Source organism: Pipistrellus kuhlii, unplaced genomic scaffold (assembly GCF_014108245.1).
Source record: "Pipistrellus kuhlii isolate mPipKuh1 unplaced genomic scaffold, mPipKuh1.p scaffold_m20_p_16, whole genome shotgun sequence".
In the NCBI taxonomy this organism is placed as follows: Eukaryota; Metazoa; Chordata; class Mammalia; order Chiroptera; family Vespertilionidae; genus Pipistrellus; species Pipistrellus kuhlii.
In genome coordinates, this window is record NW_023425471.1 from 11,344,916 (window position 1) to 11,416,620 (window position 71,705).

Sequence of the window (71,705 nt, forward strand, 5' to 3'; positions counted from 1 at the left end):
AGGATGTCCAGGTCCTGAGAGGACTCAGGGAGAATGAGGGAGGTGGGGTCTTGGTGGGAGGAGCTGTCAGAGGGAGGATATCAAGGTCCTGCGAAGACTCAGGGAGAGTGAGGGAGGTAAGTGTGTTGGTGAGAGAGGCTGGCAGACGCAGGATGTCCAGTCCTGGGAAGAAACAGGGGGAGTGAGGGAGGTGGGACCTTGGTGGGATGGGTTGTCAGAGGGAGCATGTCCAGATCCTGCGAATCCTCAGGGAGAGTGAGGGAGATGGGGGCCTTAGTGGGAGGGGCTGTCAGAGGGAGGATGTCCAGTCCTGGGAGGAATCAGGGAGAGTGAGGGAGGTGAGGCCTTGGTGGGAGGGGCTGTCAGAGGGAGGATATCCAGGTCCTGGGAAGACTCAGGGAGAATGAGGTAGGTAGGACCTTTGTAGGAGGGGCTGTCAGAGGGAGGAAGTCCAAGTCCTGAGAGGACTTCATGAGAATGAGGGATGTGGGGGCCTTGGTAGAATGGGCTGTCAGAGGGAGGATGTCCAGGTTCTGGGAAGACTGAGGGAGAGTGAGGGAGGTGGGGCCTTGGATTGATGGGCTGTCAGAGGGAGGATGTCCAGGACCTGGGAGGACTTAGGGAGAATGAGGGAGGAGCGGGCCTTGGTGGGAGAGGCTGTGAGAGGGAGAATGGCCAGGTACTGGGAAGACTCAGGGAGAGTGAGGGAGGTGGCGGCCTTGGTGAGAGGGGCTGTCAGAGGGAGGATGTCCAGTCCTGGGAGGAATCAGGGAGAATGAGGGAGGTGGGTCCTTGGTGGGAGGGGCTGACAGATGGAGAGTGTCTGGTTCTGGGAATTCTCATGGAGAGTGAGGGAGGTGAGTCTTTGGTGGTAGGGGCTGTCAGAAGGATGATATCCAGGTCCTGGGAAGACTCAGGGAGAGTGAAGGTGGTGGGATGGGCTGTCAGAGGGAGGATGTCCAGGACCTGAGAGGACTCAGGGAGAATGAGGGAGGTGGGGTCTTGGTGGGAGGGACTGTCAGAGGGAGGGTGTCCAGTCCTGGGGGGAATCCGGGAGAGTGAGGGAGGTGGGGGCCTTGGATTGGTGGCTGTCAGAGGGAGGATGTCCAGGACCTGAGAGGACTCAGGGAGATTGAGGGAGGTGGGGTCTTGATGGGAGGGGCTGTCAGAGGGAGGATGTCCAGGTCCTGGGAAGACTCAGGGAGAGTGAGTGAGGTAAGTGTGTTGGTGAGAGGGGCTGGCAGATGCAAGATGTCCAGTCCTGGGAAGGAACAAGGGGAGAGAGGGAGGTGGGACCTTGGTGGGATGGGCTGTCAGAGGGAGGATATCCAGGTCCTGGGAAGACTCAGGGAGAGTGAGGGCGGTGGGGGCCTTGGTGAGAGGGGCTGTCAGAGGGAGGAAGTCTTGGTCCTGAGAGGAATTAGTGAGAATGAGGGATGTGGGGGCCTTGGTAGAATGGGCTGTCAGAGGGAGGATGCCCAGGTTCTGGGAAGACAGAGGGAGAGTGAGGAAGGTGGGGCCTTGGATTGATAGGCTGTCAGAGGGAGGATGTCCATGACCTGGGAGGACTTAGGGAGAGTGAGGGACGAGTGGGCCTTGGTGGGATGGGTTGTCAGAGGGAGGATGTACAGGTTTTGGGAAGATTCAGGAAGAGTGAGGGTGGTGGGATGGGCTGTCATAGGGAGGATGTCCAGGTTCTGGGAAGACTCAGGGAGAGTGAGGGAGGTAGGACCTTTGTGGGAGGTGCTGTCAGAGGGAGGAAGTCCAGTTCCTGAGAGGAATTAGTGAGAATGAGGGATGTGGGGGCCTTAGTAGAATGGGCTGTCAGAGGGAGGATGCCCAGGTTCTGGGAAGACTGAGGGAGAGTGAGGGAGGTGGGGCCTTGGATTGATGGGCTGTCAGAGGGAGGATGTCCATGACCTGGGAGGACTTAGGGAGAGTGAGGGAGGAGCAGGCCTTGGTAGGAGGGGCTGTGAGAGGGAGAATGGCCAGGTACTGGGAAGACTCAGGGAGAGTGAGGGAGGTGGGTCCTTGGTGGGAGGGGCTGACAGATGGAGGATGTCTGGTTCTGGGAATTCACATGGAGAGTGAGGGAGGTGAGTCTTTGGTGGGAGGGGCTGTCAGATGGAGGATATCCAGGTCCTGGGAAGACTGAGGAAGAGTGAGGGAGGTGGGGGCCTTGGATTGGTGGGTGTCAGAGGGAGGATGTCCAGGTCCTGAGAGGACTCAGGGAGAATGAGGGAGGTGGGGCCTTGGTGGGAGGGGCTGTCAGAGGTAGGATGTGCAGGTTCTGGGAAGACTCAGGGAGAGTGAGGGAGGTAAGTGTGTTGGTGGGAGAGGCTGACAGATGGAGGATGTCCAGGTTCTGGGAAGACTCAGGGAGAATGAGGGAGGTGGGGCCCTTGGTGGGAGGGGCTGTCAGAGGGAGGATGTCCAGGTCCTGAAAGGACTCAGGGAGAGTGAGGGAGGTGGGGCCTTGGTGAGAGGGGCTGTCAGAGGGAGGATGTCCAGATCCTGGCAAGACTCAGGGAGAGTGATGGAGGTGGGGCCTTGGTGGGAGGATCTGTCAGAGGGTGAATGCCTAGGTTCTGAAAGGACTCAGGGACAGTGAGGGAGGTGGGGTACTTGGTGGAAGTGACTGTCAGAGGGAGGATGTCCATGTCCTGGGAAGACTCAGGGAGAATGATGGAGTTGGAGCCTTCATGGGAGGGGCTGGCAGAGGGAGGATATCTAGGACCTGGGAAGGCTCAGTGAGAATGAGGGAGGTGGGGGCCTTTGTGGGATGGGCTGTCAGAGGGAGGATGTCCAAGTCCTTGGAGGTCTCAGGGAGAGTGAGGGAGGTTGGGGCCTTGGTGAGAGGGGCTATAACAGGTAGGATATCCAGTTCTGGGAAGACTCAGGGAGATTGAGGGAGGTGATTGTGTTGGTGGGAGGGGCTGTCAGAGGGAGCATGTCCAGGTCCTGGGAAGACTCAGGGAGAGTGAGGGAGCAGGGTCCTTGGTGGGATGGACTGTCAAAGGGAAGATTTCCAGGTCCTGAAAGGACTCAGGGAGAATGAGGGAGGTGGGGGCCTTGGTGGTAGGGGCTGTCAGAGGGAGGATGTCCAGGTCCTGGGAAGACTCAAGGGGAGTGAGTGAGGTGGGGTCCTTGATGGGATGGGCTGTCAGAGGTAGGATGTCCAGGTCCTGGGAGGACTCAGGGAGAGTGAGGGAGGTGAGTGTCTTGGTGGGGGGGGGGGCTATCAGAGGGAGGATGTCCTGGTCCTGGGAATACTCAGGGAGAGTGAGGTAGGTAGGGGTTTTGTTGGAGGGGCTGTCAGAGCGAGGATGTCCAGGTCCTCGGAAGACTCATTGTGATTCAGTGAAGTGGGGTTCTTTGTTGGAAGGGACTGGGTACAGGTCAGCAGAAGGAGGATATCCAGGTCTTTTGAAAACTCTAGTAACATGAGGTGGTTGGTGGAATTTCTAGGAGGGACTGAAAGAGGGAGGATGTTCAAGTAATGGGAAGACTCATAACCATTTTTGGAACTAGTGACCCCATAACATTAAAACACCTCAGCATGCCTTAATACTGCTTTTCAAATAACCCAGGCATTTGTCAGCAAAAATGCCACTTAATTCCTGCTCAGGGTTTAGGCAGGTGAAGATTTTCTCCTGAAAAGAGCATTTACAACACAGCAGAGGGAGTCATACTAGATAAGCATCTAGGGGTCACAAAGGATTGATGTGAGATCCTGGGGCACCTCTCATAAGGGGCCTCCTTTTGATGGGTGCATCTTGCATCTGGGAGAAGACATGGAAATGCAGCTGTATGTTGTCAAGGCCCCACCTCCCTCACTCTCCCTGAGTCCTTTCAGGACCTGGACATCCTCCTTCTTCCAGCCCCTCCCACCAAGGCCCACCTCCCTCACAATCCCTGAGTCCTCTCAGGACCTGGACATCCTCCCTCTGACAGCCACTCTCACCAAGGCCCCACCTCCCTCACTCTCCCTGAGTCCTTTCAGGACCTGGACATCCTCCCTCTGACAGCCCCTCCCATCAAGGGCCCCACCTCCCTCATTCTCCCTGAGTCTTCCCAGAACCTGGACATCCTCCATCTGTCAGGTACCTACATCCTCTGGCTACCAGGTACCTACGGACCTCAGTGTAAGATAGGCCTCAAGCACAGACACAGAGGACCATAGCTCTGGCAGTGCCAATCCAGAAAACCGAATGTGCATTGAGGAATGACCCACCCTGATGAGGTGATGAAGGGAAAGTTAAGAGCAGAAATTGAGGATCTGAGGCACTGGTTGGAGGCCAGGTGAGGGGTCTAAATGAGAACTGAGGAACCAAAAATGCAGCACAGAGAAGTCTCATAGTGATGTCAGTTCCGTGTGCCCCCTGCCAGAAGCAGCATCTCAACACAAACTTGTGGCATGGAGATTTGAGTTTAAACTTCAGAGCAAGGGTAGGGAGTAGGGGGCACAGGGCTGGCCAGCAATTAACTTGAGGATCCTTAATGTGAACTGTGAGCATTTCTCAACCAAGAGTCCCATAAAACCCCCTCATGTCCTTGTAGTCACCTAGAGAACAGTGAGGTAGGATTCTGTGGCTCTCATTAAGGCACACTCAAACATCCTCTGCAGGGTCTTAGGGCCAAGACTGGGAAGAAAGAGAACCCCATGGGTCCCTGGGACACTGCCAGCAGAACTAGCAGACATGGCCTGGGATTAAGCCCAGGTGCAATGTCCCAGCTGAGGGTGCACATGCCATCTCACTCTCCCTCCTCCAGGTCCCAGCATCACCTCCTCTCCTATTACAAGGGTGCCCGCTGTCCCTGACCAGCGTCCTTATGCCTCGGGGAAAGAAGAGTAAGCTCCGAAGAGAGAAACGACAACAGGGACAACAGGTCCTGAGTGGGACTGAGAGTCTCAAAGAAGATCAGGTTACACCAATGGAGGTTGATGAGGCCCCCACTTCTCCTCCCAATGATGATACTTCCCCAAGCTCCCCTACATCTGGCCCATCCCAGGATCCTCAAGGAGAGGCAGCCACTAGCTCTCCTGTGGCAGGTGTCTCATGCCAAACATCTGATGCCATTCCCAAGAGCCAAGATGAGAAAAGTGCACATGCCACCCAGGCAGCAATTTCAGCTCTGAGGGCTCGCAAAGATCCTCTAAGCAGGGAGGTGAGCAAGGTGGTGCAGTTCCTGCTGCAGAAGCTGAAAAGGAAAGAGCCCATCACTCATAATGCATTGGTGAAGTTTGTCAACAGGAAGTACAAGAAACACTTCTCTGAGGTCTTCAGGAGAGCCTCTGAGCGCCTGGAGCTGGTCTTTGGCCTTGAGCTCAAGGAAGTCAACCCCAACAACCACACCTATGGCTTTTTCAACAAGCTGGGCCTTCCTATTGAGGGAGACCTGAGCAGTGATGAGGTTTTGCCCAAGACCCCGATTGTGATGGTGATCCTGGGCGTGATCTTCATGAATGGCAATGTCGCCACTGAAGAGGACATCTGGAATTTCCTGAATGTCTTCGGGGTCCACCCTGGGAAGAAGCATGTCATCTATGGAGAGCCCAAGCAATTCCTCACCAAGTATCTGGTCCAGGAAAAGTACCTGGAGTGCCGCCAGGTTCCCGAAAGCAATCCTCCCCGCTTCGTGTTCCTGTGGGGCCAAAGGGCCCACACTGATATCAGCAAGATGAAAGTGCTGGAGGTGCTGGCCAGGATCTTCAACAAGATCCCCACTGCCTTCCCATTCCTGTATGAGGAGGCCTTGAGAGATGATGAAGATAAAGCATGGCTGAGAGCCGCAGCCATGGTTGGCTCTTTTACCAGGCACAGGGGTCCTTGCAAGGCCAAGTTCAGCAGCTCCTGCCACATCTAGGGAGATCTGAGGCAGCCTTTTCACCTTGAGTTTCAGTAGAGCAGTCAACCTTCTGAATAGTAGTGTAGTGGGCTCTGGAGGGAACAAAATGTTTATGCTGTTGGGTTTCTTTTTCTTCAGCAGATGACTAATTTTAGGGTTCTGTGTGTTTTCAAAAGTTGTTCCTTCAAATTAAGGTTTATTTGCTTCAAAATTCAAGTTTATTAATGCCATGGATGTCACATGTATTAAGGCTAAGGTGTGATATTAAGAGTTTTGTTTATTTCCAACTGATTGAAAAGCCTCCAATATGTTCTTTTTCCTACAATGCAAGGCACAGGAATGATATTTTTCTGGGGCAAATGAAAATATTTGAAATATAAAATGGAGAAACACAAGTAAATGATGATTAATTATTAGTGTTCTTTATTCTCCTTGTTCTTTTAGTATAAAATTCAATAGCATATACCTGGATTTGCTTATCTCCTTTAATTTTTTAAAGAAAATAAATCCTTATAAATTTGAATTCTTGCTCATGCCTTTTCTTTTCCCCTCCAACATAAAGAGTCCATCAGCTCTTTGGAAATGTCAAAATTACTAGCCAAGGCTTGAAAAAGAAGCCTAATAGCCACTGCTATTAAAATTTAGAGTTTATCAGCAGCATTGGTCATAGAAGGCAAATGGTGTCATCTAATGTAAGAAATAATTAAGTGACAATAAACAGAAGAGATGTGAAAAAGAGCAATTAGTTGCCCATCATGTGAGCAAGGCAGATTTGGGTATTGGGAATATCCAGTCCCTCAGGGTCTGGGGGTGGGGAGCAGGTAATTTTCAGTCAAATTTCATGATAGGCTGAATGAAGTTGAGGATTTGTAAAAAAGGGGCCAGACCCTCAGGAAATGGGTCTTAGATTTGAGAAACTAAGTTTGGAATGGAAAAACAGAACTGAAGCATTACTTTGGGATATGGGGAAAGCTGAGAGTAATCTTCACCTGTAGACATACTGGTAGGGGTTCAATCCACTTGCACTAGGGCAGGAGAACATAGTCCTCAAACTAGGTGCTTTGAGCACAGGATAACTAGAGTGTTTCTAGAAATAAGTGTTATATCGCTGCAAGTGAGATGCTAAGGTACCACTGGAAAATCTCGTTTTTCATGAGCTGGAAAGCTAGATCTCACTCCATTGAAAATGGCACTTCATGTAGAAAATTTGACTTTCTCTTGGCGAATATAAGGGTGTGCTCTATTTATAGTGGCAGTGAAATTCATAAAATTATGGCTGGTTTGGATGGCAAGTTGTTGGTTCTTGGAACTAATGAATATTGAGTTGCATCTTGCTAAAGAAGATATTCCCATACCCTTATTAAACAATATATGGTCTGTAGGGGAAATTATACTTAGTTCTACTTGGTAGCAACATTTTGGATTTCTTCCTTCTATACAGTTCCATGTTATGGAACAGAGCTTGGAAATTAAATTCTGTGTGGAAAGCTGGTTGTCATCTGGGGTTAAAGCACCTTAGTGATAGTGCCCTGCATTAAAGGCACCAAATTTTCCTAACACCTTGCAGGTGGTTTATATTCATCACAAGTGAATATCCACATTCCTATGTGAAAGACTTACCATACTCATTTTGAAGATAAAGAACTTAGAATAGTCTCACATACAATGCTAAAAACTGACAGAGCAGGATTTGACCATGGCTCTGATTGTTTCTAGAGCATTTCTTTGCCAATCCCCCAAGTCTGTGGTACACCACATGCCACTTAATTCATTTCCTGCTCTGTATTTCAAAATCTACTTCTGTCAAAAAGCAGAAAAACACAGCCCCAGGAACAAGCAATAAAATAACCAAAATATATGTGAGACAGGAATAAAGAAGGAAAAAGATAGTAGTCAGTGATAATATCAAAATCTACAAGGCAAATATCAGTAAAACACTAAAGCACAGGGAACCACAAAGTCATTTGGCTCAGCCCTTCTATTATAGAGAGTAAAACTCTTAGAAGCAAAGTTAACTAAGAGGCTAAGTCTGTCTAGTGACAGGAAGGAAGTGGCTAGTGCTTTCTCTGATAGCACATCACTTGTCCTCTGCTCCCTGGCTTACTTGCAACATCTCCATCCCAAATCACTCCTGGCACCAAACCATCCTATCCTCTGTTTACCATAGGGAGACTAGAAAACAATTCTCAAGGATATGGCATTTCTAAAAAGGCTTTACAGAGGACAAACAGAAGTCAAGAGGAAGATTCTTATGAATGGGGACTGGGAAGCCACAGAGATAGTGGCTTACATCTGCTCTCAGATGCAAAAGGCCATGGAATGGCTGTCACATTGAGAATGGTTGTCACAATGGCTGTCACCACTGAGTAATTTTCACGGTTCTCAGGGACATGAGAGCTTTCCTGTACGTGGGTGATGTTAAAGTGAAAGAAAGAGGAGTCCCAGGGGCCTGCCAGGAGTCAAGGGAAGGATCCTGACTGAGGACTAAGGGCACATCTTACCCTGAACAGACAGGCCCCAGGGAGCCTGAATCCTGATGTCACCCCTGATGAGCACTAGCAGGAGAGCCTCATGTGCATTCCCTGACCTTTCATTCCATGGCTCCTCAGGAGGTGAGGGCATTGGCCTTCAGCTGTGAGACCTAGGTGGCCAGAGGAAGGGGATCAAGTACCTGTCAGGAAATAAAGGCATAACCATGAATTAGAACTCTGGGGATCATAGACACTAAGACCATGAGGTAACACAGAGTTTCTCCAAGCCATCATCCCTAAGATTCCTTAGTCTGGGCCCTTAGACTAATTGTGTAAGGAGGAAGCCAGAAATGTAAGGGCCTTATTCTGAGGGGAGTGTCCTTAAGTAATGAAAGGAAGGAGTTCCTAGCATTTTCCAGTAGTCAAGGTGAGCAACCCATTCTTTTCAGAACTGTGAGGGCTCAGGAGGACCCCTCCCTTGCTGCTGCCATGGTACACCTTGGCATTGTTGGCATGATATGATGATACAATCACACCCTCTATGGTGTCATAAGGACTGTGAGGGACTTGGTGTTCAAGGTATGGCCTCAGGCCAGTAGTGGGAGGATTTCTAGGTTTTCCAGAAGCCAAGGTGAATTCTACATTATCCTTTGTAACCAAATACCACCCAATATTGAGGACACCATACAGTAACTTCCTACTCAGCCTCAAGAACCCTAGAACAGGTATGTTCAGATCAGGAGATCCTCATATTCCTGCAGGGCCCTTGAAGTGGTCCTGGACTTAATATGAGGGCCAGGCCCAAGGGTCATGGAGTAATATTAGAACATGAGTGTGCTGTGTCAAAGCATGGGCAGAGGGTGCATCCACCCTTAAACAGAAGGGATGACAATGCATCTGATCCCACACCAGCTTTGGCTGTAGGCACTTGAAGACCCAGGACAGGGCTAGTAAGCTTTAGCTCCCCCAAAACTTTTTACTTGGTCTAGTTGAGATGGAAGTTTTGTTGGAAGATGCAGCCACAACTCAAGCGAAGGAGTGGGGACACAAGGCCAGATATGAAGCCAAATGTGTATCCTTAATGAGGATTGTGGGCTCCAAAGAAACTAGCCAGAAAACCTACCACTGAACAGTCAATATGGGGAATACCAGCACTGGATTGATGAGGAAACTTTTGGCTCTACAGGACCCCCAGCTGTCTGACTCACCCTGCAGATCCTGGCACTGGCCAGTACCTGTAATTATGTAAACCAACCTCACTTTCTATCTCCAGCTTATTGGTTCTGTTTCCCTGAAGAACCCCAAATCCAATACTAATGTAAAGATTAACACGGAATTTAGGGATTAAAATGACATAAATGTACATACGTATAGCATGCTAGCAATACATGACCCTCAAAGGCATGGAAATGTGATCAGTGTGGGCACCCCCTCCAGAGGCTGGGAGGAGCATCAACTCCTGGCTTCTGGCAGTTTCTTGAGGTGGATGGTGACCTTGGCTTGTGGCTGCATCCCTTCCATCTCTGCTTCTGTCTTCACATCTCTTTCTGCTCTATCTATGCTCACCTGCATCTCTCTGAGTGGGTCAATGTGATGGCATATGGGTGCACCAAATGATCCGGGGTCACCCTCATGTCAAGGTCCTCATCATCTTTGGAGGCTGCCATAAGTACCACACTCACAGACACTGTGCATCAGGACCTGGTATCAGCACCCCAGCATTCCACTCTGCTAGCCACAGTGGACTTCTCTGGCCCTGGCACATTGGGACATGCCCACAGAGAAGATTCATTGTTTGCTGAGGAAACCTGTGAACAAGGGGGCACTAGAGGTCTCTTCTGAGCAGGTCTCCACACAGGCATCTCGGCAGGCTGCCCCCAGCAAGAGCTTAACTGAACCGGCTCTCCCAGCAGTGCAAGGAGACCTTGATGTCTCAGTCCCTAGGCCTAGAGTACTAGGCCATTCAGGTTTCTCTCCAGACCCCAAACAAAGGGCTTGCCTACCTTCAGCACCAGAAGAAAGTGAATGGTATTTATTCAGATGCCTCTAGCCCCAGGATAGTTAGGCCAGGGTGGAATCCAGCTTCCATAGGTGACTAGGGAATGCTACCAGAACTTCCCTTGGGTTAGCTCCTTGGCCAGGCTCCTTTGGGGCCTCCCCATTTTTCTCAGGTATGGAGCACTTTTCTTGTTTCGCAGCCCTTTTCAAAAGTACCAGTGCTGGGGGCTCTCATTGCTATTCTAGTCCATTAACTGAATCATTTCTGTGTCTCAGACTCTGGGAGGGCTCTCTTCTGGAGCCTGTGCCCATAGTCCAACCTGCTCTCTGGCTTGATCCCCACACCATTCCAGACAGTGGACACTAAAAAAAAAAATGCTTTCATTGATTTTCTTAAGAGAGAGATGGAGGGAGAAAGGGAGGGAAGGAGGGAGGGAGAGAGGGAGAGAGAGAGATGGGGAGATATTATAGAAATATCCCAGAGAGACAATGATTGTTTGGTTGCCTCCTGCACATCCCTCACTTGGGATCAGGTCCTCGTCTTAAGCAGGTGTCCTAAGTGGGAGTCAAACCTATAACTTCATGGTTCATGGGTCAATTCTTAACCAGTAGACATACCAGTCAGAGAACCATGGTCTTCTTGCCACTGTGCTGGGTTTGAGGTTGTCCCATCTCCTTCTCTAAGGGTTTTCCGTTTTTAATTGTCATAAAATTCTGGTAGGCAAGGCGCTCATGTGGGTCAGATCCTGAGACTGGGGAATGCATAGCTGTGATAAGCCTGGGACCATCAGGAGGTATAGAGCCCAGCCACTGCCCCAGGCTTATGCAGATTCAGAGGAGCCTGAGCCAGAATTCAGGATTTGGAGGGGTGGGCTAGGGAACTGGTTCTTCTCTCTGACACCTGCTCTCACCAGCCACCATGGACTGGGCTGCAAGGAAGGACCTTCCTAGGCTGAATCAGAAGCCCCAAGCTCCCTGTTCACCCATCCCAGGAACCAGATCAAAATAGATGCCTTCTTGTCCCTCCCCAATGCTCCTCTGTGCACCACTCCAGCCCTGACCACATTGACAGCACTAGGAGGACCTTGATCACACCGACTGGGTCACTGATGGAGGGTTCAGGGGAAGCTGGGAAGCCACAGGAAGACTGAGGGCTGTTGGTGCAGCTGACATGAGGCTGACAGTCATGGGTTTGAGTCCAGGCCCTGCCCAGATACCATAGTCCAGCTAATTAGCTCCCACCCACATACCTCTCACCTGCCACACACAGGGTTACATGTGTGGTCATAGCACCCCTAAATCACTCTGCACCCCAGATCCACCAAACACTGTCAAAACCTGCTGCAGACAACCTCCAATAACCCACCCATGTTTCCTTAATCCCTAAACCTTGTTGACCATACTGTTTGGAGACACAATTGCACGCTCTCCTTCCTGTGGGAACCTGTGACCCTGGTGGCTATTATTACCAGGTAAGGGGTGAGCAATGAACAGTGAGTGTTGAGCAAATCCAAACACCTCCACACATTTGTTTCCCAACTTCATATGCTTCCTACTTCCCAACCCTTTGGCTCTCAATGGCCTTGGTTTCTTTGGACTGTCAGTAGATGATCTGCCCCCACAGACTCTATTAGCCAACCCTATAAGGAGCAGCCATGTAGACAAGGTTGCAAAAACTCTCATATAGACATTTCCAGTTTCTACTGGTCCAGGCTGTGGGGTGGACAGCACACTGTCCCTCTCAGTCTCCCCATCTGTACAATAGGCTGATGATGCCCAGGTAGTCTGGGGGTGCATGCCAACAGCTGCACATCCTCCTCCCCTTCTCCTACTGAGGTACACATGGTCCCCTCTACTCCAATTCAGGAGCCTGTTCACCCAACCTCCCACCTTCACCACCAAAACCCTTCCTGAATCATTCTTCCCACCCCATAGGCTCATTGCCACTTAGGTTGTCACATGCCCATGAGTGCCAGTCACAACCATGACTCTACATCCTGGACTTTGTCACTCCCACAATTCTTCCCAGGATTCATTTTATCCTGCCACAGGGCAAACCTGTATATATAAAGTAGCTCATTCAGCCTCTGAAAACTGGCACTCCCAGGTCCAATGCCCCACCCAGACAGAGGTAACCCTGTGCCTGGTTCTGAGGCATCCATCCCTCAGAATTGCCTACACATTTCTCCTGTGTCCAGTGGCTGAACCTTCATCTTCACTATCCTCTTCCTCACTCTGCTTTTCCTCACTCTCCTCCTTCTCACTGTTCTTCTTCATACTCTATTTTTGTACCCAGTGATTTGCATGAAGGTCATATAAAACAAAGCTGAATTTCCCTCAATATTTGGCCTCCCATAGCTCCTGTTCCTACTCAGGTCCTTTGTCAAGGAATTGGAAGGACTGTGTCTGATTTGTCAAGTGATCCCTTGAGGGCTTGGTTTGCAGCAGGCTCCTTGCTCTGCTTCCCACTGGTTGTCCTGATGTACCATGCTCTGGGCTCATCCTGAATCTGCTCTGTGTCCTGGGAGGTACAACTCAATGAGCTTTGTTGCAGTGGATGTTCTGTTTCCCATTGGCTACTAGGTGGCTGGACTTTGGGAAGTATCATTGGGAAATGGAGAGCAGGAGGAAAGTGAACTGGGTATTGGTTTTCTGATTTCTCCCATCCAGGGTGCTGTAGTCTGCCTATACTCCGAACAAGACACCCACTGCTTTTGGAAGGTTCTACACCCAGGTCCACATTGTGGCTCTATATTCCAGTAACTCCTTCCCTTGCTTCCTCAGACAAGGATGGGGGGGTGGGCATAATGAAAGGTGTAAGTTGCACAACTCTTTCTTCTGTTCTTTCCCAAGAAGACACTACAGAGCATGCAGCCCCTGCCCTCCCCCAACTTTATAAGCTTCCTTTCCTAGGCTCTCCTTACATCACAAGACTTACTTGGCTTGTAGTCTACTGATGGGACATGAGGACCAAGTTCCTACATCCTGCAGTCCAGGAACTCTTTTCACAGTCGCTGTGGTAACCACAAGAGTGAGCCCAGGTTATTTCCCAGGGCCATGCCTCAGGATGCTGAGGATTGAGCACCATGGACCATAAGATTTAGGCAAAAGCATGAAACATAATTAGGAGCAGATTTAGACTCCCCCACAAGGAGAGGGACCAATTATTGGTTGCCCAATGAAGCCCTGTCCTCTAGCGGTATATAATTGATATAATTCTGCTATATATCTACTCCTGTTGGCATCTGATTGATTCCCTCAATCGTTCTTGCCCAGGAAAGGACCTGAACTTATGTATCTGTAAACCTTATTGATGCAGTCCTCCCTGTTTTCCCATGAGTCCTGCCCTGATTTCCTGCCTGTCAAACTACTTCCTCTCATCAGCAGCAGTCAGTATTACTGTCCTCACCTTTCTTCTCTGGGCACCTAAGCAGCACAGTTGGGTTTCTTTCTCCCTTCATGTCACTGACACCAGGATGCCAATTCAGGTGTCATAGCTCAACAGAGCACTTGTCCTATCATTCTTTTTTTTTTTTTTTTTTTGAATCCTCACCCAAGATTAAGTTTGTATTTTTTTAAAGGGACAAATGGAGAGTAAGAGAAAGATTGATAGCTTGCTTCCATTATGTTCCTCAACCAGGGATCTAATCCACAACATGTCAGTGCACAGGACAACACTACAACCCCATGATCCATTTGGTCAGGGTGCACTGTTGTTACTTTTAAGCCCTTCTTGCCACCATGACTAAGAAAGGGACAGGATCCCTCTCTCCTCTTCCCTGTAATGTTACACCTGGGGCTGCTCTCAGGGGACATAGCACCTTGTATCAATGTAGTCTCAGGAACTCCCACAGTCCATGGAGTGGTGAAGCCTTGCTGAGGTCCAGAGAGGATCCCCCAGGTTTCCATTGCTTATATCTCACTCCCCTCACCCAATTAAAATTCAACTTCTCCTAGAACCCACACTGGTCTTGCTGGTCCTCTTGTGGGTGGCAGGGCTGGAGATGTGATTCTGGAAGATACTCCAGAGAGAACATGGCTGCTCCGGACCCAGCATCATTTTCCTGCAGCCTCTCCACACCCTCCAGGCAGGAATCAAAGGTGTTTCTGCAGGAATATAGAGTACACAAAAAGGTGTGCAATGCACTCTCTTCAGGGAGTTTCTGACAAATAATGGTAAATTCCTTTGAATGGAAATTGAACAGAAGCCAGAGTGTTGATTCTCTATGCCTTGAAATGGTAGAGTTCAATCCCACAGTGTTAGAAGACCATTTTAAGTAGAATACCTTGAGTGGACATTGCAAGATCTAAGAGAGAGGTACATTTTGGTGGGAAAGGAAAAAAAAAGCTAGTGGAAGTGCTTTGGATAGAAGGATAGATGGAAAGGATTGAATGAGTTGGACCTTGATTGAATTCTAGGAACTATAAGTTGAATCAAGGTGTGGTGGCAGGGGAACAGCAGTAAGCATGAGACCATTGAGATACTTGAATCATGAAAGGCAGGAAATAATATTCAGTGATAATATGATCAGGCAAGATGGGACCTTACAAAATTACCTGGCTCAGCCTGTCTCTTATCATTAGGAAATCTTTAGGAACAGGAGTTCATAAAAGGCCACTTCTGGGTCCTAAAGAGAAGCAAGAGAAGATCCTGCGTTGTATGTGTGTGTTGTGGTTTTGTCAGTGAGCCTGCCATCTGCCCTGGGTCCTCTACCTGGTCTCTCAGCCTCCCCATCTCACATCACTCCTGGACACAGACCTGTTTTGTGTGAGACCTTGCAGTAGGCTGGTTAGTCAAGAGTTTTCAGGGATGTGGCATTCCTGGGGAAGCCTTTCCTTAAAGAGACAGGAGCCCAGATGAGGACCCAGATAAAAGACCTGCAGACCCTTCCCTCATCTTCTCTTAGAGACCCCTGTGGGGCTGACTACTGACTAGAACAGGGACACCCCAGAAAGGTGAGGGTCTTGGCTAAGGGCTGGGGCCCAGGGCAGTGTCCCAGGTTCTAAGAAGAGTGCAAGTGACAATCCCTGTGAGAGGCAGGCTGCTTCCACCCTACAACACTGGGGGCGCCAGAGATCCCGCCAGCAGTCAGCCTAGATTGGCCCTGTCTCTTTAACTGAGGGGCATTGTGTCAGCTCTCTCCTGGGGTGCCTTGGGAAGGGAGACTTTACCTTAGGGGTCAGGGCCCTGAGGGAGAAAGGAAAGAAGGGCAGGCTATAGCTGCAGTCAAGGTGAGGAGGGGAAAGAAGAGTGAATGAAAGCACCCTCTGCAAGGCCCTGCCCCTCTCCATTGCCCCTCCCTCCAGTCCGAGTAGCCCCGCCCCTAACCAGTGAACTCCCCTCACCCATAACCCCGCCCTCCTGTAGCCCCGCCCCTATCCAATGCCCCTCACCTCCCTAGCCACGCCCTATGATAGCCCCTCCCTCCAGTAGCCCCGCCCCTCCCTGCTGCCTTCCAGTAGCCCCGCCCTCCAGTAGCCCCGCCCTCCAATAGCCCTGCCCCCACCCGGTGCCCCTCCCCTCCCCCATAGCCCCACCCTCCAGTAGCCCGCCTTCCCGTAGCCCTGCCTTCCCGTAGCCCGCCCTCCGGTAGCCCCGCCCCTCCCTGCAGTGCTCCAGCTCTGCCCCTGCTCTGAGTCCTGGTGGACCCTGGGCACAGCGCTCAGGCTGAGGGCTGTCGCTCCAAAGCCTCTCAGAAGGTGGGAGCCCTGGCATGCTGGACCTGACCGCCAGTGAGTGACACCCCTCCAGAGCCCAGGTGAGGGAACTGGGGAGAAACTCCGCCCAGGGCTGCTCCTGGCTCCCTGAGCACCCAAAAATGGCGGCCGGGGGGGTCGACCACCTGCCCCCTTGGGAGGACTGGACACTGAGGGCCTTGGTCTGAGGGAGGGGAACGCATCCTGGAGGAAGTCACGGGGGCCTTCGGAGCGTCCCCAGGGGCCGCGAACCCCTAAGTGAGGAGGCCGGGACCCTGCCTCGGGGAGGCCGGCAGGAGGCTGACATGTTGCCTCTCGGAGCAAATCACAGGGCATGAGGCCTTGGTCTGAGGGGAACGTACCACGTCCTGAAGTTAGTCAGGGGGGACATCGGAGGATCCCCAGCGGCCGCGAACCCCTGAGTGAGGAGGTCGGGACCCTGCCTCGGGGAGGCCGGGCAGGAGGCTGTCAGGCTGCCTCTGGGAGCAAATCACAGGGTGTGAGGCCTTGGTCTGAGGGAGGGGACCGGGCCTGTCGGAAACCAGGCTCAGAAGTCTGAGGTCCCCCAGGGGCCGCCCACCCCTCATGAGGAGGCCGGGGCCTTGTGCTGCCCTCCACCCTGGAGGCCGGGCAGGAGGCTGATAGGCCACTTCTGGGAGCAAACCACAGGGTCTGAGACCTTGGTCTGAGGGAGGGGACCGCGTCCTGGAGGAAGTCACAGGGCCCTTCGGAGCGTGGGACCGCGAACCCCTCATGAGGAGGCCGGGACCCTGCCTCGGGGAGGCCGGCAGGAGGCTGACATGCTGCCTCTGGGAGCAAATCACAGAGTGTGAGGCCTTGGTCTGAGGGGACGGTACCACATCCTGAAGGTACTCAGGGTGTGACTTCAGAGGATCCCCAGGGGCTGCCCCTAGGACGTTGTGGTGCCTTCCACCTGGGAGGCCAGACAGGGAGGCTGACCAGCCGCCTCTGTAGGAAGAAGGAGAGGGTGAGGCCTAGGTCTGAGAGGAGGCGACCAGGCCTTTTGGAAACCAGGCTCAGAAGTCTGAGGTCCCCCAGGGGCCGCCCACCCCTCATGAGGAGGCCGGGACCTGGCCACTGCCCTCCACCTTGGAGGCCGGGCAGGAGGCTGACAGGCCAACTCTGTAACCAGACAGAGAGGGTGAGGCCTTGGTCTGAGGGAGGGCCCTCAAGTTAGGAAGCACCCAGGTGGGCCTCTGTGTGGACCCAGGGGTCCCCATCCCACTGTTGGACCAGGATGCCAGGAGGTTTCCAGAAAAGATGGCTGAAGCTCTTGTTCTCCTTAGGTGTCCTGCAAGCTGGGTTGGGGATGAGGGGATGGAGCTGCTGGGTAGGATTGACAGCTTTCATTTATGATGGAAGGTTTGCCATCACCAGTAGGCTGATATCCAGGTGTTTCCAGGAGTTTAAGGGGACATCTCCCTGGACCATCATATCTAAGGCAATACCCATGACCATAGTTAGAGAACCCTATTCTCAGACTTGGAGTATATGGGCAGGTGGGATGACTCTCATCCTCATGGAAGGGCAGTCTCAGGAAATACTGGAAGGAGAGAGGGGTCCCAGGCTACTATACCAAAAGTCAAATGAAATATTGAGGGCCCCACCCATCATCCTATATAATGAAACTAATATACAAATTGTCCTCTCCACTGGGAGTTTTACAGGGAATTTTCCCAGAGGACAGGGATGGCCTGAAAATGCCAAGCCCCACCCCAGCCTTTCTGCCCCAGGTGTACTACTCTCACCCTGATCAGTAGTAGAGGCAGCCTGCCAACTTCCCTCAGCCCCTCCCACTGGCCCTCAATGGTCCCTAACCCTGTCTGGCCCCACCCCCAATTGTCACCTACACCCTGATCCCTGCTGAGGACTGCCAGACAACTGCCCTTAGCCTCTCCCCCAGGGAGCCCTGCCAGATCTTAGGGTGGTCCCACAGGAATGAACTCATGCTCAAATTTGTGCCCAGGGCCTATAATGGAATAAGATAAGAATCCTGAGCCCCACCTTTGCATTCAGTTCAGGGTAGGCCTGCCAAAGTTAGACTCACTTATTTCTATCCAATGTTAACAGAAAAGAGGCATCAGTGAAGGTGCAGCCACCAGTCAGCAAAAGAGTGGAATTCCAGCCACCACCTGGAGACCAGGTGAGACCCTGCATGAGTATTCAAGGACCCAAGAAGCCAGTGAAGGAGATCTTGGGTTCTCAGAGAGCTGCTAGCTTTGGTTTGAGGTGTCAATTTCACAGGAGCAGAATAGAGGAGGCCCAGGACGTGCCAATATTTGACATGATGATTCTGGTAGTTAACTAAGAAGTATACAAACCTAGGGTGTCAGCAAACTCATTAGTCAACAGAGCCAAATATCAATAGTACAATTTTCTTTTGAGAGCCTAAAACCTACTTCTGTGCATGGGCCATGAAGTTTCAATCACACTGTACCTGCACGCCCGCAATTGGTATTTTGTGGAAGAGCCACACTCAAGGGGCCATAAAGCTACATGTGCCTCTCGAGCCGCAGTTTCCAACAACTGCCCTAGAACACAGGCTCCCCACTGGAAATCCTTCTGCTATCAGGCCTGTATCCCCTAGGAAGGGCTGCCACAATGTAGTCTAAGGACCCTTTCAATTGCCTCTCCAGGTTTCTCAAGGAAAAGGTGGATCTGAATAGAAGCACTCTGAGTTGTAGAACAGTGCCCTCCAGGAAACCTGGAGAGGCAGCCTTAGCTAAAGCCAAGGTAGAATCCATCTCACCACTGACTGAAGGCACTCACATGATCTCCTTCTCCTTTATCCAGGTATCCCCATCTCCTGATTTCCTGTCCAGACTTCTGCCTGCTGTTCCTGACTAGTGACATCATGCCAGGTCGTCACAAGAGCAAAAAATGCCACCGGGCCCAAATTGAGCCTCAGAGTTGTGGCAATGCTCAGGCCACTGCAGCAGCAGCAAAAGAGTTCCCTCCTTCCTTCTCTACTCAGTGTGAAGGTATTAGCCAGGGTCTGCCTGTGGGTGGGTCATTGAACATTTCCCAGGGTCCTCAATGCTCACCAACCACCCCCAACTCTTTTGTAGCTATTGCTGGCCCTGAATCTGATAAAGCTTCCAGCAGCCAAGATGAGGATGAGGCTGACTCCTTTGGGGCCCCACTCTCAGTGGAGGATGATTTTGAAAGGAGGACTGAGGCTTTGGAGCTATTCTTTCTGTCAATGTATGAGGTGAAAAAGCCCATTACGAAGAAAGATGTGCTGCGTTTTGTTGGGGAAGATTACCAAGACCGATTTTGTGAGATGCTCAAGAAAGCCTCTCATGAAATGGAAATCCTCTTTGCATTATACATCAATGAAGTCGACTCAAAAAATAACTCCTATGCCCTTGTCAGCAAGCTGAAACTCCCCAATAACGGGAGGGTGCGTCCTGGCAAGGGGTTCCCCAAGACAGGCTTCCTGATGCATATCCTGAGTTTGATCTTCATGCATGGCAACTGCGTCTCTGAAGAATTCATCTGGAATGATCTGCGTGGAAAGCAAGTGTACCCTGGGAGGAAGCACTGCATCCTTGGGGATCCCAAAAAGCTCCTCACCGATTTTGTGAGGCTCAAGTACCTGGAGTGCCACCAGGTGCCCCACAGTGATCCTCCATGCTCTGAGTTTCTGTGGGGTCCAAAAGCACACCTTGAATCCAGCAAGATGGAAGTGCTGGAGTTTTGTGCAAAGGTTAATGGTACCCACCCCAGGGCCTACCCCCGGTTTTATGAAGAAGCTTTGAGAGAGAAAGTTGAGAGAGCCCGAGCCAGAGAAGCAGCCATGGCTGCCACTTCTGCCCAAATCAGAGCATCGTTCAGGGCCATGGCCAGTACAACCTTTCCACCCATAGAGAAATCTAAAGCTTGTTGTCCTTCACACCAGAATATATAACATCACAATAGGGATAATATTCTTGGAAGTGTAAAAGAATCCTTATTCTAGTTGTTTAGATAATAGAATAGAAATAAAAATGCATGAGTATTCTTAGTTTTACTTGTTCTTTTTCATCTGTTTCTTGTTGTCCTTCACACCAGAATATATAACATCACAATAGGGATAATATTCTTGGAAGTGTAAAAGAATCCTTATTCTAGTTGTTTAGATAATAGAATAGAAATAAAAAAGCATGAGTATTCTTAGTTTTACTTGTTCTTTTTCATCTGTTTCTTTTTTGGCTTTTTTTTTTTTATAAATATATTTTATTGATTTTGTACAGAGAGGAAGGGAGAGAGATAGTTAGAAACATCGATGAGAGCAAGTCATAGATCAGCTGCCTCTTGCACACCCCCTACTGGGGATATGCCAGGAACCAAGGTACATACCCTTGACCTTAATCAAGCCTGGGACCTTTCAGTCCCCAAGCCAATGCTCTATCCATTGAGCCAAACCGGTTTTGGCTCATCTCTAGTTTTGTAAAATTAACTGAGGTATACTGTGATACTTTAAGTTTATTGAAGAAGTTGGAGAAAATAAAGCTTAATAAATTAGATCTTGTGTTTGCTTGCTCTTTTATCCACTGCACACTGAGTCTGCTATTGGGGAGTCTCATAATTAGGACTGGGGAGACTAAAGGAAATGCAGCCTTTTCTCATATAATTTTATAGCCTGCAAGTTGCATTCATATGAGGAAGATGTTGAAGCATCCCATAGGACCAAGAGGTAAGGTAAAAAGAATGGATGAGGAAGAGGGTATTCCTTATGAGAGCAGTTAGGCAGAAATTTCCTGTGGAAGGCAGTTTGGGAATTTAGGTAACTGTAAAGTCCTTAGTGGGTTGTAATTTTCATTTATGCTACATGGTGGGCCAATGAAGGTTGTGGAAATGGTGAGCAGAGGCCTGACCTTCCTATGTTGTTCTGCTATGTCTGCTCTATCAAAATACCACAGCCTGGTAGCTTAAACGTTTTCACCCTTTGTGGCCTGGGAAATGCACAATCAATGCGCTGGTAGATTCAAGTGAGAGCTTGAATCCACCAGCTTGCTTGCAGATGGCCTCATTCTCCCAGTGCCCTGTCCAGGTAGAGAAAGGGCTCTCGTCTCCCTTGTGCTTCTTATAAGAACACTAATGGAATCTTGGACATCATGTCCTCATGACATCTACAAAATCTAAGTACTCCCCCAAATCTCCATTTCCAAACACCATTACACTTGGGGTTAGGGCAACTACAGTACATGCGAATTGGGTGATGGAGAAGGGGGACACCACCATTTGTCTCTAAATCACAACTGCTGCTACAAGTTACTTTGGCACTCTGGGTAAATTAGAGAGAAATCTCCTAAGTCAGGATAAGAAGGTACCCTTTGTTCTTGTCATAGTGCAGGTGGACACAATGAATACCCTTCAGCAAACTCGGTGTTCTATGCTCATCATCTCCTGGCACTTGCTGAGAAATAGAGATGACGTTCCTTTGAGGTGAGATGCCAAGAAGCCACTGTGCTGACATGCTTTACCCTGAGTTGGACAGGGAGAACCTGCTCACTTAAATGGGTATTTCACTCGGGTTAGCTTGAGGGGATTTGGCAAATTCTAAGTGAGGACTAGCTTTTGTCCATGGTGTGATGAATGTAAACAGAGGTGTTGTGGATGGAAGGGCAACTGGCAGGGATGGAGAGACTTGCTCCTTGACAGCAATTCTAGAAGCTTGAGGTGCATCCAGCTGGGGAAGGCAACTGCTCACCTGAATTAAATAATAGGCTCTCTAATGTGGAAATTTTACTTAGTTTTATTAGCTAAGGACCATTTTTGATTCATTGAATGTTCTTTGTCTGAGGTAATTACATCTTCTGTGACATGTCCTGGATTCAACAATATTCTAAGGGAAATGGGTGGCATCATCAGCGATCAAAATAGTACTCTTAACTGCCATTTAAAAAATATGGGCAATATTTGCTAGCCATCTTGCCATGTGGTTGATGTTTGTTTTTCAAGCTAAGCCAACACCTGGGGATTTATCTAAAGAAAATTCTCCCTGACACAATTGGATGCAATTTGTGCATGAAGGACAATATGCAACTAATATTGGCAGCAGCAAGTAACATAGAACGCTGTCACTATTGAAAAAGCCTGTGTTTATGTGCTTATTGTTCAAGCTCATATAAAGCAACTGTGCTACTTAAAACATTGTAATTTTCCCTTGCTGTCACTAATTCCAAGTAGTGATTGACAATGTGATTTTTAAAATCTAATTTATTTGTAGGCAAACAATGCAAAAAGAAATAGATTTCCCTTCATAAGCTCTTATTCAACACAAAATTTCTAGAGGTAAAATGTATCTTTCACAAAATAAATACTAGGTAAACAGGATTGTGATTGATGATTTCTTAATTCTTCTCTCCTGTAAATATTGCTACTTTCTCAGTTGTTAACTATTATACATCTCTCATACTCATTTTCTGGTCTCAGGGTCCTTTAATTTTAAAGTTCTCATTCAAAAATTGTCCTCCAATCAAAGGAATGAATGATTTTGCTCATGTTGATACAATCTCATATTCTTTGATACCTCATGATTTTCTCCTATGGCATGAGCAGTTGCATAATATTTTCTTTCTTAAAAGAGTTATATTTACCCTTATCCATTTAGTATTTTTATTTATTTGTCTTTTCCAACCATGGCCCTTTTTCAGTGCCTCATTAATCTCCACATTTAACCAAAGATGGTTCTATAGATTTTTCTTTAATAGAAGACATGAACATATTACTTTGCAATGTAATTCTCATAATATGTTTACCTCTTTTTTCAAATGTGTCCATATTTACCATAGAACTTTAAAATGAATGAATAAACACCAGTATTTTTCCAGTATTTTACACTTGAAGACCAAGGGCAAGGATAGCAAACTGAAGCTCCCCCAACACTTACTAAACTTGGTCTATGGGAGGTGAAGTCCTTATTTTGAAGGTGTAGCCAATATCAAACTATAGGGGTGGGGACAAAGGTAAGATATGAAGCCAAAAGAGGACTTTTAGTGAGGAATGAGGACACACAAAGCAACCAGGACAGAAACCCACCACTGAACAGTCAACAGAGGGAATACCTGCACTAATTTGATTAGTTGAAGGCCCTATTTGCTTCATTCTTATTGGTCCCATCACATGCTACAAGTAGAATGGTGCTCTTGAATGTGAAATAACAGATTTCACAAACTCAAATATTACCAGCCCCTAAATTCACCTCATTATGTCTGAGGCAGGACTGGCAAGATGCAGCCCAATGTTTTTCCAAAGCACAGGATGAAGGTTTTTAAAGAGGTGCCTTTGAGGGGAATTGCAGATGCAGCCTTCCTTCCAATAAAGGTGTCACTCCTATGCCAGAGCTGCACATATATTCTTGACCTTCATTCTCCAGGAGCTCTCATTACCTCTCTTTTGAGTACCCTCCTGACCTTTTTCTCTGACCATAGTCATCATGCCTCAGAGGCACAAGACTAAGTGCTACAACAGTCAGAATCAATAAGCTTCCCAAGGGTAAGCTCAGAGCCTCAAGATATTGGAGGAAGCTACCATAAAAGAAAAAATTGCACCTCTACCCCCCTTCATTCTCATCTTCTGGTTTGGAGCTTTATCCTCAGAGCTCATCAGCTACTGATCTAACTGGTACTTTCCCTGGCATCTTGGAGAGCTCCAAAAACCTCTATTACTCTTCAGGCTCATTTCACACAATATCTGAGAACAGCCTAGATGAGACACATTCATGTTCCTCTGAGGCCCTATCTCCAGAGAACACATGCGATGACTCTCTAATTATGTAGGTGACTACCTTGAAGAACTTTATCTTGTAAAAGTATAGAGTGAAGCAGCCCATTCCACAGGGAAACCTGCTAACTAACCATTCTTTACAAAAAGTAATGCCAACAATTTGTGTAGAATGATGAACAACCTAAACTGATGAACAAAAACTGACCTGGAGACAGGGAAACATCGATCAGGCTGTCAAATCTCAGAGGGAAGATAGGGAGGGTCGGGGTAAGGGGAAGAAGTCAACCAAAGGACTTGTATGCATGCATATAAGCCTAACCAGTGGTCATGGACAACAAGGGATGGGGGCATGCGTGGGGAATGTTTTGCATGGAAATGGGGGGATGAAAAAAATATGTGATACCTTAATCAATAAAGAAATTTTAAAATAAATGAATGAAAAAAATAAAGAAAGAAAGCCTCTTACAGCATTGAGGATCTCTTTGTGGTTGGCATGAGGGAAATGGACTCAACAAAACCTCCCTGTGAACTTGCCAGCAAACTGAAAGTCCCCAATAAGGGGAAGGTGCACGATGGCATGGTGTTACCCAAGACTGGTCTCTTTATTGAATATATTGGGTGTGATCTTCATGAATGGCAACCATGTCAGTGAGAAAGAGGTCTGGAACTTCCTGAATGCCATGCGATTGTTCCCTGTGAAAAAACAATACTTCAATGGGGAACCTAGGAAGCTTATCACCAAAGATCTAGTCAAGCTAGAGTACCTGGAGTACAGCCAGGTGCCCAACACTGCTCTGCCATGCAATGAGGTCTTGTAGGGTCCCAAAGCTTACAAAGCAACAACCAAAATGAAAATCCTGGAATTTTGGGCCTAGCTCAACAATAGCATAACAAGTGTCTTCCCATCACAATAAGAAGAAGCTTTGAGAGAGGAGGTAGAAAGAGCACAAGACAGATGGGCAGCCAGGATTGGCACTAGTACCACAAGCCGGAAATGTTGCATGACATGGTCCACCATTTTCTCCACAACTTGTAAAATATGAAGAATAATTTTTGTCATGGAGAAATATATAGCATCATGATCAAATCTTGGGTGGACATAGGAGAGAATCCCACAGTACAATTGTTGGAACAAAAAAAATAGAAAAAATGTATTATCAACTCTGATTCTCTTTCCTCTTTTCCATCTTTCCTTTTATAAAATTAATTGATTTATACCTCAATATGCTTAGCTTATTAAAGGATGAAGTATATAGTAACTCTTAACACAGTATATCTCTTACACCCATATTCCTCTATTCCCCAAAATTAATTGAGCATGTGCCTTTTGGAAGGCCCTGTGTTAGTACTGGGGACGGTAAGATAAAGACCCATCCTCTCTTCATAAAACTTTGCTAGCTAGGCGCTTCAATCACATAAGGAAGATGTCGAAATATTTTCTGTGCTTTATAGGAATTTAAAGGGGTGGGTGATTTGGGAGGTATTGCAGGCGAAATCAGTCAGTGTAAATTCTCTGTTATGTTAGTTTAAATTTGGAGATGCTACAAGTCAGCCTCTGAGATGTTCTCAGTCAGTCTGGAGAAGATTTTGTCTTTGGGACTTGTGAGCAAAAGCCAGACATTCAGGTGAGTTGTCTGAGTTGAGAGAGGAAATATTTGCATGGCTAACTGCAATGTAGTGCATGGTGTAATATTAAGGCCTAAAAATATGTGCTACTTTGACGTGCCTTGAAACCAGCAGGACCTCAAATGGCCTAACTGCAAGTTCTCCTCCGTGTTCTTCACTGGCAGATAAAGTGTCTACCACATCCATCTTTGTGAAGGAATGAAGCCTTGATTTAACTTATTCCTAAGTAGTGGATTTCTCTTCTTTACCATCCTATGGACTTTGCAAACCATCTGATTACATGCTGCAGGTGAAGTAGAGGTCACCCCGTTCTTTTGATACCCCACAGCCTGCCTTGCCCAGAAATTGCTCATTCACCATTCCTTCATGTAATTCCCACACACACCGAGTGCCACTGTGTGGTGTCCCTCTCCTTCACCTTGTGAGCTTGCATTATTAATAATTGCTGCCTAGCTCATTAATAATTGCCGCCTAGCTCATTGTGGTTTTGGACACCCCATAACCATAGTGCAGAGATCCCATCCTCATCCCAGGGAGTATAATAGGGGGCACTGACCATGCTCTTAGTAATTAATTTGGTAGGGCAGATAATCCAGAAAAACAATCTCTGTCTGGGGCAGTGTATTCGATATCTCAGGCTGCCCTAACAACATACCCAGACTGGATAGCTTAATCCATGGACATTTATTTTCTCACAGTTCTGTAGGTTGGAATTCCAATGTTAAGGTGCTGGCAGGTTTGGTTTGCTCTGAGACCTCTCTCTTTGATTGCAGATGGCTACCCCCTTCGCATGGCTGTCCCTTGTGTGAGTGCATGCCTGCTGTCTCCTTGGATGATCTAAACTCTTATTAGGACCCCATTAAATTTAGATCAGGGCTTATCTTAATGGCCTCATTTTAACTGAACCATCACTTTAAAGACATTATCTACAACTAGAGCCACATTCTTTGGCACTGGGGGTTATGACCTCAACATGTATTTGGGAGGACACAATGCAGTGCCCAAAAAGCAGGAGTAAAATGTGTCTCTGCTGTTATCTTAATGAAGGAAAATAGAGTACACAAATAGGGGTTCTATGCACATTCACTCCACTGGGTTTCTGCCAAATAATGGTGAAGGTGAACAGAAGCCACCATGTTGACACTTTTTGCCTTCAAGTTGTAAAGTCAGATCCCACTGTATTAAAAGAGCATTTTTCCCTAGCTGATGTAGGTCAGTGGATAGAGCATTATCCTGTGGACTGAAGGGTCCCAGGTTAGATTCTGGTCAAAGGAACATGCCCATGTATCCCTAGTAGGGAGCATACAGGAGGCAGCCAATCAATGATTCTCATCATTGATGTTTCTATCTCTCTCTCCTTCTCCCTTCCACTCTGAAATATATATATATATACTGATTGACCAGAATATTATGATCTCTGAATGTATAATAATCTGGCCACTCAGTGTATATCCTATGTAATAAAATGCTAATATGCAAATTCTCCCTTTGACCAGCAGGCAGGCTTGCCAACTGCCCATGTCCCCTCCCCCTGGCCAGGCTGACCAGACCTCACCCATGTACAAATTCATGCAGCAGGCCTCTAATAAATAAATATATATATATATATATATATATATATATATATATATATATACACACACACACACACACACACACACTGAGTGTTATAAGTTATATTAAATATATATAATGTAGACAATATTATATTTTATATAAATATATAAAAATTATGTATACAATTTTTAAAGAGCATTTTAACTAGAATACCTTTAGTGGACTTAGGTGATTCTAAAGGAGTGCTAGATTTTGGTGGGAAAGAGAGACAATAAAATTTACATGGTTTGGATTGAAGGAGAGCTAGAAAGGATTGAGTGAGTTTAGTCCTAGATGAAATTCTAGAAACTACCATGTTTCCCCGAAAATAAGACATCCTCCAAAAATAAGACCTAGGGCATGCAAAGACAAGACATCCCCTGAAAATAAGACCTAGCGCAAATTTGGGAGAAAAAAATAATATAAGACACTGTCTTATTTTCAGGGAAACAGGGTATTAGTTGCATCAAGGTCATGGGGGGTCGGGGATGACCAAACCAATATTAAATAACAAATGCCCTAATGGAGAATAGCTATTTAATTTTACATTGTAAATCGAAATTTTAGCTGATTTGGTGTTGTTCTGTCTGAGAGCATCACATTATCTCTGATAGATCCTGGATTAAAAAAAAAAATGCCTGATGATACTGTGTAGGTAAATATCATAACTGGCTTTCATAAAAAACTCAGTGTTTGCCAGTTATCCTGACAGATGCTTCCCATACAACACATACATTCCCACAATTTTAAATTATAGGGCTTATCACACTCAGTTGGCAGATGGTGAATTTGTCGTATTCTGATAGTCACAAGAATGTAAGTGACAGAACTAGACTAGACCCCTGGTCTGAATTCATCAAGAGCAAGCATGTCAAACTCACAGCCGGCACACAATGTCCAAACTCTTCCACCCTAATGCAGACCTTATATATCTGCATTCACTCTTCTTCTCACTGCTCCAAAATATATTTTAGACAATTAAATGAAAAGTTTTGTGCTCCATGTGGTGGACTGGAATGCATAGCTAGAGCATTAAGCATAACAGACCATTGAGAAACCTGAATCAGGAAAGGCAGGAGATAATATCCAGCGATAATATGATCAGGCAAGATGGGACCTTACAAAATTACCTGGCTCAGCCTGTCTCTTATCGTTAGGAAATGTTTAGGAACAGAAGTTCATAAAAGGCCAAGTCTGGGTCCTAAAGAGAAGCAAGAGAAGATCCTGGGTTGTATGTGTGTGTTGTTGCTTTTGTCAGTGAGCCCGCCATCTGCCCTGGGTCCTCTGCCTGGTCTCTCAGCCTCCCCATCTCACATCACTCCTGGACACAGACCTGTTTTGTGTGAGACCTTGCAGTAGGCTGGTTAGTCAAGAGTTTTCAGGGATGTGGCATTCCTGGGGAAGCCTTTCCTTAAAGAGACAGGAGCCCAGATGAGGACCCAGATGAAATGAAAGACCTGCAGACCCTTCCCTCATCTGCTCTTAGAGTCCCCTGTGTGGCTGACTACTGACTAGGACAGGGACATGCCAGGGAGGTGAGGGCCTTGGCTAAGGGCTGGGGCCCCAGGGCAGTGCCCCAGGTCCTGAGAGGAGTGCAGGTGACAATCCCTGTGAGAGGTAGGCTGCTTCCACCCTACAACACAGGGGGCGCCAGAGATCCCACCAACTGCCACCCTGAAGAGGCCCTGTCTCTTTAACTGAGGCTCATCTCACCAGGTCCCTCCTGGGGCACCTTGGAAGGGAGACTTTACCTCAGGGGGCAGAGCCCTGAGGGCTGAAGAAGAGAAGACCAAGGCTGCTGCTCCAGTCAAGGTGAGGAGGGGAAAGAGGAGCTAACAAAAGTCCCCTAGGTGAGGCCCCGCCCCTCCCATAGCCCTGCCCCTCGCCATTGCCCTGCCTAACCCCTGTAGCTCCTCCCCTCCCGTAGACCCGCCCCTCCCTGTTGCCCCAACTGCCAGTATCCAGCCTAGCCCCTGCTCTCAGGCCTGGGATACCATAGGTAAAGCTCTCAGACTGAGGTTGATCCCCTGGAAGCCTCTAGGGAAGGTGGGGGCCCAGGGATGTCTGGAAGGCCCAGGTCAGCAGGGCACAGTGAGTGACACCCCTCCAGAGCCCAGGTGAGGGAGCTGGGGAGAAACTCCTCCCAGGGCTGCTCCTGGCTCTCTGAGCACCCAAACATGGCAGCAGTGGAAGGCGCCCTCCTGTCCCCCTTGGTGGGTCAGATACTGAGGGCCTTGGTCTGAAGGGAGGGCCCCGCATCCTGGAGGAAGTCAGGGGAACCTCAGAGGATCCCCAGGGGCCGCTAACCCCTCATGAGGAGGCCGGGACCCTGCCCAGGCCCTCCACCCTGGGAGGCTGGGCAGGATGCTGACAGGCCGCCTCTGTAGCCAGAAGGAGATGGTGAGGCCTTGGTCTGAGGGAGAGCCCTCAAGTGAGGAAGCACCCAGGGGGGCGGAGGCAGGCCTCTTTGCGGACCCAGGGGTTCCCATCCCTCTGCTGGACCAGGATGCCAGGAGGTTTCCGGAAAAGATGGTTCCTCTTCTCCTTGGGTGTCCTGCAAGCTGGGTTGGGGGGTGAGGCGATGGGGCTGCTGGGTAGAGGGCTTGACAGCTTTCATTTACGAGGGATGGTTTGCCCTCACCAGTAGGCTGATATCCAGGTGTTTCCAGGAATTTAAGGGGACATCTCCCTGGACCATCATATCTGAGGGAACGCACATGATCATAGTAAGGGAAGCCCTATTCTCAGCCTTGGAGTATATGGGCAGGTGGGGTTATTCTCATCCTCATGGAAGGGCAACTGATCTTGTAGTGGTCCCACAGGCCCAAACTCATGCTCAAATTTGTGCTCAAGGCCTAAAATTGAATAAGATAATCCTGAGCTCTATCCTTGCATTCAGTTCAGCTTGGGCCTGCCAGGGTTAGACTCACCCTCACTTATTTCTATTCAATGTAACAGAAAAGAGGCCATCAGTGAAGGAGCAGATACCAGTCAGCAGAAGAGCAGGATTCCAGCTACTACCTGGAGACCAGGTGAGAACCCTGCATGAGTATCAAGGACCCAGGCAGCCCATGATGGAGACCTTAGGGTCTTAGAGGTGTCAATTTCACAGGACCAGAATAGAGGGAGCCCAGGACCTGCCAATATTTGACATGATTATTCTGGTAGTTAACTGAAAAGAATCCAACAGCAAGGGTGTTGGCAAACTCATTAGTCAACAGAGCCAAATATCAACACTACAACTATTGAAATTTCTTTTTAGAGATGAAAACCTACTTCCTTGCATGGGCCATGAAGTTTCAGTCACATGTTCCTGCACGCCCGCTCGGGGTATTTTGTGGAAGAACCACACTCAAGGGCCAAAGAGCCTTATGTGGCACTTGAGCCACAGTATGCCAACCACTGCCCTAGAACATGGGCTCCCCAGTGGAAATCCCTCTATTCTCATTCCTGTACCCTCTAGGAAGGGCTGCCATGATGTATTCTAAGGACCCTTTCAAGTGCCTCTCCAGGTTTCTCAAGGAACAGGTGGATCTGAATGGAAACACTGTGGGTTGTGGAACAGTGCCCTCCAGGAAACCTGGAGAGGCAGCCTTAGCTAAAGCCAAGGTAGAATCCATCTCACCACTGACTGAAGGCACTCACATGATCTCCTTCTCCTTTATCCAGGTATCCCCATCTCCTGATTTCCTGTCCAGACTTCTGCCTGCTGTTCCTGACTAGTGACATCATGCCAGGTCGTCACAAGAGCAAAAAATGCCACCGGGCCCAAATTGAGCCTCAGAGTTGTGGCAATGCTCAGGCCACTGCAGCAGCAGCAAAAGAGTTCCCTCCTTCCTTCTCTACTCAGTGTGAAGGTATTAGCCAGGGTCTGCCTGTGGGTGGGTCATTGAACATTTCCCAGGGTCCTCAATGCTCACCAACCACCCCCAACTCTTTTGTAGCTATTGCTGGCCCTGAATCTGATAAAGCTTCCAGCAGCCAAGATGAGGATGAGGCTGACTCCTTTGGGGCCCCACTCTCAGTGGTGGATGATTTTGAAAAGAGGACTGAGGATTTGGAGCTTTTCCTTCTGTCAAAGTATAAGCTGAAACAGCCCATTATGAAGAAAGACATGCTGCATATTGTTGGGAAAGATTACCAAGACCGATTTTGTGAGATGCTCAAGAAAGCCTCTGATCGAATGGAAATCCTCTTTGCATTATACATAAATGAAGTCGACTCAAAAAATAACTCCTATGCCCTTGTCAGCAAGCTGAAACTCCCCAATAACGGGAGGGTGCGTCCTGGCAAGGGGTTCCCCAAGACAGGCTTCCTGATGCATATCCTGAGTTTGATCTTCATGCATGGCAACTGTGTTTCTGAAGAATTCATCTGGAAAGATCTGCGTGGAAAAAAAGTGTACCCTGGGAGGAAGCACTACATGTTTGGGGATCCCAAGAAGCTCCTCACCGATTTTGTGAGGCTCAAGTACCTGGAGTGCCACCAGGTGCCCCACAGTGACCCTCAACGCTCTGAGTTTCTGTGGGGTCCAAAAGCACACCTTGAAACCAGCAAGATGGAAGTGCTGGAGTTTTTTGCAAAGGTTAATGGTACCCACCCCAGGGCCTACCCCCGGTTTTATGAAGAAGCTTTGAGAGAGAAGGAAGAGAGAGCCCGAGCCAGAGAAGCAGCCATGGCTGCCACTTCTGCCCAAATCAGAGCATCGTTCAGGGCCATGGCCAGTACAACCTTTCCACCCATAGAGAAATCTAAAGCTTGTTGTCCTTCACACCAGAATATATAACATAATATATAATATTCTTGGAAGTGCAAAAGGATCCTTATTCTAGTTGTTGAGATAATGAAATATAAATAAAAAAGCATGAGTATTCTTAGTTTTCCTTGTTCCATTTAATCTCTAGTTTTGTAAAATTAACTTAGGTATACTGTGATATTTTAAGTTTATTGAAGAAATAGGAGGAATTAAAGCTTAATAAATTAGATCTTGTGTTTGCTGATTCTTTTAACCACCACAGGCTCTTTATTTGCTCTTGGGGAGTCTCAGTGTTAGGACGTGGGAGACTAAAGGAAATCTAGCCACTTCTCATATAATTTGGCACCTACAAGTTGCATTCATATGAGGAAGATGTTGAAGCACCCTGTAGATCCTAGAGGTAATGTAAAAAGAATGGGTGAGGAAGAGGGTGTTCCTTATTTGAGCAGTTAGGCAGAAATTTCCTGAGCAAGGCAGTTTGGGAATTTAGGTAACTGTAAGTTCTTAGTGGGTTGTAATTTTCATTTATGCTATGTGGTGGGCCAATGGAGGTTGTGGAAACTGTGAGCAGAGGCCTGACCTTCCTATGTTGTTCTTGAGAATTGGGAGACAAAGTGTGAGTTAGTCTGCGCTGTCTGCTCTAACAAAATACCACAGCCTGGTAGCTTAAACGTTTTCACCCTTTGTGGCCTGGGAAATACAAAATCAACGTGCTGGTGTATTAGGTTTCCAATGAGAGCTATCTTACTTGCTTGCAGATGGCCTCCTTCTCCCAGTGTCCTGGCCAGGTAGAGAGAGGGTTCTAATTTCTCTTTCTCTCTTGTGCTTCTTAGAAGAACACTAATGGTATCCTGGACACCCCATCATGATGATATCAACTAAACCTAAGTACTTCCCAAAATCTCCTCCTCCAAACACCAGCACACTCAGGGTTAGGGCCTCAAAATGTGTTGTAGTATTTCAATCAAAGGAAAGGGAAAACTAGTGTTACATGCGGTTTGGGGTACAGACTCCCCCTCCTTGTGGGCTTTTGCCCTATAAAGTTTGAAGGATAAACTCATGGACTAAAAGGCTTCTTTAGTAAAAAATGTGAAAGTTTATTGGAAACATATACAAACTTTGCCTGGGTAAGTATCCCCATTGGCACTTCCATGGGAGTAGGTCCCCAAATAGAAAAAACCTGCTCCTTGTCACTCTAATGGGGAAAAAAAAATCCTAAAATTTTTTGTGTGTTTTTTTTCTCCAGATTTATAAAAGCTGTAGCTCTTTGTCTGTTCATGACCCTTTCTAATTGGACCCTACTTTCTTTATGACCCCTGTGCTTTCCTAATTAGTCATTCTTCTGTAAAGTATCAGTTTCAAAGTCCAAAGGCCACATGGTGCCCCCTTCTTTTGTTTCTCCTTATCTTGAAACATTCATTTATCAATAAATGAATAATAAACATTCATTTATTATTAAATGTGTGCTTTTCTCTTGTAACATTTCTCTATCCTCTCTGAGACACCTTTCGGTGTCTCCAAGCCCTTACCTATTCATTCCTCATTAATGGACCACCCGCTTATTCCTTGAAACTGCCTGTCTTGTCTCTAAAATTCCTTTCAGTAGCCATTGGGAAAAATGTCCAAATCAATTTTTCCTTCATAACAAGGCCTGTATAAAGAGCAACTATTCACCAGAACCTAACTGACTTGGCTTTTTACTAGTTTAAACAATCAGAGAGAGATTAAAAAACATCATCTGTAGCCCCCTCCTCCTTCCATGAGGTGGAGAGTCATGTCTCTCTATAAGCTTGCTCAGCTCAACTTCCTATTTTACTGAAGAGGTTAAAACCTGAAAGGTACTTATGAAGTCATAGCCCAAAGGCACAGGCTCACTGAAAATCTGAGACCCAATTATCACATTCTAGGACAGTCTACTCACACTCTATCAGCAGGATGAAGACTTAAAGAGCTACACACCTCAGATTTGGGGACCTTATTTAAGAAGAACAGGGATGATGAAAATGAGGATACCATGGAAATTTAGCTTTTGACAAGCAAGGTTACACCACACAGTAAACATAGCCTGAATCCTGGCTAGGAAAACAAAACACTTCACACTAAAGGCCTACTTATCTCAGCAACTTTTACCCAATACATTTTTAGTTTTCCACAAAAAATTACAACACAAAAAAAAAACAAGATATAGTTTGCAGAGACAAATGAAGCATCAAATCAAATATAAGATATATTAGAATTATCATACAAGAAATTTAAAGTAACTATGATTCATATGCTCACAAATATAACAAAAAGTAAACAAAATGCAAAAATAAGTACAGATTATAAGTAGAGAGATGTAAACTCCAAGAAAGAATAAAAAAGCAATACTAGAAATTCAACACAAAAAAGAAGTGGAGAAAGTCTTGTATCAGCTCATCAGTAGACTAAACATGGATAAGGAAAAACAATGAACAGAATAAATATTAATATAAACTTACAACAGAAAAATAAAAAAAACAAAGAAGGCAGAAGAAAAGAGCTAAGAACTGTGGGATAATAGTGAAAGATATATCATTTATGTGATAATAATACTAGAAGGAGAAAGAAGCAAAGATAGAACTGAAATCTATATAAGTAAAAATGTAAATGTTTGTTTATCCAAAATCTTAAATCTGTAAAAGTTCTTCACCGATTGCTTTGAAATTTTGACACAACATTGCATTTTGAATACGTGTGTGTTTTTATATACCTTATACCTACTATTATATAGATGCCACACCTGTGACAGGTAAAAACTTGTTAAAAAAAAAAACACATCGCCATCTGTTGGACATAAAAGCAACACATGCTATACTAAATATTTTATGATTCCATTTCAATATTTCTGATTTATGATCCATTTACGATTTCCAAATTTCCAATTTTATGATTCCATTTCAATGTTGATAATGATTGAAGATTTGTGGTTAATAATCGTGAACAAAGTTCTCAATCAATTGGGAATGCCATCACCGAATTGATCTGCTGCTGCTTCTTCTTTCCATGTAGAATTGTGTCATGAACAAAATTAAACACGGGTGATCTTTTGTCATATGTGCAATCTAATATTTCTAAGCTAACACTTGAACAAAAAGGCATTTACGACCAAATAATGCGAACTGTCAATGATGGGGTTGGAGAAATCTTCTTCTTAGATGCGCCAGGAGGAACTGGTAAAATGTTCCTAACTAGAGTAATTCTGACAGCAATTTGATCCCAAAATGACATAGCCTTAGCTCTGTGTCATCTGGAATAGCTGTGACATTCTACCAGGTGGAAGAACTGCTCATTCTGCTTTGAAATTGCCATTGAACATGCAATTCATTGAAACTCCCACGTGCAACATTTCCAAAGCATCCAGCATGGCAAAAGTATTGCAGAAATGCGAACTTATTGTTTGGGATGAATGCACAATGGCAAACAAAAAAATCACTCGAGGCTCTTGATCGATCATTGCAAGATTTGCATGGAAGCACTGACCATTTGGGAATGCATTAATATTGCATGCAAAATATTTCAGGCAAACATTACCTGTAATTCCTCGATCAACACCAGTGGACAAAATAAATGCTTGCCTGAAATATTCTACTTTGTGGTGACACGTAAAGACTTTAAAATTAACTACAAATATATGTGTCCAGCTGCAAATTGATTGATCAGCTGAGATATTCCCACATCAATTGCTGGAAATTGGGAATGGGAAGGTGCCAGTTGATCTGACCTCAGGACGAATTTCATTGCCTCATAACTTCTGCAATTTAGTGATGTTAAAAGAAGAATTGGTTGAAAAAGTGTTTCCCAATATTCAAACCAATTATAAGAATCACGATTGGCTGAGTGAAAGGGCTATTCTTGTGGCCAAGAACAAAGACATCTACGAACTTAACAATATTATTCAGTCTAACATTCAAAGTGAGGCAGTCACATACAAGTCCGTTGACACTGTTGTGGAAGCAGATGAAGTGGTTAATTGTCCAGCAGAAATTTTGAATTCACTGGATCTGCCAGGGATGCCACCACACATACTGCAATTGATAATTGGCACGCCAATTATCATTTTGTGAAATATCAACCAGCCAAAGCTTTGCAACGACACGCAGCTTGCAGTAAAAAAAAAAGTAATGAGCAATGTCATAGAAGCAACAATCTCATTCCCCTCATTCCTATGATTCCAACGGATATGCCATTTCAATTTAAGAAATTGCAATTCCCAATTCAATTGGCATTTTCCATCACCATCGACAAAGCTCAGGGCCAATCTTTAGAATTGTGTGGTTTATATCTAGACATGGATTGCTTCTCACATGGACAATTATATGTTGCTTTTTCTAGAGTCAGCAAACCAGACAATCTATATATCTGCACAGACAATGGAACAATAAAAAATATTGTATACCCATAAACATTGTGAAATTAAACATGTTAGAAACGTGTGCTTTCTCTCTTCTTTCTTTTCCATTAGACTGAGCAACAGCAATGCGTGACTGGGTATAGCTAGTATATGAAATATTAATGACTAAGAATTTTCCAAAATTAATGAAAAATAAACAAACAAAAAAACACAAATCCAAGAAGTTTGAATACTTCCAAGAATTATCACTGCAATTAGGTAGCTAATATTAAAATAGAAGGGGACAAAGGAAAGGATAGATATAATATTATAAGCATGATCTTCTGGGCAGCTTCATAAGGAAGCAGCAAGTTTCACACTCTCCACAGAACCACTGGTCCATTTTCTGCAAATCAATGGGAAAAGGGGAAAAAAGAAGAGCAAGATGGGCATATGTTCAGTGAAGTTCTGTCTATGTAGAGAAGGTGCTTGCCTACCACTCTTGTCTGAAAAACCATGCATTGTCTAGAAGAGCAGAGCCACTGAAAACCCACCAAATCTTGAAGGCTTAGTTGGTTAAGGTCCTAGCTGTACTGAAGAGACAAAGTTTTCATCTTCTTGTTCTTCTTGCCTTACTCCTGCTTCCTCCAACTTGCATGGTTCTTGACATGCACTCACCTGCCAAGTGGTCTAAGCAGCTACATGGCCCATGGTCAGGCAGAATCTATATCAAGCATGTCAAACTCAGAGGCTATCATGTGCCACATAAACAAAGTTTAAGTTCATGCAGGCTGCTAAAAAACAAAAGCTTCAATTTCCATAAAAATGTAGGTTTATTTTGATAGAGACCTGTTGAATACTAAGGGCTAAAATAAATGAGTAATTTATTTTAACATAAAATAATAGAACATTTTATTAAAAATTAATATTTTTCTTGAACATTAACTTACCAGACATTGAATAACTGCACAAATTAATAAACCTAATGCAAATAAACCTATTTTTCTTGCTCTCCAAAAGCAAAATATTTCCTGTTACACACTCCAAACAAGCCAGTCCAAGAGCAATGATGTGGCAATTGGCTGATAAAATATTTCCTGTTAGTATTAGTGGAGAGAAATGGTGCACCTACATGTAATTCATGCACCAGGCCTCTAGTTGATAATAAAATTGATAAACCGCTAGCGAGGTTAACTAAGACAGAGAAGACAGAAATTACTAATATCAAAAAATAAAAATAGGCTATAGCTAATGATTCCATTGGCATTAAAATGATAATAGAGAAATCTTAGGCCGAGACCGGTTTGGCTCAGTGGATAGAGTAGGGGTGTCGAACTCAATCAGAGAAGGGGCCAAAATCTAAAATCCAGCCTAAATCGCGGGCCGAATGGTTTACTGAACAGTCATAAACTGTCATTGTGATGGAAACACAGCGGAGTGCAGTGATGACAGCGCGGTGCGGGCCACATTGCAAGGCCTGGCGGGACGGATTTGGCCCGAGGGCCTTGTGTTTCACACATGTGGGATAGAGCGTCGGCCTGCAGACTGAAAGGTCCCAGGTTCGATTCCGGTCAGGGGCATGTACCTCGGTTGTGGGCACATCCCCGGTAGAGGGTATGCAAGAGGCAGCTGATCGATGATTCTCTCTCATCGATGTTTCTGACTCTCTACCCTCTCTCTTCCTCTCTGTGAAAAATCAATAAAATATATTAAAAAAAAATCTTAGGAACATGCTATGCCCACAATTTGATAAACTTCATGAAATGGACTAATTTTGGAAATATTCAATTGACCAAAGCTTACACAAGAGAAACAGATATCTGAATACACCTACCACTATTAAACAAATTGGATCAGTAATTAATAAATCCTCCCTAAATGAAAACAACATTTTCAGATGGGATTACTAATGAATTTGATCAAATCCTTAGGAAGAAATGATACCAATGTTCTACATGTCAGCATATGAAAAGATGCTTAGCATAACAATATATCATTAGAAAATTGCAAACTAAAGCAAAAATATATTACTACACATATACTAAAATAGCTAATATCCAAAACACTGACAAGGCCAAATTCTGGAGAAGGTGCTGAGCTTCAAGAACCCTCTCTCGCTGATGGCAGGATTACAGAATGGTACAGTCACATGGAAAGACAGTCTAGTGGAATATAACAAAATTAAATATATTCTTACCATACAATGCACCATATGCATTCTTTTATGTGTATGCAACAGAGATAAAAAGTTATGTCCATGCAAAAGCTTGCACACAAATATTTTAGCAGCTTTACTTATGAGTGCCCAAACTAGAAAACAACCAACATGTTTTTCAGTTGAGGAATGGATCATTAAACTGTGGTATCTGTGTACAATGAGATATCATTCAACAATAAATAAAAAGAAATGAGGTAACAATCTATAATATAAAAAGATAGAGGACCTCTACATGGATATTACTAGATGAAAGTATCCCATCTGAAAATGTTGTATACTATATAATTTCAACTACTTGGCATCCTTAAAAGGCTAAACTATGGAGACAGTATAAATAATTAGGAGTTCTAAGGGTTAGAGGGAGGGATGAATGAGTACAAGACAGGAGTTTTAGTGCAGTGAAACTACTCTGTATGAGGGATACATGTCAATATACATTTGTCAAATCCCACAGAACATACAACACAAAGAATAAACCCTATTGTAGGCTGTGTACTTTAGTTTAAAATAATGTATCAATGGTACCTGTTTCTATGGTACTAATGGTACTAATGCCAGGAGGAGATGTTTACCATAGGAGAATCTCTGTGGTTAAGGGGTTGAAAGGGTATGTGGAAACTCACTATATTTCTGCCCAATTTCACCATGAATGTGAAATGGATGAAAAAATAAATATATAATATCTATGGAAAAAAGTCCTCTCACTGTTATGCATTTAGAGTAGTTTCTGTTTTACTGGATAATCTGAATTCTGTAGTTGGCCAATTATAATTGAATTTTTCACGTGACAACATATTTTTATTTATGAAAAATCAACTCTGTAACTAGCAGTAAAATTTGTTCAAATTTCTTCAGTCATTAGTAAGTAAAATATAACAAGACGAAACACCCCAAGGGCCTGAAACCTGAAACTTAAAAAAACAAACTGTTGATGTCCTAGTGTTTGTATGAACACACACACACACACACACAAATGAAAACTTATAAGAGCATTAAGAGAGATATATTTAGTCAATTTATAAAAATGTGGGCACTACACATAAAGCTCTATAGCACTGTTGCTGGAAACATCCAAACGATAATAATTACATTAAGTAAATTTATTAGAAAAATGTTTAAAACATCAAAGATATTCAATAAACTAGCATAAGAATATCATATTGAACACAAAGACGTAGAAGGTAGGAGAAAATAAAGATAAATGTAAAACAATGAATTACAAAAAAGCACAGCCTACTAGTGGAAGCTAGTATTTTGAAAGGATTTATATAACAAATTTATAATTATTGCAAACATATATGGAATAAGCAGAAATAAGACATTCTAGAAAAATAAATTGTGAAAGCATGAGGTATGAAATTTAATGAGCACTTATAAGAGAACAGTAGTGCTACCAAGGAATCAAGATAATGAAAGGTGCACAAGGACAAAGTTATACCTAAAGGATGGTTTCAGGTGATAAACTCAAAGGAGTTTTACAATTATAGAACCAATAGTCCCTAGTGGGTTTATGGATAAAGATGGTCATCCATATTGCCTCAATGGAGAAAACAGCATATATCTCCTAATGGAAGTGCATATTGTTACCTCTAGTGTGCTTGACAATAACAAAGATATATATATATATATATATATATATATATATATATATATATATATATCTCCTTTATATGAACAAGATTCTTCCTATGAAAGTGGAAGATTGCTGTAGATGTATGCCAGGTAACTGGGTTAATTATTCTATTCTCTGTACTATGGTATATGTTTGAGAATATCTGCAATAAGATGATTTTAGTTAAATGTCATGTCTATTATATGAACATTCAAATGGAGCATTTTAGGCAAAAAATAAATGGTTAGGTCCATAGAAAAATAGAAATCTCCAGTCAAAGATCAAAAACAGAAACTATACTCTTACCCAAAGCTACATAAAAATACTGCAAGAACAGCCAGGTTTAGGTACTTGTAAACACCAAATGGCAAATGAAACACGAATTACCATCTCATATAATCTCATTTAAACCATACAAAAGATTGGGAGTTATTCAACCATTGTACCAGGCTACCACTCTGCATACAAAGACCAGATGAGGATGCCTCAATAAAACACTTAAGCCAACATCAAATAGATAACAATATCGTACATAAATTCATAGTATTTACAACACAGCAGTTAATAAATATTAGAAAAGACCGTGAACTACAAATCACTCCATTTGCAAAAATAAAAAATAAAAAATAATAGGTTAAAAAAATGTGACAGTGTGTAGGAGTAAAGAAACTGTAGTTGACAAAAATGCACACCAGTTCATATCTTTTAGCAAGGTGGCATTATGACAGAATTTTTATTTTGCTAGATATGCAATGTGAATCATGAGCATAATCAATAGCGTTCAGAGGACAAAGATACTTGGCATTTAATACACAGTTTAGAACTCAATAAAAAAATACAGATAGTACACAGGTATCACAAAAGAGTAAAAACACCAAAGTAACTAAGAGGTAAGAATAGTGCATGGAAAGAGATAATAATGGGGAAAAAAAAAAACTATGATCTCCTAATTAAAAAATACAGAGAAATTCCTGCAAAAATGCACATTGTAAGGAACTTTGGAAAATTGATGTATGAAAAATCATTAAGCAGAATTAGGACTCTGGTCAAACCAAATTGCTAACAAATTACATGTAATGCAAAGTATACCATTCACAGCAATATTATATGAAACATATATAAGAGAAAACCAAGCAGAAATGTACAAGTCTTTTGTAGAGAAACTGTAAAACCTTACTGATACACTTATGAAAAAGACATGTCAGAGCAGAATACTATATTTAATGAAGGGAAAGAGAATATTGTAAATATGATAATTCTTCTGAATATTTACAGACTTAACTCCTAACATATAACTGCAAAGGTGACAACCAAGATCAGGCTGGTGTTTCCCATACCCCATACCATCCATGGAAAAAATTAAAGAAGAAATAACAAAAATTATATTGATGATAGGAGGAAAGCAACATCAAATATGACAAACTGCTGGGGAACCCTAGCTCAGTGTTGAACTAGAATGTGTGTGCAGGCAGGTGAGGAGACAGAATGGAGGTTGAGACTGGTCAACTAGTCTGTAGGTAGCAATAAAAGTAAATAGAGAGGATCGACTGGAGGAAGATTTTGAGGTTCAACCCTTGATTCTTCCAGGATACCTAGGAGGAAGTCTTTCTAGTGCTTCACTGAAGGAACTTGAGAGAGCACCCCAGAGCCAATACGCCAGGATCCACCATGGGGTTCTATGAGGACCAACATTTGGGCTGGTTGTGGCAGTCTGAGTCCTGAGGCTGTGGTATAACCACCTGAAGTGTTGTTAGTGGATGAGGACTGGGATTTTAAATCTTAATAGACCATTAGCACAGATTCAAGGAAAATATAAAGTATCACAGTCACTGCACATCATGCATTTTAGAAAATGTGGGCAATGACCAGGATGTCAGGCCAGAGAGGTCCCAGGCTCAGCTGGCAAGCTAAGGAGCACCCCACTTTCCCACTGGGTGCTAGAGGAACGTGGTCAGGAAAGCAGGGTGTCAAGTTCAGAAAGGGAGCAGGTTGTGGACCCCAGGACCCAGGAACCCACTGAACCCTCCTGCCCTGCAGCCCTGTCTGGGAGGCCTCAGCAGGAGTTGCCAGAGGAGAGGACCCTGCAACAGGTCAGGCATCTCAGAGAGCTCAGGACATTGAGATTAGGGGCTGGCCTCAGGGGGGAAAACGGAGGTAGCCCAGCACGGACAGGAGTCCACAAGGACATCATAAAGGACTGTGGGGAGCACGTGGCAGTCAGCCTTGGGAGGCCCGAGTCCTGGCTGCGGAGCACAGGACCCTAAGACGTCCTACTGGGGTTCCCAGGGAACCCAGAGCCTTGTTCTGGGTACAGATGGTGAAGGAAAGCCCCAGGGGAGGCCCCGCCCTTGCACAGAGCCCACACAAGGACCACTTGGGTGTGTAGAACTCTGCCGCTTCCGGTACCCCCGCCCCCCGCTGACCGGAAGTGCTGGCTTAACTGCCATCGAAGCTGGCTGTAGGACGAGGCCCGTCCACCTGTGCTGCCCAGGCCAAGCAGAGGGAGCAGAGCCCATCCTGTTGGGGTCAAGGTGCGAGGGGAGCTGAGCGCGGTGGGGGGAGGCTTCCCCAGCAAGTCCAGTCCCTTTTCCCTGAAAAGAGGGTCCATGAAGGCTGCACCGCTGTCCCTGCTCTGGGCCCCGGAGATCCCAGCGTGGCCTCCAGCCCCAAAGGCCCTGGCGTCCCATGGGCGGGGCCTCAGCAAATGGAGGCCAGTTCCTGGACTATGGTTTGGCTCAGGCTAACAGAGCCATCTCAGACCCTGGACAGGGAAAAGAGGGACCCCTGGGGGAGTGAGAGCACCTGAGACTGAGGCCTCCCATAGTCTGGGGCTGGCTGGGCCTAGGAGGGTCCATAACCACCCAGCACCAGAGGCCCTGTGACTCCAAGAATGTCTGACAATTGGGGGCCTTGGTGGGAGGGGCTGTCAGAGGGAGGATGTCCAGGTCCTGGGGGGAATGAGGGAGAGTGAGGGAGGTGGGGGCCACAGTGGGAGGGGCTGTCAGAGGGAGGATGTCCAGGTCCTGGGGGGAATGAGGGAGAGTGAGGGAGGTGGGGGCCACAGTGGGAGGGGCTGTCAGAGGGAGGATGTCCAGTCCTGGAGGGAATCCGGGAGAGTGAGGGAGGTGGGGGCCTTGGATTGGTGGGCTGTCAGAGGGAGGATGTCCAGGTCCTGAGAGGACTCAGGGAGAATGAGGGAGGTGGGGTCTTGGTGGGAGGAGCTGTCAGAAGGAGGATATCAAGGTCCTGCGAAGACTCAGGGAGAGTGAGGGAGGTAAGTGTGTTGGTGAGAGAGGCTGGCAGACGCAGGATGTCCAGTCCTGGGAAGAAACAGGGGGAGTGAGGGAGGTGGGACCTTGGTGGGATGGGTTGTCAGAGGGAGCATGTCCAGGTCCTGCGAATTCTCAGGGAGAGTGAGGGAGATGGGGGCCTTAGTGGGAGGGGCTGTCAGAGGGAGGATGTCCAGTCCTAGGAGGAATCAGGGAGAGGGAGGTGAGGCCTTGGTGGGAGGGGCTGTCAGAGGGAGGATATCCAGGTCCTGGGAAGACTCAGGGAAAATGAGGTAGGTAGGACCTTTGTAGGAGGGGCTGTCAGAGGGAGGAAGTCCAGGTCCTGAGAGGACTTCATGAGAATGAGGGATGTGGGGGCCTTGGTAGAATGGGCTGTCAGAGGGAGGATGTCCAGGTTCTGGGAAGACTGAGGGAGAGTGAGGGAGGTGGGGCCTTGGATTGATGGGCTGTCAGAGGGAGGATGTCCAGGACCTGGGAGGACTTAGGGAGAATGAGGGAGGAGCGGGCCTTGGTGGGAGAGGCTGTGAGAGGGAGAATGGCCAGGTACTGGGAAGACTCAGGGAGAGTGAGGGAAGTGGCGGCCTTGGTGAGAGGGGCTGTCAGAGGGAGGATGTCCAGTCCTGGGAGGAATCAGGGAGAATGAGGGAGGTGGGTCCTTGGTGGGAGGGGCTGACAGATGAAGAGTGTCTGGTTCTGGGAATTCTCATGGAGAGTGAGGGAGGTGAGTCTTTGGTGGGAGGGGCTGTCAGAAGGATGATATCCAGGTCCTGGGAAGACTCAGGGAGAGTGAGGGTGGTGGGATGGGCTGTCAGAGGGAGGATGTCCAGGTTCTGGGAAGACTCAGGGAGCGTGAGGGAGGTGGGGCCTTGGTGGGAGGGGCTGTCAGAGGGAGGATGTCCAGGTCCTGGGAAGACTGAGGAAGAGTGAGGGAGGTGGGGGCCTTGGTGGGAGGGGCTGTCAGAGGGAGGATGTCCAGTCCTGGGAGGAATCAGGGAGAGTCAGGGAGGTGGGGGCCATGGTGGGAGGGGCTGTCAGAGGGAGGATGTCTAGGTCCTGGGAAGATTCAGGGAGAGTGAGGGTGGTGGGGGCCTTGGTGGGAGGGGCTGTCAGAGGGAGAATGGCCAGGTCATGGGAAGACTCAGGGAGAGTGAGGTAGTTGGGGGCCATGTTGGAAGGGGCTGTCAGATGGAGGATGTCCGGTTCTGGGAATTCTCATGAAGAGTGAGGGAGGTGAGTCTTTGGTGGGAGGGGTTGTCAGAGGGATGATATCCACGTTCTGGGAAGAATCAGGAAGAGTGAGGGTGGTTGGATGGGCTGTCAGAGGGAGGATGTCCAGGTCCTGGGGAAGACTCAGGCAGAATGAGGGATGTGGGGGTCTTGGTTGAATGGGCTGTCAGAGGGAGTATATCCAGGTCCTGGGAAGACTCAAGAAGAGTGAGGGTGGTGGGATGGGCTGTCATAGGGAGGATGTCAAGGTTCTGGGAAGACTCAGGGAGAGTGAGGGAGGTGGGGGCCACAGTGGGAGGGGCTGTCAGAGGGAGGATGTCCAGTCCTGGGGGGAATCCGGGAGAGTGAGGGAGGTGGGGGCCTTGGATTGATGGGCTGTCAGAGGGAGGATGTCCATGACCTGGGAGGACTTAGGGAGAGTGAGGGAGGAGTGGGCCTTTGTGGGAGGGGCTGTCAGAGGGAAGATATCCAGTCCTGGGAGGACTCAGGGAGAATGAGGGATGTGGGGGTCTTGGTAGAATGGGCTGTCAGAGGGAGGATATTCAGGTCCTGGGAAGACTTAGGGAGAGTGAGGGAGGTGGGGGCCTTGGTGGGAGAGGCTGTCAGAGGGAGGATGTCCAGGTCCTGGGGGGAATGAGGGAGAGTGAGGGAGGTGGGGGCTACAGTGGGAGGGGCTGTCAGAGGGAGGATGTCCAGTCCTGGGGGGAACCCGGGAGAGTGAGGGAGGTGGGGGCCTTGGATTGGTGGGCTGTCAGAGGGAGGATGTCCAGGTCCTGAGAGGACTTAGGGAGAATGAGGGAGGTGGGGTCGTGGTGGGAGGGACTGTCAGAGGGAGGATGTCCAGGTTCTGGGAAGACTCAGGGAGAGTGAGGGAGGTGGGGGCCTTGGTGGGAGAGGCTGTCAGAGGGAGGATGTCCATGTCCTGGGAAGACTCAGGGAGAGTGAGGATGGTCAGTGTGTTGGTGGGAGGGGCTGGCAGAGGCAGGATGTCCAGTCCTGGGAAGACTCAGGGAGAGTGAGAGAGGTGGGGGCCTTGGTGGGAGGGGCTGTCAGAAGGAGGATGTCTAGGTCCTGGGAAGACTCAGGGAAAATAAGGGAGGTAGGACCTTTGTGGGTGGGGCTATCAGAGGGAGGAAGTCCAGGTCCTGAGAGGACTTAGTGAGAATGAGGGATGTGGGGGCCTTGGTAGAATGGGCTGTCAGAGGGAGGATGTCCTGGTCCTGGGAATACTCAGGGGGAATGACGGAGGTGGGGTCTTGGATTGATGGGCTATCAGAGGGAGGATGTCCTTGACCTGGGAGGACTTGGGGAGAGTGAGGGAGGAGTCAGCCTTGGTGGGAGGGGTTGTCAGAGGGAGGATGTCCAGTCCTGGGAACATTCAGAGAGAGTAAGGGAGGTGGGGACCTTGGTGAGAGGGGCTGTCAGAGGGAGGATATCCAGGTCCTGGGAAGACTTAGGGAGAATGTGGGAGGTGGCCGGGCCTGTCAGAGGGAGGATGTCCAGTCCTGGGAGGAATCAGGGAGAGTGAGGGACGTGGGGGCCTTGGTTGGAGGGGCTGGCAGAGGGTGAATGTCCAGTCCTTGGAAAACTCAAGGAGAGTGTGGGAGGTGGGGCCTTGGTCGGAGGGACTGTCATAGGGATGATGTCCAGGTCCTGGGAAAACCTAGGGAGAGTTAGTGAGGTGGAGGTCTTGATGGTTTGGGCTGGCAGAGGTAAGAAGTCTAGGTAATGGGAAGCCTCATAACCATTTTTGTGACCAGGGAACCCATAACATGGAGGACACTCAGAATCCCTAAATCCTGTCTTTCAAAGAGTCCAGCATTTGTCAGCAGAAGTGCCCCTTATTTCCTGCTCAGGGTTTAGGCAGGCTAATACTTTTACCTGAAAGGAGCATTCACAATACAGCCGATGGAGTCATGCTAGAAAATCATCTAGGGGGCAAACAGGATTGATGTGCGATCCTGGTACACCTCTCATAAGGGGGCCTTCATTTCTTGGGTGCATCCTGCATTTGGAAGAAAACAGTCAAATGCAGCTATAACCTGTCAAACTCAGTTTCTCCTCTGGCTCCAGGGCATCTATAGAACTTAGTGTAATATCGCCACAAGCATAAAACATTGGGCCCTATCTTTTGCAGTGCCAAGTGGGAAAACCACAATTCACTGAGAAATGACCCACCCTGAACAGGTAATGAAGGTCAAAATAAGAGCAGAAAGTGTGGCTCTGAGGCCCTACTTGGAGACCAGGTGAGGTGTCTAAAGGAGGACTTAGGAACCTAAAATGCAGCACAGAGAAGTCTCATAGCTGTGTCAGTTTTGAGTGCCCCCTGCCAGAAGCAGCATATCAATACAAGCTTGTGGCATGGAGGTTTGAGTGCCACCTTCAGAGAAAGGGTAGGGAGTGGGGGCCCAAGTCTGACCAACAATTAACTTAATGATCCTAACTTTGAATTTTGAGCATTTCCCAACCTAATGTCCCATATACCCCCCTGCTATCTCCTGTAGTCACCAGGGAACACCCAGGTATCAATAGATTCTGTGGCTCTCACTAAGGCACACTATAACTTTCTCTACAGGTTCATAGGGCCGAGATCTAAGATCAGTGGGTCCCTGGAGCACTGCCCTCAGAACTAGCAGGCAAGGCCTGGGATAAAGCCCAGGTGCAATGTCCCGGCTGGGGGTGCACATGCCATCTCACTCTCCCTCCTCCAGGTCCCAGCATCACCTCCTCTCCTATTACAAGGGTGCCCGCTGTCCCTGACCAGTGTCCTTATGCCTCGGGGAAAGAAGAGTAAGCTCCGAAGAGAGAAACGACAACAGGTCCTGAGTGGGACTGAGAGTCTCAAGGAAGATCAGGTCACACCAATGGAGGTTGATGAGGCCCCCACTTCTCCTCCCAATGATGATACTTCCCCAAGCTCCCCTACATCTGGCCCATCCCAGGATCCTCAAGGAGAGGCAGCCACTAGCTCTCCTGTGGCAGGTGTCTCATGCCAAACATCTGATGCCATTCCCAAGAGCCAAGATGAGAAAAGTGCACATGCCACCCAGGCAGCAATTTCAGCTCTGAGGGCTCGCAAAGATCCTCTAAGCAGGGAGGTGAGCAAGGTGGTGCAGTTCCTGCTGCAGAAGCTGAAAAGGAAAGAGCCCATCACTCATAATGCATTGGTGAAGTTTGTCAACAGGAAGTACAAGAAGCACTTCTCTGAGGTCTTCAGGAGAGCCTCTGAGCGCCTGGAGCTGGTCTTTGGCCTTGAGCTCAAGGAAGTCAACCCCAACAACCACACCTATGGCTTTTTCAACAAGCTGGGCCTTCCTATTGAGGGAGACCTGAGCAGTGATGAGGTTTTGCCCAAGACCCCGATTGTGATGGTGATCCTGGGCGTGATCTTCATGAATGGCAATGTCGCCACTGAAGAGGACATCTGGAATTTCCTGAATGTCTTCGGGGTCCACCCTGGGATGAAGCATGTCATCTATGGGGAGCCCAGGCAATTCCTCACCAAGTATCTGGTCCAGGAAAAGTACCTGGAGTGCCGCCAGGTTCCCGAAAGCAATCCTCCCCGCTTCGTGTTCCTGTGGGGCCAAAGGGCCCACACTGATATCAGCAAGATGAAAGTGCTGGAGGTGCTGGCCAGGATCTTCAACAAGATCCCCACTGCCTTCCCATTCCTGTATGAGGAGGCCTTGAGAGATGATGAAGATAAAGCATGGCTGAGAGCCGCAGCCATGGTTGGCTCTTTTACCAGGCACAGGGGTCCTTGCAAGGCCAAGTTCAGCAGCTCCTGCCACATCTAGGGAGATCTGAGGCAGCCTTTTCACCTTGAGTTTCAGTAGAGCAGTCAACCTTCTGAATAGTAGTGTAGTGGGCTCTGGAGGGAACAAAATGTTTATGCTGTTGGGTTTCTTTTTCTTCAGCAGATGACTAATTTTAGGGTTCTATGTGTTTTCAAAAGTTGTTCCTTCAAATTAAGGTTTATTTGCTTCAAAATTCAAGTTTATTAATGCCATGGATGTCACATGTATTAAGGCTAAGGTGTGATATTAAGAGTTTTGTTTATTATCAACTGATTGAAAAGCCTCCAATATGTTCTTTTTCGTACAATGCAAGGCATAGGAATGATATTTTTCTGGGGCAAATGAAAATATTTGAAATATAAAATGGAGAAACACAAGAAAATGATGATTAATTATTAGTGTTCTTTATTCTCCTTGTTCTTTTAGTATAAAATTCAATAGCATATACCTGGATTTGCTTATCTCCTTTAATTTTTTAAAGAAAATAAATCCTTATAAATTTGAATTCTTGCTCATGCCTTTTCTTTTCCCCTCCAACATTAAGAGTCCATCAGCTCTTTGGAAATGTCAAAATTACTAGCCAAGGCTTGAAAAAGAAGCCTAATAGCCACTGCTATTAAAATTTAGAGTCTATCAGCAGCATTGGTCATAGAAGGCAAATGGTGTCATCTAATGTAAGAAATAATTAAATGACAATAAACAGAAGAGATGTGAAAAAGAGCAATTAGTTGCCCATCATGTGAGCAAGGCAGATTTGGGTATTGGGAATATCCAGTCCCTCAGGGTCTGGGGGTGGGGGGCAGGTAATTTTCAGTCAAATTTCATGATAGGCTGAATGAAGTTGAGGATTTGTAAAAAAGGGGCCAGACCCTCAGGAAATGGGTCTTAGATTTGAGAAACTAAGTTTGGAATGGAAAAACAGAACATAAGCATTACTTTGGGATATGGGGAAAGCTGAGAGGAATCTTCACCTGTAGACATACTGGTAGGGGTTCAATCCACTTGCACTAGGGCAGGAGAACATAGTCCTCAAACTAGGTGCTTTGAGCACAGGATATCTAGAGTGTTTCTAGAAATAAGTGTTATATTGCTGCAAGTGAGATGCTAAGGTACCACTGGAAAATCTTGTTTTTCATGAGCTGGAAAGCTAGATCTCACTCCATTGAAAATGGCACTTCATGTAGAAAATTTGACTTTCTCTTGGCGAATGTAAGGGTGTGCTCTATTTTTAGTGGCAGTGAAATTCATAAAATTATGGCTGGTTTGGATGGCAAGTTTTTGGTTCTTGGAACTAATGAATATTGAGTTGCATCTTGCTAAAGAAAATATTCCCATACCCTTATTAAAAAATAAATGCTCCGTAGGGGAAATTCTACTTTGTTCTACTTGGCTGTCACACTGAGAATTTTGGTTTTATTCCTTCTATACAGTTCCATGTTCTGTAATATAGCATGGAAATTAAATTCTGTGTGGAAAGCTGGTTATCATCTGGGGTTAAAGCTCCTTAGTGATACTGCCCTTAGTGATAATCCTTAGTGATACTGCCCTGCATTAAAAGCACCAAATTTTCCTAACACCTTGCAGGTGGTTTATATTCATCACAAGTGAATATCCACATTCCTGTGTGAAAGCCTTGCCATACTCATTTTGAAGATTAAGAACTTGGAATAGTCTCATATTCACTGCTAAAAGTGACAGAGCAAGATTTGACCATGGCTCTGATTGTTTCTAGAGCATATACTTTGCCAATCCTCCAAGTCTGTGGACACCACATGCCACTTAATTCATTTTCCTGCTCTGGATTTCAAAATATACTTCTGTCAAAAAACAGGACTTCATACTCAATATATTGATTTGAAAAACACAGCACCAGGAACAAGCAATAAAATAACCAAAATATATGTGAGATAGGAATAAAGAAAGAAAAAGATGGTAGTCAGTGATAATATCAAAATCTACAAGGCAAATATCAGTAAAACACTAAAGCACAGGGAACCACAAAGTCATTTGGCTCAGCCCTTCTTTTGTAGAGAGTAAAACTCTTAGAAACGAAGTTAACTAAGAGGCTAAGTCTGTCTAGTGACAGGAAGGAAGTGGCTAGTGTTTTCTCTGATAGCACATCACTTGTCCTCTGCTCCCTGGCTTACTTGCAGAATCTCCATCCCAAACCACTCCTGGCACCAAACCATCCTATCCTCTGTTTACAATAGGGACACTAGAAAACAATTCTCAAGGATATGGCATTTCTAAAAAGCTTTTTCAGAGGACAAACAGGAATCAAGAGGAGGATTCTGATGAATGAGGACCGGGAAGCCACAGAGATAGTGGCTTACATCTGCTCTCAGATGCAAAAGGCCATGGAATGGCTGTCACATTGAGAATCCACTGAGTAATTTTCACGGTTCTCAGGGACATGAGAGCTTTCCTGTACGTGGGTGATGTTAAGGTGAAAGAAAGAGGAGTCCCAGGGGCCTGCCAGGAGTCAAGGAAAGGATCCTGAGTGAGGACTAAGGGCACATCTTACCCTGAACAGACAGGCCCCACGGAGCCTGAATCCTGATGTCACCCCTGATGGGCACTAGCAGGAGAGCCTCATGTGCATTCCCTGACCTTTCCTTCCATGTTTCCTTAGGAGGTGAGGGCATTAGCCTTCAGCTGTTAGACCTAGGTGGCCAGAGGAAGGGGATTAAGGCCCTGCAAGGAAATAAGGGTAGAACCATGAATTACAGCTCTGGGGAACATAGACACTAAGACCATGAGGTAACAGAGATTCCCCAAGCCATCATCCCTAAGGTTCCTTAGGCTGGGCCCTTAGACTAATTGTGTAAGGAGGAAGTCAGAAATGTAAGGGCCTTGTTCTGAGGGGAGTGTCCTTAAGTAATGAAAGGAAGGAGTTCCTAGCATTTTCCAGTAGTCAAGGTGAGCGACCCATTCTTTTCAGAACTGTGAGGGCTCAGGAGGACTCTGCCCTTGCTGCTGCCATGGTATATCTTGGCATTGTTGGCATGATATGATGATACAATCACACCCTCTATGGTGTCATAAGGACTGTGAGGGACTTGGTGTTCAAGGTATGGCCTCAGGCCAGTAGTGGGAGGATTTCTAGGTTTTCCAGAAGCCAAGGTGAATACTACATCATCCTTTGTAACCAAATACCACCCAATATTGAGGACACCATACAGTAACTTCCTACTCAGCCTCAAGAACCCTAGAACAGGTATGTTCAGATCAGGAGATCCTCATATTCCTGCAGGGCCCTTGAAGTGGTCCTGGACTTAATATGAGGGCCAGGCCCAAGGGTCATGGAGTAATATTAGAACATGAGTGTGCTGTGTCAAAGCATGGGCAGAGGGTGCATCCACCCTTAAACAGAAGGGATGACAATGCATCTGATCCCACACCAGCTTTGGCTGTAGGCGCTTGAAGACCCAGGACAGGGCTAGTAAGCTTTAGCTCCCCCAAAACTTTTTACTTGGTCTAGTTGAGATGGAAGTTTTAGTTGGAAGATGCAGCCACTATTCAAACGAAGGAGTGGGGACACAAGGCCAGATAAGAAGCCAAATGTGTATGCTTATTGAGGATTGTGAGCTCCAAAGAAACTAGCCAGAAAACCTACCACTGAACAGTCAATAAGAACCCCAAATCCAATGCTAATGTAAAGATTATCTCAGATCTTGGGGATTAAAATGACATAAATTTACATACTTATAGCATGCCAGTCACAGTCCTACATGACTCTCAAAGGCATGGAATTGTGATCAGTGTGGGCACCCCCTCCAGAGGCTGGGAGGAGCATCAACTTCTGGCTTCTGGCAGTTTCTTGAGGTGGATGGTGACCTTGGCTTGTGGCTGCATCCCTTCCATCTCTGCTTCTGTCTTCACATCTCTTTCTGCTCTATCTATGCACCTGCATCTCTCTGAGAGGGTCAAGGTGATGGCATATGGGTCCACCCAAATGATCCAGGGTCACCCTCATGTCAAGGTCCTCATCATCTTTGGAGGCTGCCATAAGTATCACTCTCCCAGACTCTGTGAATCAGGACCTGGTATCAGCACCCCAGCATTCCACTCTGCTAGCCACAGTGGACTTCTCTGGCCCTGGCACATTGGGACATGCCCACAGAGAAGATTCATTGTTTGCTGAGGAAACGTGTGAACAAGGGGGCGCTGGAGGTCTCTTCTGAGCAGGTCTCCACACAGGCATCTGGGCAGGCTGCCCCCAGCAAGAGCTTAGCTGAACGGGCTCTCCCAGCAGTGCAAGGAGACCTTGATGTCTCAGTCCCTAGGCCTAGAGTCCTAGGCCATTCAGGTTTCTTTCCAGACCCTAAACTAAGGGCTTGCCTACCTTCAGCACCAGAAGAAAGTGAATGGTATTTATTCAGATGCCTCTAGCCCCAGGATAGTTAGGCCAGGGTGGAATCCAGCTTCCATAGGTGACTAGGGAATGCTACCAGAACTTCCCTTGGGTTAGCTCCTTGGCCAGGCTCCTTTGGGGCCTCCACATTCTTCTCAGGTATGGAGCACTTTTCTTGTTTTGCAGCCCTTTTCAAAAGTACCAGTGCTGGGGGCTCTCATTCCTATTCTAGTCCATTAACTGAATCATTTCTGTGTCTCAGACTCTGGGAGGGCTCTCTTCTGGAGCCTGTGGCCATAGTCCAACCTGCTCTCGGGCTTGATTCCCACTCCATTCCAGACAGTGGACACTAAAAAAATGCTTTCATTGATTTTCTTAAGAGAGAGAGGGAAGGAGGGAGGGAGAGAGAGAGAGAGAGAGAGAGAGAGAGAGAGAGAGAGAGAGAGAGAGAGAGAGAGAGAAATGGGGAGATAGAAATATCCCAGAGAGACAATGATTGTTTGGTTGCCTCCTGCACATCCCTCACTTGGGATCAGGTCCTCATCTTAAGCAGGTGTCCTAAGTGGGAGTCAAACTTCATGGTTCATGAGTCAATGCTTAACCATTAGACATACCAGTCAGAGAACCATGGTCTTCTTGCCACTGTGCTGGGTTTGAGGTTGTCCCATCTCCTTCTCTAAGGGTTTTCCGTTTCTAATTGTCATAAAATTCTGGTAGGCAAGGCGCTCATGTGGGTCAGATCCTGAGACTGGGGAATGCATAGCTGTGATAAGCCTGGGACCATCAGGAGGTATAGAGCCCAGCCACTGCCCCAGGCTTATGCAGATTCAGAGGAGCCTGAGCCAGAATTCAGGATTTGGAGGGGTGGGCTAGGGAACTGGTTCTTCTCTCTGACACCTGCTCTCACCAGCCACCACGGACTGGGCTGCAAGGAAGGACCTTCCTAGGCTGAATCAGAAGCCCCAAGCTCCCTGTTCACCCATCCCAGGAACCAGATCAAAATAGATGCCTTCTTGTCCCTCCCCAATGCTCCTCTGTGCACCACTCCAGCCCTGACCACATTGACAGCACTAGGAGGACCTTGATCACACCGACTGGGTCACTGATGGAGGGTTCAGGGGAAGCTGGGAAGCCACAGGAAGACTGAGGGCTGTTGGTGCAGCTGACATGAGGCTGACAGTCATGGGCTTGAGTCCAGGCCCTGCCCAGAGACCATACTATAGCTAATTAGCTCCCACCCACATACTTCCCTCCTGCCACACACAGGGTCACATGTGTGGTCATAGCACCCCTAAATACTCTGCACCCCAGATCCACCAAACACTGTCAAAACCTGCTGCAGACAACCTCCAATAACCCACCCATGTTTCCTTAATCCCTAAATCTTGTTGACCATACTGTTTGGAGACACAATTGCACGCTCTCCTTCCTGTGGGAACCTGTGACCCTGGTGGCTATTATTACCAGGTAAGGGGTGAGCAATGAACAGTGAGTGTTGAGCAAATCCAACACCTCCACACATTTGTTTCCCAACTTCACATGCCTCCTACTTCCCAGCCCTTTGGCTCCCAATGGCCTTGGTTTCCTTGGATTCTCAGTAGATTATCTGCCCCCACAGACTCTATTAGCCAACCTTATAAGGAGCAGCCATGTAGACAAGGTTGCAAAAACTCTCAGATAGACATTTCCAGTTCCTACAGGTCCAGGCTGTGGGGTGGACAGCACACTGTGCCCCTCAGTCTTTCCAACTATGCAATAGGCTGATGATGCCCAGGGATTCTGGGGGTGTATGCCAAGAGCTGCACATCCTCCTCCTCTTCTCCTACTGAAGTACACATGGCCCCCTCTACTCTAATTCAGGTGCCTGTTTGTCCAACCCCTCACCTTCACCTACAAAACCTTTCCTGAATCATTCTTCCCACCCCATAGGCTCAGTGTCACTTAGGTTGTCATATGCCCATGAGTGCCAGTCACAACCATGACTCTACATCCTGGACTTTGTCACTTCCACAACTCTTCCCAGGATTCATTTTATCCTGCCACAGGGCAAACCTATATCCATAAAGTAGTTCATTCAGCATCTGAAAACCGGCACCCCAAACATTTACTCCTGGGTCCAATGCCCCACCCATACAGAGGTCACCCTGTGCCTGGTTCTGAGGCCTCTTTCCTTCAAATTGTCTACACATTTCACCTTTGTCCAGCAACTGAACACACATCCTCAATCGCCTGTTCTTCACTCTCATCTTTCTCAGTCTCCTCCTCTTCTCTATCCTTCTCCTAACCAGTACTCTATTTCTGTATCCTGGTTTTTGCTTAAAGATCTTAGAAAACAAAGTTGACTTTCCCTCAATATTTGGCCTCCCACAGCTCCTGTTCCTGCTCAGGTCCTTTGTCAAGGAATTGGAAGGACTGTGTCTGCTTTGTCAAGCGATCCCTTGAGGGCTTGGTTTGCAGCAGGCTCCTTGCTCTGCTTCCCTCTGGTTGCCCTGATGTACCATGCTCTGGGCTCATCCTGCATCTGCTCTGTTTCCTGGGAAGTACATCTGAATGAGCTCTGTTGAGGTGGATTTTCTGTTTCCCACTGGCTACTAGGTGGCTGGACCTTTGAAAGTATCAGTGGGAAATGGAAGGCAGGAGGAGAGTGAACTGGGTATTGGTTTTCTGGCTTTCTCCCATCCAGGGTGCTGGAGTATGCCTATACTCCGAACAAGACACCCACTGCTTTTGGAAGGTTCTACACCCAGGTCCACATTGTGGCTCTATATTCCAGTAACTCTTTCCCTTGCTTCCTCAGACAAGGGGAGGGATGGGGGCATAATGAAAGGCGTAAGTTGCACAACTCATCCTCCTTCCCAAGAAGATATTACAGCCCCTGCAGCCCCTGCCCTCCCCCAGAATTCTAAGCCTCCTTTACTAGGCTCTGCTTACATCACAAGACTTGCATGGCCAGTAGTCTCCTGATGCGACATGAGGAGCAAGTTCCTACATCCTGCAGTCCAGGAACTCTTTTCACAGTCGCTGTGGTAACCACAAGAGTGAGCCCAGGTTATTTCCCAGGGCCGTGCCTCAGGATGCTGAGGATTGAGCACCATGGACCATAAGATTTAGGCAAAAGCATGAAACATTAATTAGGAGCAGATTCAGACTCCCCAACAAGGAGAGGGACTAATTATTGGTTCCCCAATGAAGCCCTGTCCTATAGCGGTATATAATTGATATAATTCTGCTATATATCTACTCCTGTTGGCATCTGATTGATTCCCTCAATCGTTCTTGCCCAGGAAAGGACCTGAACTTATGTATCTGTAAACCTTATTGATGCAGTCCTCCCTGTTTTCCCATGAGTCCTGCCCTGATTTCCTGCCTGTCAAACTACCTGCTCTCATCAGCAGCAGTCAGTACTACTGTCCTCACCTTTCTTCTCTGGGCACCTAAGGAGCACAGTTGGGTTTCTTTCTCCCTTCATGTCACTGACACCAGGATGCCAATTCAGGTGTCATAGCTCACACAGAGCACTTGTCCTATCATTCTTTTTTTTTTTTTTTTTTGAATCCTCACCCAAGATTAAGTTTGTATTTTTTTAAAGGGACAAATGGAGAGTAAGAGAAAGATTGATAGCTTGCTTCCATTATGTTCCTCAACCAGGGATCTAATCCACAACATTTCAGTGCACAGGACAACACTACAACCCCATGATCCATTTGGTCAGGGTGCACTGTTGTTACTTTTAAGCCCTTCTTGCCACCATGACTAAGAAAGGGACAGGATCCCTCTCTCCTCTTCCCTGTAATGTTTCACTTGGGGCTGCTCTCAGGGGAAAAGCACCTTGTATCAATGTAGTCTCAGGAACTCCCACAGTCCATGGAGTGGTGAAGCCTTGCTGAGGTCCAGAGAGGATCCCCCAGGTTTCCATTGCTTATATCTCACTCCCCTCACCCAATTAAAACTCAACTTCTCCTAGAACCCACACTGGTCTTGCTGGCCCTCTTGTGGGTGGCAGGGCTGGAGATGTGATTCTGGAAGATACTCCAGAGAGAACATGGCTGCCCCGGACCCAGCATCATTTTCCTGCAGCCTCTCCACACCCTCCAGGCAGGAATCAAAGGTGTCTCTGCAGGAATATAGAGTACACAAAAAGGTGTGCAATGCACTCTCCTCAGGGAGTTTCTGACAAATAATGGTAAATTCCTTTGAATGGAAATTGAACAGAAGCCAGAGTGTTGATTCTCTATGCCTTGAAATGGTAGAGTTCAATCCCACAGTGTTAGAAGACCATTTTAAGTAGAATACCTTAAGTGGACATTGCAAGATCTAAGAGAGAGGTATATTTTGGTGGGAAAGGAAAAAAAAAAAAGCTAGTGGAAGTGCTTTGGATAGAAGGATAGATGGAAAGGAATGAGTGAGTTGGACCTTGATTGAATTCTAGGAACTATAAGTTGAATCAAGGTGTGGTGGCAGGGGAACACCACCAAACCAATGTAAAATAATAAATGCTCTAATGCAGAAAAGCTATTTAATTTTATGTTCAAAGTGAAGTTTTGTGTGATTCAGTGTTGTTCTATCTGAGATCATTACATTTTATCTGACATATCCTGGATTAAAAATACGCATAATGATAATGTGTAGGTAAAAATCATAAGTGCCACACATTAAAAACCCAGTGTTGCCCTAGCCTGTTTTACTCAGTGGATAGTCGCCCTAAGGACTGGAGGATCCTGGCTTTGATTCCAGTCAAGGGCATATGCCTGGTTGTTGGCTTAATCTCCACAGTCAACCAGTTGTTCTCTCTCATCATTGATGCTTCTATCTCTCTCTCCCTCCCCTTTTCTCCCTATAAATCACTAGAAATAGTTTTTAAAGCAACAATAATAATAATAAAAAAAAACAGTGTTTGCAAGTCATCTTGACAGATGCTTCAAATACAACACCTATTCCCACAGTCCTAAAAGATATGGCTTATCACACTCAGTTGGCAGTGGGTGAGTGTAGCATATGCTGATACTCACAAGCAGATAAGTGACAGAACTAGACAAGATCCTGGGTGTGAATTCACCCAGGACACACACTGTCCTACCTCTGCCACCCTGACACAGATGTTGTATACGTATGTTCACGTTTCTTCTCAGTGCTCCAAAATATATCTCAGGAAAGTAAATAAAATGTTTTGTGATCCATGTGGTGCACTGGCATGCATAGCCAGAGCAGTAAGCTTGAGACCATTGAGATACTTGAATCATGAAAGGCAGGAAATAATATTCAGTGATAATATGATCAGGCAAGATGGGACCTTACAAAATTACCTGGCTCAGCCTGTCTCTTATCATTAGGAAATCTTTAGGAACAGGAGTTCATAAAAGGCCAAGTCTGGGTCCTAAAGAGAAGCAAGAGAAGATCCTGCGTTGTATCTGTGTGTTGTTGCTTTTGTCAGTGAGCCTGCCATCTGCCCTGGGTCCTCTACCTGGTCCCTCAGCCTCCCCATCTCACATCACTCCTGGACATAGACCTGTTTTGTGTGAGACCTTGCAGTAGGCTGGTTAGTCAAGAGTTTTCAGGGATGTGGCATTCCTGGGGAAGCCTTTCCTTAAAGAGACAGGAGCCCAGATGAGGACCCAGATAAAAGACCTGCAGACCCTTCCCTCATCTTCTCTTAGAGACCCCTGTGGGGCTAACTACTGACTAGGACAGGGACACCCCAGAAAGGTGAGGGTCTTGGCTAAGGGCTGGGGCCCAGGGCAGTGTCCCAGGTTCTAAGAAGAGTGCAAGTGACAATCCCTGTGAGAGGCAGGCTGCTTCCACCCTGCAACACTGGGGGCACCAGAGATCCCGCCAGCAGTCAGCCTAGATTGGCCCTGTCTCTTTAACTGAGGGGCATTGTGTCAGCTCTCTCCTGGTGTGCCTTGGGAAGGGAGACTTTACCTTAGGGGTCAGGGCCCTGAGGGAGAAAGGAAAGAAGGCCCAGGCTATAGCTGCAGTCAAGGTGAGGAGGGGAAAGAAGAGTGAATGAACTCACCCTCTGTAAGTCCCTGCTCCTCTCCATTGCCCCTCCCTCCCGTCCCAGTAGCCCCGCCCCTAACCAGTGCCCCTCCCCTCACCCATAACCCCGCCCTCCTGTAGCCCCGCCCCTATCCAATGCCCCTCCCCTCCCTAGCCACGCCCTATGATAGCCCCTCCCTCCAGTAGCCCCGCCCCTCCCTGCTGCCTTCCAGTAGCCCTGCCCTCCAGTAGCCCCGCCCTCCAATAGCCCCGCCCCCACCCGGTGCCCCTCCCCTAGCCAATAGCCCCACCCTCCAGTAGCCCGCCTTCCCGTAGCCCCGCCTTCCCGTAGCCCGCCCTCCGGTAGCCCCGCCCCTCCCTGCAGTGCTCCAGCTCTGCCCCTGCTCTGAGTCCTGGTGGACCCTGGGCACAGCGCTCAGGCTGAGGGCTGTCGCTCCAAAGCCTCTCAGAAGGTGGGAGCCCTGGCATGCTGGACCTGACCGCCAGTGAGTGACACCCCTCCAGAGCCCAGGTGAGGGAACTGGGGAGAAACTCCGCCCAGGGCAGCTCCTGGCTCCCTGAGCACCCAAAAATGGCGGCCGGGGTGGTCGACCTCCTGCCCCCTTGGGAGGATTGGACACTGAGGGCCTTGGTCTGAGGGAGGGGAACGCATCCTGGAGGAAGTCACGGGGGCCTTTGGAGCGTCCCCAGGGGCCGCGAACCCCTCAGTGAGGAGGCCGGGACCCTGCCTCGGGGAGGCCGGCAGGAGGCTGACATGTTGCCTCTCGGAGAAAATCACAGGGCATGAGGCCTTGGTCTGAGGGGAAGGTACCACGTCCTGAAGTTAGTCAGGGGGGACATCGGAGGATCCCCAGCGGCCGCGAACCCCTGAGTGAGGAGGTCGGGACCCTGCCTCGGGGAGGCCGGGCAGGAGGTTGTCAGGCTGCCTCTGGGAGCAAATCACAGGGTGTGAGGCCTTGGTCTGAGGGAGGGGACCGGGCCTGTTGGAAACCAGGCTCAGAAGTCTGAGGTCCCCCAGGGGCCGCCCACCCCTCATGAGGAGGCCGGGACCTTGTGCTGCCCTCCACCCTGGGAGGCCGGGCAGGAGGATGTCAGGCCGCCTCTGAGGGCAAGTCACAGGGCCTGAGGTCTTGGTCTGAGGGAGGGCACCGCGTCCTGGAGGAAGTCACAGGGCCCTTCGGAGCGTGGGACCGCGAACCCCTCATGAGGAGGCCTTGACCCTGCCTCGGGGAGGCCGGCAGGAGGCTGACATGCTGCCTCTGGGAGCAAATCACAGAGTGTGAGGCCTTGGTCTGAGGGGAAGGTACCACGTCCTGAAGGTACTCAGGGTGTGACTTCAGAGGATCCCCAGGGGCTGCCCCTAGGACGTTGTGGTGCCTTCCACCTGGGAGGCCAGACAGCGAGGCTGACCAGCCGCCTCTGTAGGAAGAAGGAGAGGGTGAGGCCTTGGTCTGAGAGGAGGGGACCAGGCCTTTTGGAAACCAGGCTCAGAAGTCTGAGGTTCCCCAGGGGCCGCCCACCCCTCATGAGGAGGCCGGGACCAGGCCGCTGCACTCCACCTTGGAGGCCGGGCAGGAGGCTGACAGGCCAACTCTGTAACCAGACAGAGAGGGTGAGGCCTTGGTCTGAGGGAGGGCCCTCAAGTTAGGAAGCACCCAGGTGGGCTTCTGTGTGGACCCAGGGGTCCCCATCCCACTGCTGGACCAGGATGCCAGGAGGTTTCCAGAAAAGATGGCTGAAGCTCTTGTTCTCCTTAGGTGTCCTGCAAGCTGGTTTGGGGGGTGAGGGGATGGAGCTGCTGGGTAGGATTGACAGCTTTCATTTATGACGGAAGGTTTGCCATCACCAGTAGGCTGATATCCAGGTGTTTCCAGGAGTTTAAGGGGACATCTCCCTGGACCATCATATCTAAGGCAATACCCATGACCATAGTTAGAGAACCCTATTCTCAGCCTTGGAGTATATGGGCAGGTGGGGTGACTCTCATCCTCATGGAAGGGCAGTCTCAGGAAATACTGGAAGGAGAGAGGGGTCCCAGGCTACTATACCAAAAGTCAAATGAAATATTGAGGGCCCCACCCATCATCCTATATAATGAAACTAATATACAAATTGTCCTCTCCACTGGGAGTTTTACAGGGAATTTTCCCAGAGGGCAGGGGTGGCCTGAAAATGCCAAGCCCCACCCCAGCCATTTCTGCCCCAGGTTTACTACTCTCACCCTGATCAGAAGTAGAGGCAGCCTGCCAACTTCCCTCAGCCCCTCCCCCTGGCCCTCAATGGCCCCTAAACCTGTCTGGCCCCACCCCTAATTGTCACCTACACCCTGATCCCTGCTGAGGACTGCCAGACAACTGCCCTTAGCCTCTCCCCCAGGGAGCCCTGCCTGATCTTGGGGTGGTCCCACAGGAATGAACTCATGCTCAAATTTGTGCCCAGGGCCTATAATGGAATAAGATAAGAATCCTGAGCCCCACCTTTGCATTCAGTTCAGGGTAGGCCTGCCAAAGTTAGACTCACTTATTTCTATCCAATGTTAACAGAAAAGAGGCATCAGTGAAGGTGCAGCCACCAGTCAGCAGAAGAGTGGAATTCCAGCCACCACCTGGAGACCAGGTGAGACCCTGCATGAGTATTCAAGGACCCAAGCAGCCAGTGAAGGAGACCTTGGGTTCTCAGAGAGCTGCTAGCTTTGGTTTGAGGTGTCAATTTCACAGGAGCAGAATAGAGGAGGCCCAGGACCTGCCAATATTTGACATGATGATTCTGGTACTTAACTAAGAAGTATACAAACCTAGGGTGTCAGCAAACTCATTAGTCAACAGAGCCAAGTATGAATAGTACAATTTTCTTTTGAGAGCCTAAAACCTACTTCTATGCATGGGCCATGAAGTTTCAATCACACTGTACCTGCACGCCCGCAATTGGTATTTTGTGGAAGAGCCACACTCAAGGGGCCATAAAGCTACATGTGCCTCTCGAGCCGCAGTTTCCAACAACTGCCCTAGAACACAGGCTACCCCACTGGAAATCCTTCTGCTATCAGGCCTGTATCCCCTAGGAAGGGCTGCCAGAATGTATTCTAAGGACCCTTTCAAGTGCCTCTCCAGGTTTCTCAAGGAACAGGTGGATCTGAATGGAAACACTGTGGGTTGTGGAACAGTGCCCTCCAGGAAACCTGGAGAGGCAGCCTTAGCTAAAGCCAAGGTAGAATCCATCTCACCACTGACTGAAGGCACTCACATGATCTCCTTCTCCTTTATCCAGGTATCCCCATCTCCTGATTTCCTGTCCAGACTTCTGCCTGCTGTTCCTGACTAGTGACATCATGCCAGGTCGTCACAAGAGCAAAAAATGCCACCGGGCCCAAATTGAGCCTCAGAGTTGTGACAATGCTCAGGCCACTGCAGCAGCAGCAAAAGAGTTCCCTCCTTCCTTCTCTACTCAGTGTGAAGGTATTAGCCAGGGTCTGCCTGTGGGTGGGTCATTGAACATTTCCCAGGGTCCTCAATGCTCACCAACCACCCCCAACTCTTTTGTAGCTATTGCTGGCCCTGAATCTGATAAAGCTTCCAGCAGCCAAGATGAGGATGAGGCTGACTTCTTTGTGGCCCCACTCTCAGTGGAGGATGATTTTGAAAGGAGGACTGAGGCTTTGGAGCTATTTTTTCTGCAAATGTATAAGCTGAAAAAGCCCATTACGAAGAAAGATGTGCTGCGTTTTGTCGGGGAAGATCACCAAGACCGATTTTGTGAGATGCTCAAGAAAGCCTCTGATCGAATGGAAATCCTCTTTGCATTATACATCAATGAAGTCGACTCAAAAAATAACTCCTATGCCCTTGTCAGCAAGCTGAAACTCCCCAATAACGGGAGGGTGCGTCCTGGCAAGGGGTTCCCCAAGACAGGCTTCCTGATGCATATCCTGAGTTTGATCTTCATGCATGGCAACTGCGTCTCCGAAGAATTCATCTGGAAAGATCTGCATAGAAAGCAAATGTACCCTGGGAGGAAGCACTACATGTTTGGGGATCCCAAGAAGCTCCTCACCGATTTTGTGAGGCTCAAGTACCTGGAGTGCCACCAGGTGCCCCACAGTGACCCTCCACGCTCTGAGTTTCTGTGGGGTCCAAAAGCACACCTTGAAACCAGCAAGATGGAAGTGCTGGAGTTCTGTGCAAAGGTTAATGGTACCCATGTCAGGGCCTACCCATTGCATTATGAAGAAGCTTTGAGAGAGAAAGTAGAGAGAGCCCGAGCCAGAGAAGCAGCCATGGCTGCCACTTCTGCCCAAATCAGAGCATCGTTCAGGGCCATGGCCAGTACAACCTTTCCACCCATAGAGAAATCTAAAGCTTGTTGTCCTTCACACCAGAATATATAACATCACAATAGGAATAATATTCTTGGAAGTGTAAAGGAATCGTTATTCTAGTTGTGTAGATAATGGAATGGAAATAAAAAAGCATGAGTATTCTTAGTTTTCCTTGTTCCTTTTCATCTCTGATTTTGTAAAATTAACTGAGGTATACTGTGATACTTTAAGTTTATTGAAGAAGTTAGAGAAAATAAAGGTTAATAAATTAGATCTTGTGTTTGCTTGCTCTTTTATCCACTGCACACTTAGTCTGCTATTGGGGAGTCTCATAATTGGGACTGGGGAGACTAAAGGAAATGCAGCCTTTTCTCTTATAATTTTATAGCCTGCAAGTTGCATTCATATGAGGAAGATGTTGAAGCATCCCATAGGACCAAGAGGTAAGGTAAAAAGAATGGATGAGGAAGAGGGTATTCCTTATGAGAGCAGTTAGGCAGAAATTTCCTGAGTAAGGCAGTTTGGGAATTTAGGTAACTGTAAGTCCTTAATGGGTTGTAATTTTCATTTATGCTATGTGGTGGGCCAGTGGAGGTTGTGAGCAGAGGAAACTGTGAGCAGAGGCCTGACCTTCCTATGTTGTTCTTGAGAATTGGGAGACAAAGTGTGAGTTAGTCTGCTCTGTCTGCTCTAACAAAATACCACACCCTGGTAGCTTAAACATTTTCACACTTTGTTGCCTGGGAAATGCACAATCATTGCGCTGGTGTATTCAAGTGAGAGCTCTCTTACTTGCTTGCAGATGGCCTCCTTCTCTCAGTGCCCTGGCCAGGTAGAGAGAGGGCTCTAATTTCCCTTGTGCTTCTTTTAAGAACACTAATGGAATCTTGGACACCATGTCCTCATGACATCTATTATACAAAATCTAAGTGCTCCCCAAAATCTCCATTTCCAAACACCATTACAGTTGTGGTTAGGGCAACTACAGTACATGCGAATTGGGTGATGGAGAAGGGGGACACCACCATTTGTCTCTAAATCACAACTGCTGCTACAAGTTACTTTGGCACTCTGGGTAAACTAGAGAGAAATCTCCTGTCAGGATAAGAACGTACCCTTTGTTCTTGTCATGGTGCAGGTGGACACAATGAATACCCTTCAGCAAACTCGGTTTTCTATGCTCATCATCTCTTGGCAGTTGCTGAGAAATAGAGATGACGTTCCTTTGAGGTGAGATGCCAAGAAGCCACTGTGCTGACATGCTTTACCCTGAGTTGGACAGGGAGAACCTGCTCACTTAAATGGGTATTTCACTCGGGTTAGCTTGAGGGGATTTGGCAAATTCTAAGTGAGGGCTAGCTTTTGTCCATGGTGTGATGAATGTAAACAGAGGTGTTGTGGATGGAAGGGCAACTGGCAGGGATGGAGAGACTTGCTCCTTGACAGCAATTCTAGAAGCTTGAGGTGCATCCAGCTGGGGAAGGCAACTGCTCACCTGAATTAAATAATAGGCTCTCTAATGTGGAAATTTTACTTAGTTTTATTAGCTAAGGACCATTTTTGATTCATTGAATGTTCTTTGTCTGAGGTAATTACATCTTCTGTGACATGTCCTGGATTCAACAATATTCTAAGTGAGATGGGTGGCATCATCAGCGATCAAAATAGTACCCTTAACTGCCATTTAAAAAATATGGGCAATATTTGCTAGCCATCTTGCCATGTGGTTGATATGTTTGTTTTTCAAGCTAAGCCAACACCTGGGGATTATCTAAAGAAAATTCTCCCTGACATAATTGGATGCAATTTGTGCATGAAGGACAATATGCAACTAATATTGGCAGCAGCAAGTAACATAGAACGCTGTCACTATTGAAAAAGCCTGTGTTTATGTGCTTATTGTTCAAGCTCATATAAAGCAACTGTGCTACTTAAAACATTGTATTTTTCCCTTGCTGTCACTAATTCCAAGTAGTGATTGACAATGTGATTTTTAAAATCTAATTTATTTGTAGGCAAACAATGCAAAAAAAAAACATTTCCCTTCATAAGCTCTTATTCAACACAAAATTTCTAGAGGTAAAATGTATCTTTCACAAAATAAATACCAGGTAAACAGGATTGTGATTGATGATTTCTTAATTCTTCTCTCCTGTAAATTATTGCTAATTTCCCAGCTGTTAACTACATCTCTCATACTCATTTTCTGGTCTCAGGGTCCTTTAATTTTAAAGTTCTCACTCAAAAATTGTCCTCCAATCAAAGGAATGAATGATTTTGCTCATGTTGATACAATCTCATATTCTTTGATACCTCATGATTTTCTCCTATGGCATGAGCAGTTGCATAATATTTTCTTTCTTAAAAGAGTCATATTTACTATTATCCAGTTAGTATTTTTATTTCTTTGTATTTTCCAACCATGGCCCTTTTTCAGTGCCTCATTAATCTCCACATTTAACCAAAGATGGCTCTATAGATTTTTCTGTTATAGATGATATATACATATTACTTTGCAATATAATTCTCATAATATGTTTACCTCTTTTTATAAATGTGTCCATATTTACCATAGAAGTTTAAAAAGAATGAATAAAAAGAATGAATTATTTTTCCTAATAATTTTTTATTTACTAGGTATTATATATGTTTTCTTATCTCCCCATTGGCCTCCATTGCCAACCTCCCCCCCCCCCCCCGCCCCCGGCCACACACACCCAGTGCACATACTTTCACATCCCTGGGATTTGTGTGCATTGGTTTTGCTTATATGCATGCATACAAGTCCTTTGCTTGATCTTTCCCCCTGCCTCCCACCCTCCCTTACCTTCCCTCTGAGGTTTGAGCATCTGATGGATGCTTATCTGTCTCTGAATCTGTTTTTGTTCATCAGTTAATGTTGTTCATTATAGTCCTTAAATGAGTGAGATCATGTAATAATATATTATTTTAATCAGCATTTCATTCCTGCAAATAACCCTTCTTTCCTTTTTCCATTTTATCACCTTGTTTCTTTATTATGCCCTTGCAGAACATCTAAAAACTTGTTGCCCCCTTTTCTTTTCTATTTATTTTTTTCTTTAAATATTTACATGTAACTACTGGATTATAAAGAAGTTGTTAGTATTCTCCACAATTATATGTTCTGTCATTTTAGCTTTCCACAACCTTATATCATATATTCCTTGCTGAACATGGACAGTTTCCTATACTTTAAGCTGCTCCATATTCTGTTTTGTGAATTTCTCAGGCACACATAAGTTATTGAGATTCTGTTTCCCTGGACCTCTGGCACTCTACAAGCCAATTTCCCACCCTTCCTGCATTTTATTTTGATTTGAACATCAAAGTATAGCAATCCTCACATCATCTAAAATTACATTTCTCTCCTTTATATCTCCAGTTTGACAAATGTTAATTTTAAATTAATTTTTATTTAATTTTTATTTAAGTATAGTTAGCATATTATTTATATGCTACATATATAAAATTTGACCCTCTCCTTTCTTGCCCAAGAAACTCAGACAGAGAAACCTGCTTTGGGAAGAAGACCTGGGTTCCACCTTAGCCTAATGTGAATGATGTATGGTAAACCAGAATGATGTGTGGTAAACAAACAAATAAACAAACAAAAACCAAAGCTAGCTCTTTAGACAGGTGCCTGTTAGCAGGATAACCATGGCACCATTTCCCAGTTGCCTAGCAGGGATATTCCTGCTGGCATGTTCCCCTCCACCAACTACCTGTAAATAATCAGTTCTTACTTCTGAACTCTAAGACCTGGTTACCCCCTTTCAACTTTTCCAAAAATGTCTTAAACAGATCCAGTCTTGCCTTGATTATGTGAATTCCTATGTGAATGAATATATTCAGAATTTGATTTTCTCCTATTAATCTGTTTATGTTAACTTGATAATTAGCCCACCAAAAGGAACGTGCAAAGTGGGAAGTAATGTCTTAAAATTATTTTGGCTCCCACATAAGTATGTACTGCAACCTCTAGAGAATTCACTTTAAAAAGTAAATAAATTAGTATAACTGATATGGTAAAGTGGATAGAAGAAGGATTCCTGTAAACTGTTCAATTAAAACCCAAGAAGGGCTGAGACCGGTTTGGCTCAATGGATAGAGCGTTGGCTTGGGGATTGAAGGGTCCCGGGTTCGATTCCGGTTAAGGGCATGTGCCTTGGTTGTGGGCATATCCCCAGTGGGGGGTGTGCAAGAGGCAGCTGATCGATGACTCTCTCTCATCGATGTTTCTAACTCTCTATCTCTCTCCCTTCCTCTCTGTACAAAATCAATAAAATATATTTAAAAAAAACAAAAAAAACCAAGAAGGTAGCAAAAGAGTGGGAGACAAAAACACCCTCCCCCCACACACAAATAATAAGGTCAAGAAGTAAAAAACAGTAACATGTTTGGTTGATAATAATCTAACTATAGCAATGATTACTTTAAAAGTCAGTAATCTAACTATACCCATTAAAAGAGAAAACTTGTCAGAGAAAAACAAACCAAACCAAACCAAACCAAAACAAACAAATAAACAACAAGACCATATTATATAGTCCCTTTGAGAAAACCACCCTAAATATAAAGATACAGGTAGATTAAATTCTAATACAATAATTCTAATACATATATAATTCTATAATTCTAATACAAATGAACAGGAGTATGGGATAGTCACATTTATTTCTAATTCTAATAATTCTAATACAAATAATTCGAATATAATTATATAATTCTAATACAAATGAACAGGAGTCTGGGATAGTCATATTTATTTCACACAAAAAATCAAATTCAGATCCAGTAGTATTATCAGTGTTAAAGTGGGATATTATGTAATCATAAAGGAACCAATTATCCAAATGGTGTCATCCTATGTAAGAAACCATGACAGTAAACAGTATAGGTATGGAAGAGAGCAATTTATTGCCCATCATGTGAGCAAGGCAGAGTTGGGCCTTGGAAATCTCCAGTCCCTCAGGGTGTGGGTGCAGGTAATTTTCAGTTGGAATTCATGATGGCTTGAATGAAGATGAAGTGGGGGGTATGGGCTATCCCTTTAGGTGATAGGTCTTAGAGTTGAGAGACTTAGCCTGGAATGGAAAACAGATCTTCAGAGTTATTTTGGATGTGGGAAAACCTGAGATAAATATCCACATTGGGCCCGGCTGGAATGGCTTCAGTCTGCTTGTTCTAGGACAGGTGAACACACTGCATAAACTCGGTTTGGGGGCATAGAATATCCAGCGTGTCTCTAAGAAAAAAGTGGTACTCCCTTGAAGTGAGTTGCCAAGGAGGCACAGGAAAGTCCCTCTTTTTATGGACTAGAAGAGCCAGATTTCACTCCATAAAAATAGCACTTTAATTAGAATATTTGAATGTAACTTGGCAAAATGTTAAGGCAGGCTCTATTTTGGTGGTGGTGAAATGAATAAAATTAAGGGTGGTTTAGATGAAAAGGCACCTGGAAAAGCAGTTGTTGGTCCTTGAGACTAATAAACTTTGAGTGCCTCTTGCTAGAGACTACACAACACCCAATTGTATAACGAATGCTCTTTTTAGGAATTTCTATTTATTTCTACTTGTTCAGCAACATTTCGGCTGATATAGTTTTCTAACTTATATCAAGTTGTATGTTCTGGAATAGTGCACATAATTAAATTATGTGTGGACAGGTGGTTATTATTCAGGGTCAAAATCATCTTACTAATAACTGCCATGCTTTAAAAGCACAAAATTCATCTAATGTTGTGCCAGGTGTTTTATATTAATCACAAATGAATGTCCACACTTCTGCATGAATGAATACTAGAATTATTTTTTGGATAAAGAACTTTGAATAATCTCACATACAAGGTTAAAAAACTGACAGAGCAGGACTTGACCATTGCTATGAATTCCTCGAGAGTACATACTAAGTTTATCTTCCAAGTCTGTGGTATACCTCATGTCATTTAATTAATTTTTTCTGATTCCAGCTTAAAAATTTATTTCAGGTGTCAGAAAGCAGAACTTCATAATCAAAATATTGATTTTGAAACAACCAGCCCAGCACCAAGCCAGATAATTATCAAAATATATTAGAGGTATGAATAAAGACAGAAAATAATGATATTCAGTAATAATATCAAAATTTACAAAGGATATATCAGTAAACCATAAAAGCTAAGGAGATCACAAAGTCATTTGGCTCAGCCCCTCTACCATAGAGAGTAAAACTCTTAGAAGCAAAATTAGCAAAGAAGCTAAGTCTGGCTAGTGAAAGGAAGGAAGAGGTTGTGTTTTCTTTGACAGCACATCACTTGTCCTAGGCTCCCTGTTTTGGCTGCATATTCTCATCTCACATGATTCATTGCATCAACGGATCCACTGCTATGTTTACAGTAGGAAGATTAGTCAAGAGTTCTCAAGGATATAGCATTACCAAGGAAGTTTTTGACAGGATAGATAAGAGTCAAGGGGAGGATTCAGATAAAGGAGGACAAGGGAGACACGGCGAGATTAGCTTGTGTTGCCAGTGAGGCCCCAAAGGCCCAGAAAGAGCTGTCAGATTGAGAATCCACTCACTAATTTCCAGGGTTCTCAGGGACATGAGAGCTTTCCTGTACATGGGTGATGTTAAGGTGAAAAAAAGAGGAGTTCCAGGGGCCTGCCAGGAGTCAAGGGAAGGATCCTGAGTGAGGACTAAGGGCACACTCTTACCCTGAACATACAGGCTCCACGGAGCCTGAATCCTGATGTCACCCCTGGATGGGCACTAGCAGGAGAGCCACATGTGCATTCCCTGACCTTTCCTTCCATGTCTCCTCTGGAGGTGAGGGCATTGGCCTGCTGCTGTGAGACCTAGGTGAACACAGAAGGGGATCTAGAATCTGCCAGGAAACAAGGGCATAACCATGAATTACAGCTCTGGGGAACAAAGACCCTAAGATCATGAGATGGCATAGAGACTGCCAAAAAGATCATCTCTGAGATTCTTTACACAAGGCCATTAGATTGACTCCATGAGAATAGTATTAAAGATGTGAGTGCCTTTCTATGAGGGTAGGGTCCTCAGGTAAGTAAAGGAAGGACTTCCAAGCATCTTACAACAGTCAAGGTGAGAAACCTGAGTGAGAATTTTTGGAACCCATTTCTCTTAGAAATGTGAGTGTCCAGACTACCTCACCCTTGCTATTGCCATGGGATACCTGGGAATTGTTTGCATGATGTGACATAATCACTACCTACTATGGTGTCATGAGGGGAATGGAGAACTTGGAGTGTGGCCTGAGGCCAGAAGTCGGAGGATTTATACCTTTCCAGAGGCCAAAGTGAATAGTGGGAGGACTAATGTAATCACAGACACTGCTCCCTCCAGTAAGAACACCATAAAAGTAATTCCTTATTCAGCCTCAAGAATCCAGGGTCAGGTATGGTCAGACCAGGAGATGCTCATATTCTCCATTACCCTCATGGTGGTCCTGGCCTTAATATGAGGGGCAGGCCCAAGGCTTAAGGAAGAATTATAGAACATGAGAACAGTGGGTCAAAGCAATGCCTGAGGGTCCATAAGCTTCTAAATAAAAGGGATGACAAGACACCTGACTCCCACACTGGTTTTCAGCACTTGAAGACCAAGGGCAAGGTTAGCAAACTGAAGCTCCCCCAACACTTACTAAACTTGGTCTATGGGAGGTGAAGTCCTTATTTTGAAGGTGTAGCCAATATCCAACTATAGGGGTGGGGACAAAGGTAAGATATGAAGCCAAAAGAGGACTTTTAGTGAGGAATGAGGACACGCAAAGCAACCAGGACAGAAACCCACCACTGAACAGTCAACAGAGGGAATACCTGCACTAATTTGATTAGTTGAAGGCCCTATTTGCTTCATTCTTATTGGTCCCATCACATGCTACAAGTAGAATGGTGCTCTTGAATGTGAAATAACAGACTCCTCAAACTCAAATACTGCCAGCCCCTACATTCACCTCATAATGCCTGAGGCAGGACTGGCAAGATGCAGCCCAATGTTTTTCCAAAGCACAGGATGAAGGTTTTTAAAGAGGTGCCTTTGAGGGGAATTGCAGATGCAGCCTTCCTTCCAATAAAGGTGTCACTGCTATGCCAGAGCTGCACATATATTCTTGACCTTCATTCTCCAGGAGCTCTCATTACCTCTCTTTTGAGTACCCTCCTGACCTTTTTCTCTGACCATAGTCATCATGCCTCAGAGGCACAAGACTAAGTGCTACAACAGTCAGAATCAATAAGCTTCCCAAGGGTAAGCTCAGAGCCTCAAGATATTGGAGGAAGCTACCACAAAAGAAAAAATTGCACCTCTACCCCCCTTCATTCTCATCTTCTGGTTTGGAGCTTTATCCTCAGAGCTCATCAGCTACTGATCTAACTGATACTTTCCCTGGCATCTTGGAGAACTCCAAAAACCTCTATTATTCTTCAGGCTCATTTCACACAATATCTGAGAACAGCCTAGATGAAACACGTTCATGTTCCTCTGAGGCCCTATCTCCAGAGAACACATGCTATGACTCTCTAATTATGGAGTGACTACCTTGAAGAACTTTATCTTGTAAAAGTATAGAGTGAGGCAGCCCATTCTACAGGGAGACCTGCTAACTAACCATTGTTGCCCCAAAGTAATGCCAACAATTTGTGGAGTATAATGAACAGCCTAAACTGATGAACAAAAACAGACCTGGAGACAGGGAAACATCGATCAGGCTGTCAAACCTCAGAGGGAAGGTAGGGAGGGTGTGGGTAAGGGGAAGAGGTCAACCAAAGGAATTGTATGCATGCATATA

At 46.3% G+C, this 71,705-nt stretch overlaps 3 protein-coding genes and 1 pseudogene across 3 annotated transcripts; all 4 read left to right on the plus strand.

The window, feature by feature from the left end:
- Window positions 1-4,833: 4,833 nt before the first annotated feature.
- LOC118720166 (melanoma-associated antigen B4-like) lies at window positions 4,834-5,868 on the plus strand. Its single transcript, XM_036440088.1, has one exon. It carries the CDS (start codon window positions 4,834-4,836, stop codon window positions 5,866-5,868), a length of 1,035 nt encoding a protein of 344 aa, XP_036295981.1.
- A 13,023-nt stretch (window positions 5,869-18,891) lies between these two features.
- Window positions 18,892-19,947, plus strand: LOC118720167 (melanoma-associated antigen B17-like). Its single transcript, XM_036440089.1, has one exon. It carries the CDS (start codon window positions 18,892-18,894, stop codon window positions 19,945-19,947), a length of 1,056 nt encoding a protein of 351 aa, XP_036295982.1.
- A 740-nt stretch (window positions 19,948-20,687) lies between these two features.
- Window positions 20,688-24,793, plus strand: LOC118720168 (annotated as a pseudogene).
- A 5,909-nt stretch (window positions 24,794-30,702) lies between these two features.
- Window positions 30,703-31,758, plus strand: LOC118720169 (melanoma-associated antigen B17-like). The gene has a single exon (XM_036440090.1). It carries the CDS (start codon window positions 30,703-30,705, stop codon window positions 31,756-31,758), a length of 1,056 nt encoding a protein of 351 aa, XP_036295983.1.
- The last annotated feature ends 39,947 nt before the right edge of the window (window positions 31,759-71,705 follow it).

Excerpts from the sequence above, each read along its gene's own strand:
- LOC118720166 (XM_036440088.1), top strand. The coding sequence starts at position 4,834 with ATGCCTCGGGGAAAGAAGAGTAAGCTCCGAAGAGAGAAACGACAACAG.
- LOC118720167 (XM_036440089.1), top strand. The coding sequence starts at position 18,892 with ATGCCAGGTCGTCACAAGAGCAAAAAATGCCACCGGGCCCAAATTGAG.
- LOC118720169 (XM_036440090.1), top strand. The coding sequence starts at position 30,703 with ATGCCAGGTCGTCACAAGAGCAAAAAATGCCACCGGGCCCAAATTGAG.